At 53.5% G+C, this 67528-nt stretch overlaps 2 protein-coding genes across 8 annotated transcripts; one reads left to right on the top strand and one right to left on the bottom strand.

Moving 5' to 3' along the window:
- Positions 1–1921: 1921 nt before the first annotated feature.
- Positions 1922–10065, top strand: GPX3 (glutathione peroxidase 3). The gene is made up of 5 exons (XM_032851590.1): positions 1922–2079; positions 6569–6722; positions 7893–8010; positions 8463–8562; positions 8983–10065. The coding sequence occupies exons 1-5, from the start codon at positions 1993–1995 to the stop codon at positions 9202–9204; spliced, it is 681 nt and encodes a 226-aa protein (XP_032707481.1). The 5' UTR covers positions 1922–1992; the 3' UTR covers positions 9205–10065.
- Positions 10066–10573: 508 nt separating this feature from the next.
- On the bottom strand, positions 10574–57212 carry TNIP1 (TNFAIP3 interacting protein 1). 7 transcript variants are annotated; one of them, XM_032851584.1, is made up of 18 exons: positions 57192–57211; positions 38879–39050; positions 37584–37718; positions 36156–36241; positions 34725–34808; positions 32151–32342; positions 28496–28590; positions 26821–26941; positions 22966–23055; positions 21193–21258; positions 20902–21033; positions 18641–18769; positions 16617–16748; positions 15040–15165; positions 14497–14562; positions 13781–13972; positions 12848–12938; positions 10574–11349 (listed from the first exon to the last, which is right to left on the bottom strand). In XM_032851584.1, the coding sequence occupies exons 2-18, from the start codon at positions 39012–39014 to the stop codon at positions 11315–11317; spliced, it is 1908 nt and encodes a 635-aa protein (XP_032707475.1). In that variant the 5' UTR covers positions 39015–39050; positions 57192–57211; the 3' UTR covers positions 10574–11314. The 7 variants fall into 7 exon arrangements, with proteins under 7 accessions (XP_032707475.1, XP_032707474.1, XP_032707479.1 ...); XM_032851583.1 differs by lacking the exon at positions 57192–57211 and adding an exon at positions 51752–51880; XM_032851586.1 differs by lacking the exon at positions 57192–57211 and adding an exon at positions 51752–51881 and having other exon boundaries at positions 11238–11349; positions 12848–12934.
- Positions 57213–67528: the final 10316 nt, after the last annotated feature.

The raw sequence follows: 67528 nt of genomic DNA on the forward strand, positions 1-67528 counted from the left end.
ATGCCTACTGATAATGAACAATGGATTTCTGACAGACTGATAGGTGTACAGACATTTGTATCTGTGGGTAAACACAACCTTCAAAAGACAAGGAGCAAAGCGAGGACTGCCTGAGATTAGAGATCTTGATTCTGGTCCCCACTCTGCCACCGATTTACTGTGGGAACGTGGCAGACCGTTCTCCATCTCTAAGCCTCAGTGAAATGGGTGGTTAAATAACATTTATTGAAGGGGCACCTGGGTGGCTCAGTGGGTTAAAGCCTTTGTCTTCGGCTCAGGTCATGATCTTCAGGGTCCTGGGATCGAGCCCCACATAGGGCTCTCTGCTCAGCAGGAAGCCTGCTTCCCCCTCTCTCTCTGCCTACCTCTCTGCCTACTTGTGATCTCTGTCAAATAAATAAATAAAATCTTCAAATAACATTTATTGAAAACATACTTTGTGTCAGCCGCTGTTCAAATACTTCTGCACTTTAACTCATTTAAAGACTTTCTGGACTTCAATGTTCTCTTCAACAGGCTGTGGTTTGAAGTAAGAAAGGCTTTATGGAGAATATGGGACTTGAAACAGAACTTCCAAACTCCCACAAGGACAAAATCCCCAATCAGAGGAAAGGCATGCTATCTCAAGGCACTTCTCTGCCAGAAGACAGGATCGCCTGCCTCAGAATCACCTTTGGGACATATTTGAAAGCAGATTCTCAGCCTCTGCCCCCCAAGATTCTAATGCAGTGATTCTGGACTGGGGTCTGGGAATTGACTAGAAGCTTCCCAGGTGACTCTGGTAGTTGGGCAGTTTTGGGAAGTACTGATCACAACACATTCCCCTCTCTATGAACACGGATTGTACCAAGACAGCCCAGACCTAGAGCTGCCTACCTAATCAACGGTATCTCCAAGCAGAGAAATGAATTTTTTTGGTTGATTAATGCAACAAGTATTTAACACCTGTGCTCTAGGCTCTGGGCCAGGTGATGGTTATGGTCCCTACTCTCAAGGAACTTCTGTTCTAGGTCTTTCTCTTATTTTAGAAGCAATTCATCTAGCCCAAACCAGAAGGGCTTCAGGAGGTCATCAGCTAATCCATCATTACACAGTTGGGGGAAACCAAGACCCAGAGGGGGAAAGCAACACATTCAAGACAACACAGTGAGCAATGTATTTTCTGCTCACAAATGGGCTGAGATATCCCAGTGTTCTCTCCAGGAGGGGGCTGCTTTCAAAATCTGTGGGCATCCACTTTTTGCCCCCCCCCCACCTTTTTTTTTTAAATAGGATTTTATTTATTTATTTTAGAGAGCATGCGTGCACAGGGAGAGGGGAAGAGGGGCTGAGAATCCAAAGCATTTGCCTCCCTGAGCTCGGAGATCATGACCTGAGCGGAAAACAAGAGTCCCACGTTCAAATGACTGAGCCACCCAGGTGCCCCCACTCTTTGCTTCTTAAGCGGTAAACCTGCGTGGAGCAAATGTTCCTAGCAGTCTCACCGCAGATCTTGCTGTCATTTTCAATCCTTAACATCCCTTCAACTGGAATGGAGGAAGGAGGAAAGAGGAAGGAGGGAGCATCACAGGGTGTTTTAAAACCTAGGAGTAAGAAATGTCTCCTAGGATTGAGCCTTCCATTGGTTCTTCAGTTAGAGTTTAAAGCCCTCTCCCCTGGCTGTGCTGGAGGACATTGTGCGTGCCTCCACCTGCACTTTAGTGCCTAAAGAAGAGGGGGCAGCCTCATAGGTCCACAAGGACCCGCTCCCATTTCTGCCCAGACTTGCTTATGTCACTGTCGCCCGGAGCCTAGGGAGGAGAAGGAGGGTAAACTGTGCCCGCCCCTGAAATGCCAGCCGCCCTGCGATTGGCTACAGGGACTCCGGGCCGGCCGCGGATTGGTCATTGTTGAGGGCTTGAAAGGTGGCTGAGGGCATCGGACCCCTCAGACGGCGGTAGCCCGGGATCAGACAGCGTCTCAGGCAAGCCCGAGAGGCGCCCCGTGTCAGCCATGGCCCGGCTGTTGCGGGCGTCCTGCCTTCTCTCCCTGCTCCTGGCTGGCTTCGTCCCGCCGAGCCGGGGGCAGGAGAAGTCGAAGGTGAGTGAGCCTTAGGGGTGGGGGCCTGGCGGGACGAACAGAGCCCCCAGGTGTCCGTCTGTCGGTGGCGAGGCACCCGTCTTCCCGGGCTCCCCTCCAGGAGGGGCAACACCTGGTGCGAGGACCTTAACCCCGGTTCCTCCCTCTCCGCCTCCGGGACCCCCGCCCGGCGCACCCCTATCTTTGCAGTTTTATCTATGGGAGATCTGAGTGCCCTGGGTGGACAGAATGAATAGGGAGGAGAGTCACCCTCGCCGAGTTGACCCCGTCTGCCCCACAGCTGCCTCAGTGTCGCCTTGTTACGGGCATGCCAAGCCGGTCCCCAGCTACTCCCCTCCAGGCGGGCCTGAAGTGGGCGGGGGGCACCGAAAAAGGCCTAGAGACTTCGCATCTCGCATCTCGGCTGGCTGCCGGCTGGCTGCGGAGGTTCCCAGGGGAGACTGACAGGCAAGGAGAAAGGGAAGGAGCTGGGTGGTCCCCATCTTGGAGAATTACGGCGAGGGCTCTTCTAGCCCAAGCATTAACGCAGGTAGAAATGCCCGCTTGGATTCCAGGGCGTTGGTAGAAGAGGCAGACATCCGTGACCGAAAGCATTCAGGATTGGCAGTGCACAGTCCCCAGGACACTGGCTAGACCCTCAATCCTTTCTGGGCCTCAGGCTGTTCATCTGTGGGGGGCTGGGGTGGGGGCGGGGCGGGGCGGGGTGGGGGGGAGGGGAGGGAAGTGAAGGTGGGGGGCACAAGGAAGCTGATGGTTTCCCGGGGAATGCTTGGGGAAGCTGCAAAATCCACCTGCTGCTCTGTGAAGGTGTGTTCTGGGGCAGCTTCCCCACCCGCCACCCACTGTCCATAGCAGCCGGAGCAGACCTGGTAGCTGGAGAAAGTTGGGGACTGCCAGCTCACAGGAGAGGCAGAGTTCTCCTGAGCCTCTGTCTATCCCCAGCAGAGTGTGTGACCCTTAGTTAGAGTGGGGATGCTGAAGCCAGGAGGGGGGTGACCCAGCCTGCTCATCTCCTAGGATAGTACATGCCAGAATGAGCCCAGTAGACCTTTCTTCTTCCCTAGGGTGGGAGGCAGAAGCCTTTGGGTATAGACCCAAAGAGAGATTTTGTCTCCACTCTCCCAACACACATAACACACACACACACACACACACACACACACACACACACACACACATACACACGCACACATATACACCCTACGTGCTTGTATAAGCTCAAGAGAAGCTTTGAGCTTCGGTCTTTCTAAAATCTTCTGGGTCTTTAAGATCTTAGGAGTCCATAATCCTATTTCCAAAGTTCTATCCACTATCCAATTAGCCCATTCCAAGCACAGGATTCCTTCTGTATGTGTCTGTCCCCCCATCCTGTCCTGTCCTCCGCTAAATCCTATTCGGTCTGTTTCTCTTTGGAGTAATCTCTTTGAGTAGATGGTTATAAAGGCGTTTCTATGCCTCCTCCTTTGTATCCAGCCCTGTTCATTATCCTCAACTCAAAAGACATTTTCCAGGTTAGGGATGGGACTGAGTGTCAAGATTGTGGTGTGGGGTAGAGCTGGGGGTGGGCAGGCCAGCAGCATGGAGTCAGCCCTTTACTCTCAGTCTAGGGAAAGCCAGAGAAGATTGGGCTCTCACTCGAGAAAGCTGGAGGTAAGAAGGTGGATCCCATGAATAACTCATCATAGCTCTGTGTTATTTGCAGAACTCTGGGGAAGGAATAGGTGGATTCAAAGAGAACAGGATGGGTATGTCTAGAAAAGTCTTAGGGTGAGGTATGATCCTAACAGAGGCAGCCTATTAGGACTTGCTGACTAACGACAGTCTGGGCATGCCCATATCTCCTCCCAGGGCCTTAGAGTCGAGATGTCCTAGCTCCGGATTCTAAGACTCAACCACCTACCTTACCTCCAACTCCAGGGCCAAGGGATAGGATGGTGGGGCACGTGAGGAATGGGATGGGCAGTAAGTGACCTTCGCGGAGGTATGTCTGCCTTCTCCCAGTTCAAAGGGAGGAGCCGGATAATGAAGGAAATCCTCCTTTCCTTGCTGTGTCCCATCTCCAGTCCAGCTTTAAGCTACCCAGGCTCCCTGTCCTTGCTGTGCAGAAGGACTATGCAGAAGCTGGAGAGGGTAATGACCGCTGATGTGGGCTAGATCCTAGTAACCGCTGGTTTCTAGGTGACTCAACCAGTCAGAGAGAATCATGGAACCACAGGCTGACAGAGATGAAGAGCCCTTAAGACAACACTGACTCTGAGCCAATCTGACAGGCAAGCCGCCAGAGCCCCGCAGAAAGGAAAGGAGGGGTCACGGTCAGAGTCACCACGGATGGTGTCTGAACCCACAGCCCTGGGCTCAGTGGCCCCAGCAGACAGCTTGGAGGCTCTGTCCTCATCGCTTCTCCCCAGAGACACCTTGCAGCAGCCTCCTCTTTCCCCTGTCTGAAGATCCTCAAAGCCCTCTTCACAATAACGGAGGACCCTCAGGGCCTTTCCCCTAGCTTCTGGCAGAATAATCACTATCTCCTGATATGGGGATTTCTCTCCTTGAGGCTTTCAAGACTGTTCTGATCTGTGCAGAAATTCCCACAGCTGTCTGGGGACAGGTGGCATTATCCTTGCCTGTCAGCCACCTGAGGCTCCCAGAGTGAAAGTGACTCACACCCCCAGGGCCACAGAGCCAGCGAAGACTAAAAAGCCTAGCCTAGTGAGAGGAGAGTCCCCTCACCCCACCCCCATCCTGAAGCTGTGCTCAGAAGCAGATTGTCCTGTTTACAAGCTTCTGTTATTTGGGCAACCTGTTGAAGGCTTTTGTTCTCGTCAATTCCCAGAATTTGCCTTTGGATCAGGGTGGAGGGGAAGAGCTGGAGGGGCGAGTGGGGAGTCTTTGCCTTCTGGTTGCTAGACCTCCTCGGCCAGCTGGGCCGGATGTGCTGTGCCCTGGTTGTTTGTGTTCAGTGGTGGAACTGACCCAGCTGGGGCCAGGGAGACAAGGGCTAGAGGAATGTGGAGCTTAGGTTTCAGACCTGCACCCGCCGGAAGTCACGGGGCATGGGCTGCCAATCTCATGGAAAACAGGGAATTGGCACTGAGGCCGAGAAGAGAGCTCGCAGCTCTCTGGAAATGGCTTGCAGGAGGGAGGCCTGTCTCACCTGGCTCAGCAGGCCTGAGACATTTTCCAGGCTGTGATGAGTTTTCTACACCCTCCTGGGGCCACACCCTGCCAACCAGATGACTCCCTTCACCTGGCTGGGCCCAGGTGCCTCACCTCAACAGCAAGACTTCCAAGACCGGTGGGGAGGAGAGGGTTTGGATTTGCTTCTCTGACTCCTACCACCCATCTCTCCTGATCTATAATGCTAGTTCATACTTCATTTGTTTATTGTCTGGGTACCTGTCTCCTCCCCCATCATGGCCAGAGATGACCCAATATAATGCTGGCCAACACTTTCCTTTCCCCTCATGACCGGCACTGCTGCTGATTGTGTGACTGACGCCAAGACACCCTTTCAAGAGTAGACCCAGGTTTTTGTCGCCTGTGCCAGAGCTGGGGTAGGTGGAGAGTGGCGTCCAGGCAATGCCCTGCTGGTTGGCAGTGGTCCCACTCCTCCCCCTGCCCACTGCTGGTGATGCTGGCAAGCCACATGGTTGAGCACGGCTGATCCAGTTCAAGGTTCTCATCTTATAAAAGAGGAAACTGAGGCCCAGAGAAGAGAAAGGGCTAGCCCCAGATCACACAGGGAGTTAGTGGCAGAGCTGGACATGGAATCCGCATCCCCACCTGAGTCCATTGTCCACTACTTGTTCTAGAAGGTCACTTGTTCGGGGAGGCGGGGTCGTAGCAGCTGGGCACAGAGGAAGGTATACTGGTCATCCCAGCTACACGCTTACAGGGAACATCTCTCATGGGCGAGGCCGTGTTAGTTTCCCCTTGCCGGCACACAGAATCCTCCAGGCAGGCCTCTCCCCTTCCTGGCTCCTCCTGCTTCCTTATATTGTAGCAACAGCCTCAGCTTTCCAGTCCTCCAGTCCTCCATATCTGAATCACCCCTCTGCACACAGGCACTTCCTCCTTTCTGTTCACTTCGTCCTTGGCAATGCCATCAGCCGGCCCACACTGTCCCCTGCCTGGCTGTCTGCAGCGGCAGCCCCAGGAACCTCCAGGAGCAACCCGGAGTAAGGCAACCTCCTGCCCCAGCACGGTCTCTCTCCGGGCCTGGCCAGTGTTTAGGCATTGGGCACAAGAGGCGACAGAATGGCCATGGAAGTAGGACAGCAGGGTTCCACACACCTAACTGCTGATTAAGTGCTTTCATAAGCATTCCCTTGCCCGAGAAAGTAGACCTTGGTTCTGGGCCAGTTCTAGTTCTTAGCTTGGTCTTGGGTAAGTCACTCTCCCTGTTGGTATCTTTCATGATCTTGAAAACGGAGATGCCCGGGTTCCCTTCCAGCCCTAACCGCTCCCCGGCACTGGTCTTCCTCTGTTCCAGACGGACTGCCATGCTGATGTGAGTGGCACCATCTATGAGTACGGAGCCCTCACCATCGACGGGCAGGAGTACATCCCCTTCAAGAAGTACGCTGGCAAATACATCCTCTTTGTCAACGTGGCCAGCTACTGAGGTTTGACGGGCCAGTACGTTGGTAAGAGCCCACCCCCGCCCCCTGCTGTGGGGCTGTTTCTGCCAGTTAGGACCGTTCTAATCACAGGAGTTTTTTCAGTGCAAGCAGGAAGAGGTGACCGAGATCACAAGATTCCAAGTCCTGTATCCCAACTCTACTGTCTTCCATATTTCAGTGAAGATGACTATATAAGTCTGAGGTCTGACTGCCTTAAGATATGTTCTAGAAGATTCCCAGTAACCCTTCATCTCTGGGGACCCCAACTGCCCCAAAAGCGGAGGGATGGAGGACATTAGGTCTGTGCCTGGGATGTTCTTCCAGGGGAATAAGAAATGGTAGCTTTATCCTGGTGAGAATTTCCCATCTGCCCTCAGCTCCATCGGCCCTAGTGCTTCTCTTGGCTCCTACCCAGAAACCGGGCAGTTAGATTGAGGCCCTGAGGACATGTGTCAGTGGCAATCCCAGGTGTTTGCCCCAGGTTTTGTGATCCTGGCATCCTCACTCCCCTCTGCTTAGCCAGGGCAGAGGAAAACAGCCTGAGGCAACAGGCTGACCAGAGGCATCTGACCCCACCCACAGGAAAATGCCATGGGGCTGAGCACAGTTCGCGGGCAGCTTTTGGGGGAAGCAAAGCGACCTGACCCTGCATGTCTGCCCGGCCGTCTCAGGCAAATTCCCAGAAGCAGAGTGACAGTGGGTTGGATGGCCCAGTGGGCTCTTGTCTAGAATCCTTCTTTCTAGACTTTGGAATAGAGCAGAGTGTGTTTGTGTGAGAGATGCGCTGGGTGCTGGCACTGAGGGAACTGGGAAGCTGGGCCAGGGCCTCCATTTGATTCCCAAACTGCCAGGAAGTCTTCTGCCTTCTGCCCAGGGATGTATGGCTCTTGCTCCAAGGGACTCGATCCTGAGAGTCCTGGAGGAGCCATTAGCCTACAGGCCCAGTGGCAGTGAGCAGCTGACTGGTTTCTGGTTTGAGAAAGCGTATTGCTTTCTCTCCAGACTTCCAATGCAACCATACTGGAGTCAGGAGAATGGGGCTTGTAGCCCAGCGTTGTCATGCTCACTGAGCAATCTTCCCCCGTCAGGCCTCGGTGATTTCAGCTCACAGTGGGTAAGCAGGTGGAGGGGTGCAGACAAGACAGGGGTCCTTGATAGTCTTCCTTCATCTCTCTCTCTTTCACCCTGGCCCAGAACTGAATGCACTACAGGAAGAGCTTGAACCATTTGGTCTAGTCATTCTGGGCTTCCCCTGCAACCAATTTGGAAAACAGGAGCCGGGAGAGAACTCGGAAATCTTACCCAGCCTCAAGTGAGTGCTTGCTTGCTTGGTGTCCTGAGAAAGCACAGTCCCCTGTGCCCCAGCCGAGGTGCCGGGGATCTCTTGCATTGGCCCCTGCTCACGCTGGGTACTTAGCCACCAAGAACCATGCTGCCCTTCCAGGAACCCTGTTCGCTGGCATGAACGGAAGAGAGGTTGGAGACAGGGATGACTGCCTGTGTGTTCATGATGGGATGGTGGCAGGGCCGGGGGGTGTGGTGGGGAGAGTGTAGGCAGGGGACAGGGTTACTGAGAGGGTACCAGACCGGAAAAAGCTTGCACACCCACACTATGCCTGTGCCCGTTCAATTTTCATCAATTCCCACTGCCTGGTGTGGGAAAAGTTCCAGATTCCCAACACCCCCTCCCTGCTCAATCCCTTCTTGTCATTTCTGAGCCCTAGGCCCATCTCCTTGGGACCCACATAAGAACATTCCTTGTAGGCATGTCCGACCAGGTGGGGGCTTTGTCCCCAATTTCCAACTCTTTGAGAAAGGGGATGTGAACGGGGAGAAAGAGCAGAAGTTCTACACGTTCCTGAAGGTGAGTGCGTAGCCACAACTGCAGGAGTCGCTGACCTGGCTCTGGACAGAGCTACAGCCACTCCCAGCTCCCGCCCTTGGGGAGACACAGCCCATGCCACCCTCCCCCACCTCTGGGCCCCTGGGGGGATTTCCTGGCATCTATCATTCTAACCATCAAGCTTGGCAGACCCTAGGATCGCAACAGCCCATTGTATAGATAAGGTCCAAGCAGGGCCCCAGAAGGGACAAGCTGCTAGAGTCCTACAATCCGCTAGAGCCAAAGTTGGTCCTGGGATCCCATTTTCAACTCCGAAACTGGTGCTCTTCGCTCAGTGCCAGGCTTCTCCTACCTTCCCCTCTAACCCCTCGCGGAAGGCCTGGAGAGGGAGGGTGGGAAGGGCCCCAAGCAGGGTTGACACTCTTCTCATTCCCGCTGCAGAACTCCTGCCCTCCCACCTCAGAGCTCCTGGGCTCACCTGGCCGCCTCTTCTGGGAACCCATGAAGGTCCACGACATCCGCTGGAACTTTGAGAAGTTCCTGGTGGGGCCAGATGGCATACCCATCATGCGCTGGTACCACCGGACCACGGTCAGCACTGTCAAGATGGACATCCTGGCCTACATGAGGCGGCAGGCAGCTCTGGCGATCACGGGGAAGTAAATCAGGCCTGCCCCACCCCCTGTTCACCGTGCGGGGGCTGGGGAGGGACTCCGCTCAGGAAGGAATCCATTTCTCTAACTACGCCACACTCCCACCATAGACCCCTCACTATTACACAAGGCCCCAACCTGACCCAAACACATGCAAACAGTTGTGTCTGTACTGCTGTGCACGTGGGCATCTGCACACGTGCCTACAGGTGTGTGTGACGGTGTGCGTGCAGGAGGGACCACCACCTGTGTCTACCTGCGTGAATACGGGGAACGTGTACCATATGTGTACGCACAGCTCTGTGCTACGGAGAGTGCGGGAGAACACCTCCCCTTTCTCTCCTGTTCTTTTCGGAGGGGAACCATTCACTTTCAGCTGAACCCACGTTAAAACCAGCTCAAGCTCCAACTATTCTGTTCTGACCTAGACCTCAACTTGGGGGCCGGCATCTCCCTTCACCTCCAGATATCACCACCACTTAAGTGCCCGGAAGTTTCTGGGCCTCCCACACTGCCTGATCTCCCTCTTCTCCACCATGCAGCCTCTTCTCCTTCCTGAAGGGCCCTCTCGAGTCCCCTACCCTCCACCCCGACTGTAGTGCTCCCCTAGAGCAGCCAAGGCAGACGCTGAGAGCCAGGGCCACGTCCCCGTGTCAGGAATGGCATCTCCATGAAGGAGGGGCCCGAAGCCCTCATGGGCGGACCTCCCCTGAGCCTGTCTGAAGGGCCGGCCCTTAGTGCATTCAGGCCGAGGCCCCTGGGCAGGGATGCCACCCCTGCTTTTCTGGAGGACGTGCCCTTTCCCCTCACCCTGGTCCCTGGCATTAGACTCCTCCCTCCCTATCTGCCCAGTAAAGGCCTTTCTGCAACAGGTGAGCCTACTGTGGTGCTTCCTCCTTGGGGCTGTCCTCACGGGGCTGGGTAGGGAGGGAGTTGGAGGGAGGAGAAAGGAAATGGAGGGGGTGCTTTGGGCCCCTGCTGTTTGGTTTCTACCTAGACTCACTGTGCTTCTCTAACTTGGCATTTGGAGTTTACAAAAGCAATTCCCATCCATACTCATTCCCTCCCACAATTCTCCAGGAAGCTGGGGCTGAGACGAGGTAGTCCATGTGATGCGTGAGGAAACAGCCTCACAGAAGGGTCGGCCTTGCCCACTGCCTCCCAACATGTGAGGTTGCCTGACTCTCAGCCCAGACTTCTTCCATTGCCCCTGGGTGTCCCGCCCTCGGAGGGGCTCAGAGCAGAGCCTGGGGGAAGTCTGCCAAGAGCCCTGGTGATGGTCTCAAGACTAGGGGCGAATGGCGCACAGACAGCAGGACTCTCATCGACTGCGGAGGGAACACTAGCCAGGCCATTAAAAAAACACAAATCACAGAATACTGATCTTCAACTTGGATTTATGTCCAAGATTCGTGCAAACAGCTGGCCAGGGACAGCCAGCCACCCTGATCTGGGCCTCTGGCGCCCCAAGCCTTCAATGTGGGCCCGAGGCTCTGCCAGCCTCACGGTGGGCCCCTCGGCATGGGTGGCTGGCGTGGCCTTCATCCCAGGCTGCCACGGCGCTGGCAAGGCTGCTGTGGGTGGAAGTGGAGGGCCCTGTGACAGAACACTTGTCTTCTGCTTCTGGAAGCAAACCCGTTCTTCTCGCAGCTCCTGGCGGGGGAAGGCTTGGGCATGGGGCAGGTCCTGCTACTACAGGGTTGAAGCAAAAATTCAACACATATGTGAATTGAACATGTTCCACAGAGGGGCTGGGACCACTTCCGGGGAAGTTTTGAAAGGGAAGGGTCTCAGCTGTACCCCACTCTTGAGACTGAAGTCCCCCAGTGATTCCACAAAGCATGGCAGATCAAAGTCGGATGAGGCCTCTCTCCACTTGGTCCATGCTAGGCGGTGAGTTTCTCCTCATGGCTCCAAAGGATGGCCAAATGGAAGCCTTCCGTGTGGAGGCTCTCCAGTCTGGAAACAGCTTAGGCTGGTCTGGGGCACAACCCAGGAGCCCCTAAGCCTCCCATCCAGCGAAGGCTCTGGCCACACATGGAACACGGCCTCCAGTTTTTCAGCATCTGAGATCAGGTGATCCTGCAAGACGGGGTGGAGCCAAGTGACAGAATCTGGTCTCACTGAGGCCCCTCACGGTCATTTTTCGTAGACTCTAAATTTAAAGAAAAATATTGAGGACTTTAGAAATGATGGGGTACAGCAGGTTTCAAAGGCCTATGGGAACCAGCAAGTAACAGTGGAAATCCCAGAGATGAGGGCTTCTGAGTGTCAGGTCCTGGGCTAGGATGTTAGGTGTCATTCAGTCCTTGCCTAGTCCTATGAAGCCGGCAGATTATTTTTCCTTTATGGAGGAGGGAATAAGGGCACAGAGAGATTTTTAAGTATTTGCCCAAAGCTCCAGATCTACAAGTGTTCGAGCTTAGCCCATTTGGCTCCAGATCCCAGAATGGGAGCATATCTGGGGGAGGAGAGAGCCCTGCCCACTAGCCCCTTCTCCCCGCAGCATCCCAGGGACTCCACACAACCTTCAGGGCTCTGTCAGGAACCAGGAGAAAACGGCCGACCAGCCCAATGCCTCCTGCCAACCACCAGCTCCTCCAAACCACACTTGCTCCCATCATCCCGCAGTGTCTGCTTGCACACCTTCTGTGAGGGGCCCTTGACCTCCCGGCAGAGCTGGCGCTAGCTCGGCAAAGCCACAACCCGCAGGAAACACCTCTTTGTGCTGAGAAGGACTCAGCTCCCCACCCCCCACCCCCACCCCCAAGGCAAGGCAGTGCCCTCTGCCCTGCAGAGCCCCACAGGAAGTAAAGGCAGTCACCGGGGCCCTGGAGTCCCTCTGTGACTAGCAAACCGACCTCCGGTCCCCAGCTGTTGCTGGCCGGCACTATGACCAGAGAGAGCTTTTCAAAATGCAGATCTGATCTGTCATGCCACTCTGCTTTAAACATTTCCGAGGATGGCCCATCATCTTTAGGATAAAGACCAGCCCCCACCATCATCTGCAGGTCCCCATGGAGCCTGGACTCGCCTACCTCCCTGCTCTTGCCTCGCCTGGCTCTCCTTCCCCACCTCGTCCTCGGCTTCTCCAGTCTCTGACCTTCTCTCAACCCTCCAGTTGGCTTTCCTTCTTCCCTCCCTCCCACCAGGGCCTTTGTACGTGTCATTTCTCTGCAAGGACATCTTCTACTGTCCCTCAGGCACTGAGGGTCTCGACTCCAACATCGCTGCCCGCAGCCCAGGTCAGGCTCCTCTGCTATCTGCTCTCCTTCCTTCAGGGCACCTAAGTGCACTCAAATGCCCGTCTGTGTGACTTCTGTGTGCGCCTTTTACTCATTTCTTCCTTCCGCACGCGGTAGTAAGCTCCTCGAGGGCAGGAATCATCGACTGTTTCTACCCACATGGCTTCCCCAGCACCCAGCAGAGAGCATGCCATTCAGACACCACGTGCTCGGAAGAATGAATGAATGACTTTAACCCCCTCGCTCTGCGGTCACCTCCCCATCCTCTCTACCCTGTTTTGGAACGTGAGTCCTCTCCTGCACCAAGAGCAGAAGGTAGTGACCTCATCCCCAGACTGGGGCGTTCCTGGCAGGGAAGAACTTATCACCTGCAGGGGAAGGAGAGACCCAGGACAAGGCCACTCTCACCTGGCTCCACAGGCCTGGCTGGGGGTGGGTCCATCACTTGGGAGCTCTGGTTGCGCATCCCGCCACAGGGCGGCCGCCAGGTGTATTCTGGCTGCAACAGAAGTGGGGCTTAGTAGCCGATCACCACCCTCAAAAATCCCAGGAGCAGCTACCACGCCAGCACAGCACTCAATACACGCTAATCCAGCACACCTGAATCCTTACAACTCGGGCTGCCATCCCCATTTTACAGGTAAGGAAACTGAGGCTCAGAGGGGTTAAGAAACTCGCTGAAGGACATCTAGCCAAGAAGGTGGCCAAGCTTCAGTTCTAGGTCTCTACAACCCCCAAGCCAATCTCTTAAGCCCCGCCTCTGCTCCAGTGTAGACTGCCAAGAAGATGTGTGTAAGGACGGGGCAGAGCAGGAGACACTGGACGAGAGGGCCAGGAAGGAGGCACTGCCATTGTCCAGGTGGGAGCAGGGATGCCGAACCAGGACCGTGGCAGAAGTATGGAGAGGGTGGGACAGGTGGCAGCAGCTCTTTGGAGAAAGAATGAAAAGCAAAATAAAAGGAAATAAAGAAGGGAGTGGAGGGGAGTGGGAGGGAAACTGGAAAGGGGAAAAGAGAAGGAAAGCAAAAGAGACTGCATAGTTGAGGGCCTGGTACCTGGTTACAAGTGCAGGTTCCACGAATAAGGCAAACCCAAACTCTGAGCCCCCAGCCTGCTTCCTGCCCTCCCTCTGAGCCTTTCCTGTCCTACACAGGAGACCCTGAGTAGCTTTGGGCTGGAGTCCTGCCTGGCTCTGGACGTCTGCCTACACACCACAGTGCTGTTCAGCCAAGGGGTAAGAATGCAGTCTCAGATCCCCTCCCTTGACCTTGCCCTCTACAAAGTGCATGGGTGGGCCTCTCGTGTTGTCCTGGAGTGAAGGGAGGGGGGACACAGACTCACCAGGTGGAAGAGGCGTGAGTTTGGGAGGGGGGGTGGGTGCTCCGTGGCCGGGGGGGGGGGGGGGTAGCGGATCTGGGACCAGTCCTCATAGCCATGGTGTGGCACCATGGCTGGCATGGGTGCGTAGGCGTAGGGGTAGGCCCCGCACAGGTGCTCTGGGTGGGGCTCCACGTGGTAGTGCTCCGCCGAGGCCTGCAAGAAATGTTGATGTCTGGCTGTAGCCTGTGACAGGCCATCCCCAGTAATGCTCGTCTCGCTGCCCTTTCTCTACTTGGTATCTTAGTTCTCAGAAAGCTGGTACAGGGACACAGGTGGCTGGGTACTGGGACACAGGTGGCTTGTACCGGGACACTGGTGGCTGGAACAGGGGCATAGGTGGCTGGTACAGGGACACAGGTGGCTGGGTACTGGGACACAGGTGGCTGGGTACAAGGGCATGGGTGGCTGGGTACCGGGACACAGGTGGCTGGGTACCAGGACACAGGTGGCTGGGTACAGGTGCACAGGAGGCTGGTACAGGGGCACAAAATATCCACCGATGAAGCTAATGTGTTCTGAGCACCTACTCTGTACCAAGTATTGTTCGAAGTGCTTGCCCTGCACTACCTCATTAATTAGTTGGACACCTGAGAGGATACTGCCTCCCCCCTCAGACTGTAGCTCCCTGAATAAGGTAAGATAAGGTAAGTGCTGCTTCCTCCCTCAAACCTCCTCACCTTTGCCTTCCTCTTCTGCTGTTTGAGGGCTTCTTTTGTCTTCTCCTCATCTTTGAATGCTTTTAGCTGAGAAGAGAAGGGAGGGAGAGAAGACTGTTGGCCCAGGTGCTTCCTGGCCAGGCCTGCACTCAGGCCATAAGCAGCCCTGTGGGCTGACGGGCTGCGGCAGGGGGCCAGCACTCCTGGCGGCCCTCGTGGCCCAGCCCCGGGGAAGGCAGGCCCCCAAGGAGCAGAGTACAGCTCCGGCTGGTGGCTGCAGGGGAGGCCTGCTCACTGTGCGTGGTCTGAACAGAGGTCAGGAGGGTTCACACAAGCCTCCTATTGCCCTAGGTCCCTATTAACATCCTTCAGTTCACTTCTGAGAGAGAGTGGGGAACTCTAACCAAGGAGGTGGGGGTCAGAGAGGGGACGGGACTTTTGGAGGTAGGCAGAGCTAGAAGGACCACGTGCATCCTGACCTCCAGTCTCACCAGGGCCCCACCAAGCCGCACCCCCACCTCGTGAGGGCAGCCGGGTGCCCCTTCCCTGGTCAGCTGCTCTCACCTGGGCATTGGACAGGGTGACCTGTGCCTGTAGTCTCTCCACCTGCTTCTTCAGCTCTTCCTTCTCCTCATTCATGCGTTCTCGATCGCTGCGCTCCCTCTGGAAGTCCTCCTCAAAGATCTTCACCTGGAGGGGAACGGAGGGGAGGGGAGGGAAAGGGAGGGTGAAGGAGGAGGGGCTCAGACTGCTCTGGCCTCCTGCTGCTGTCACCCGATCCTCACAGCCACTGTGAGGACTCTGGCTCCCACCTGCCAACAGAGAAGTTTCTGGTTCCCTCTATTTCATAATCTGGGCTTCAACATAGGGCTTTATTTAAACAAGGTATCCGTGGCTTAAAAAAAAGGGGGGTCACAAGCCCCCCACCAGTCCCATCCCTTCATCTGCTAAGGCCTCCATGAGAGGTGAGGCCACAGGCATGGGGGCAAGACTGGGGGGTCATCTCCTGGCTCCCGGGGGACCTACAGAACTCTCCCAGGCTTCATGGGTGCCTCGTGGGCTCCCTTAGCCCACACTTTCACCTCCCACGGAGGCCAGTGAGACGCTGGCCAGGTTAGACGCGGTTTAGGGGGCTCCAAAGCAGAGCATCAGATAGAAACACATGGGACAGCCCTAGCCTTGCCAATTTCCTTTCAGTCCTCAGGTGCCCCTCAAGGAGCAAGTCTCCATTTATGCTAGCATGTCTTTAGTATTTTTCCAGTACTTAGGAATTTCCATTCCCTTCCCTCAAAGAGGACTCAAGTTCAGAGTCTTCATCAGGCAATCGTATCCAGTTAGAGTTTAATAACACTGTTTTTTGGGGTGCCTGGGTGGCTCAGTGGGTTAAGTCTCTGCCTTCAGCTCAGGTCATGGTCTCAGGGTCCTGGGATAGAGCCCCGCATAGGGCTCTCTGCTCAGCAGGGAGCCTGCTTCCCCTTCTCTGTCTGCCTGCCTCTCTGCCTACTTGTGACGTCTCTCTGTCAAATAAATAAATAAAATCTTTAAAAAACTATTTTTCTTTTACTGTATTTCTTGCTTAGCAAGAAATAAAGTGTTTTTCATTTATAGCAGTGATATAAAGTCCCTTTTTAAATACATTCATTGAAAGCGACGTATTTTAAATTTGTTATTTTTTAAAAGATTTTTATTTATTTACTTGACAGTTAGAGACAGAGAGAGAGAGCATGAGGATGCACAAGCAGGGGAAAGGCAGAGGGAGAGGGAGAAGCAGACACCCCGCTGAGCAGAGAGCCTGATGTGGGGCTTGATCCCAGGACCCTGGGATCATGATCTGAGCTGAAGGCAGACGCTTAACTGAGCCACCCAGGCGCCCCTAAAATTTATTTTTAAAATACTAAGTAAATAATAGCACAGCCGAGGTACAGAGTCAGTTAACTCAAAAAGGTGGCAGAGGAATGACCTAGTTAGGGACACAGTGCTGGAAGGGATAAACCTATAACCAGACAGGGGTCCTGACCAGCAGCCAGAATGTGGACTACTAATTAGAGCTTCTACGGGATTCCAAGCCCATTGCGGGTCCTCAGGAATGCTCCAGCTCCAGACTCAGCACCTCCTACCTGACCTCCTCTTCTTGGACTCACCTGCTGTTTCAGCAATTCGTTCTGTGTGACGAGCTCCTGTCTCCGTAGGAGGCCGCCAGCTCCTTCTGGGCCCCCAAATGCTGCTGGTGGAGAGGAAGGGGAGGCCTGGATGCTCAGCGCTTCCTCCAGGGCCTGGGATTGGGAAGAAAGGAGACAGGCCCATCAGAAGCAGCCCTGGAAGTCCGGCCCCATTGGAGAGGTCACCTCCAGGGACCTTCCTGACATGAGGGACAATAATAACCACCACCACTAGTACTATCTACTAAGAGCTACCCTATTTATTTACATGACACACATCATTTCATTGGATCCTCTCCACAGTCCTACGAAGAAAAGACTATGACCATCACCCCCATTTGACAGATGTGAAAACTGAGGTTCAGAAAACCGTGATGTGTCCAAAGTCACACAGCTTAGAAGCAGGCTAAGTGGGGGGTCCTCACAGAAGGGAGAATGTCCCCTTCCCTGAGCAGGGGCAGCTCACTTCCCAGCACCCAGACCTAGAGAGAATATTAAGCCCTTTGGGAAAGGTTCCAATGTCCTCAACTTGCCTTGCCCTCAGATTCTTCAGCTTTCCAAACCCGTGGCTCCCAAGCTGAGCTCTCTGTCCCCAGCTCTTCTGTAGTTAGATTACACTAGAATTTAATTTTGACTTATTTAATATTTTGTCTTTCTAAGCCTGAAAACAGGCTGAAACATCACCAAGTAACATTCTGAAAACAGAAAAGCACCCTTCTTCCACCACACTCACAAAATCCTTTCCTTTTATGGAAGCAGTGTGCTCAGAGCTTCTTGAAAGATCTCTGTTAATGGGGTTCCCCTTCAGCGCAGTTAGTGTGTTACTTGAGGACTCTGGAACCCCACTCAGGACCTGCCATGCTCATCACCACATGGACGTTAGCCCCTAGCACGGCAGGGCTTCTGCTCGCCATGCGTCAGCAGCGCCCACAGTGCCTCCCTAGGCAGTGGGGGGGATGAAGAAAACTTCCCCCAGTGTGGACTTGGGCCCTGCTTAGTCTCCTTGATTCTCCCAGAAACCCATGGCAAGTGCTGAGCTGAGAGTGAGCCCCGGCCGCTGCAAGGGCAAGTTATGGAGCCACTCTATCCTCCTGTTCCGTCTGCCCATTTTTCAGATGAGAAGACTGAGGTCCAGGCACAGGGAGAGACTTGCCGGAGGTCACAAGCAAAGCAGGTCACTTGCCTTGCATCGGTCACCCACACGTGTCTGTCTCCCACTATGCCAGGGAAACCCAGGGGGCAGTGACCCAGCCTGAGCGACCTCTAGGGTCCAGCACCATGCACAATACAACACTCTGATTTAGGTCCCCAAGGCCCCCAGCTCGGGACAGGTCATTCTTTTCCCTGAGAACAGGTCCCACGGTTCCCCACACTTGGCAAAATCAATGTTTATCAAATCCCAAAACCAAACAGAAAGGGCTCCCCTAGCAGGGTTGGGGCCCAGTAAATATGCCAAACTCAGGCCAGACCCTGTTGTGGGCAAGGTCAGGAGGCAGGGGGGAAGGCAGACAGACAAGAAAGGAGGCAAAGATGAACCACAGACAACTCCAGGCTTTCGGAGAACGTTTCCTTTCAAAGCTTCCTCCTTCAGCTTGCTCCTTTAACCCCCGTGCTGGAAGGTGGGCAGGGCTGGAAGGTGTCCATCCAGGGTTCAGATGGCAAAACAGAGGCTGGGGAGAGTCTGTAGTGGCTAAGCCTGGACTAAAACCAGCCCCAGAGCCAGCCTCACCCCTACCCACTTGCCCAGGCTCAAAGCAGTGGGCCTCAGCTTTCAAATCCAGCCTCCACCCAGATGCCCCGTCTCCCTGGGTCCCGATTCTCAAGGCAGGAACCCTGGGGCCTCTGCTCACCCCTCCCTTCAGCAGGCGTTTCCAGAGCATGGGCTTGATGCCAGGCACTGTGCTGAGTGCTCGGGGCACACAGGCCAGTGAACAGGGGCACCTCCCCCTGCTGGAGGGGAAGACGGAGCAGCCAACAGGCCACCAAAGGAGATACGCGGCGCCCACCTTGTTGAGCCTCTGGATCTCCTTTTCCTGGTATTCCCGCTGCCGCGTGAGCGGGCTCAGCTGATCCTGCAGGTGCTTCACCTTCTGGCGCAGCTCCTTGGCCTCCGCCGTCAGCTGCTCCTTGTCGGTCTTCGGGGGACACAGGGCTGATCAGCAGGTGCCTCTCCGGGAAGCCTGAACTCCTTGCCCCACCCGCCTCTGACCTCGGTCAGCCAGGCCTCCTCTCTGCCTCTCCCTCAGCAGTCCCCAGTGCTTGCGTGAAGACACCATGCAGAGCGTCAGAGCCCTAATGCCTGAACATCCTGTCCTCAAGGAAAAGGCAGCTCAGTTCAAGGCAGCTCTTGCCAATGAGCTGAGACCTTGGCCACTGTCACAGTACTCTCTGGTCTATGCTCCCCTATCTGCCACCGGTTGGGGGCTCTTCACACGAGCCACGGATGGGTGTCAGGAGGTCTGTGAGCCCCAAAATGGGATGCAAAATTCTGCCTGTGTGATTTTCTAGGGAGAAGAGCCATAGTTTCTTCCAGATTCACACTGACGCCTTCTGTGATGCAGAGAAATGATAAAACCACTGAGACTATCTAAAGGATCTCTTAGCTCTTACAGTCTCTAAGCCTAGGAGAGAAGACACTTAGAGAAATAAATGCAGCATAAAAGGTAGTGTTCCTCCACAGAGAAACAAACTACTGTGAGGTGAAAAGAAAGGGCACCACAGCTGAGAAGAAACCAGGGAGGGCTTCCAGGTGGAAGCCCCGCCCCCACGCCCACTATGGGACAGGCAGGACTACTTCACTGCAGAAGGCCACAGCTGGATTGGCTTTTGGGGAGCATCAAGTCCTAATCCTTTGATGTGATGGGAAAGGACTGTCCAGAGAGGGGAGGTGACTTACCTAAGGCCACACAGTGAGCTGGGGCTAGAAGCCAGGTCTCCTAATTCTGCTTGGTGCTCCCTCTCCCCTTGCAAGTCAAAGGAAGTATTGCAAATAAGGGAGGTCAGCCAGAGATTAGGGAGGGAAGCCTTGGGCAGAACTTGTGGGAGGGGTCGGGACTTCCACTGAGAGGCTCCAGGATTAGCATGGCCTCTTGTCGCCATGTGTCCTTAACACAGGGCCACCTCCCAGCTAACAGGGAGGACTGTCCCATCCCATGGACTTGTCTCACCCAGCGATATAAGCTAGGGGAAGGAGCTGAAGAGCCAGGGGTCTGGTAGACAGTCACAGATGTGACTGCCCTTGGGGAATAGACAGGCAGTGTCCTCCCTAACACACACATTCAAGGCAAGGGGTGGTCACTGAGGCAGGCCAAACCCTCAGATAAAGCCCCTGGGGTCACATGTTGAAAGAGGGAACTGTGAAATGCAATCCGTGTTGAAAATGGCTTTTTAAGCTAGGTAAAAGCAACCTGTGCCCAGTTCCCATGAAGGAAAAGACACAATGACTTAAATACAATCTTCCAAGAATCTGGGGCTCCCAGTGGCCTTTCCTCTTTAAGCTGTCCCAGGGTCCTGGAAAGCCTTGGCTGTTATCAGTCACACACGGATGGCTCAGACACAATTTCTTCAGAGGACCTGCTCCTGGCCCCGCTCAGACCAGACCTGGCTCCCCCTTATGCCCTCCCCTCACTCCCTGGAACTTCTCCTGTGATACTTGAACACACTTGTTCCTATTTGCTTCTGTAATGACTTGTTTCCTGTTTCTTCCCCACCCGCTGATCTGTTCCCCGCTGAGTCTCGGTGCCCAGCACGGCGCCAAGTGCACGCTCTGCTGAACAGCGGCTAGACAGTGAAGAAAGGGAGCTCTGTCTGATATTTTAGGGCCCCCCTCCCACCCCACTCCAAACAGCCGTCACTACTCTAAACACTCAGCTGTCGCCCCCTCCCAGCAAGTACCCGAGCAGCCTGCATGTGTCTCTTTTATACTCTGTGCTTCCCTGTATGGTTCCCCAGTCTGTAACATCTTAATTAAACAAATCCTTTAATTAAACAAAAAGCTCTCCTGCATGCAAACATGAAAATAGGGGAAGCAATAGCTATTCCAATCTCAATTTTCAGATGGGAAACTGAGGTACAGGGAAAGAAAGTGCTTTTGCCTGTGGCCACACAGCCCTTAGCGCTAGAGCCAGAGCTGGGACCCCCAGGCCTCCTGACTCTGGCCATGCCCCCCCACCCCCCCACTGTCTGTTTATTATGCTGAGCTCTCAGCTACTGAGGTGGGGGAGAGAGGCCTCACAAGCTGAACCTGCAGGGCCAGCAGTCAACTTGCCTCCTCCATTTCGATCTTAGACTTGGCCAGGAGGAGCTTTCGGTCAAAGTCACGCTGCTTCTGTTCTCGCTCGGCCTCCAGGTCAGTCACCTGCTTCTGGAGGTCCGCCAGCTTCTGGCGCAGCTCAGTGATCTAGGTTCAAAGGCAGAGACGGGGAGTGCGTGAGGGAAGGGGTGAACCTGCAAGGTTCAAGGCTCCTCAGAAGGAAGCAGAAGGTGGAGACCGGGGAGGTCCAGAGAGCACAGCCAGGCACCTGGGGCTCAGCCGTGAGTCCCCATCACCCCACACTACCTTCTGCTCGTATTGCTGCTTCATAGACCGGAAATGCTGGTCCCACTGCTTGTTCACTTCGAGCAGCTGTGGGGAGAGACTGGGGTTAGCAGGAGACAGGCAGTGAAGGCACAAAGAGGGACAACTCCACACGGACTGGCTGTCACAGTGCGTGCAGTGTGTGTGGGAGAACGGTGGTCACGGATGCTCTGCCTTGAACCCTCCCCTTCTTGAAGACTCCACGTTCCCCAAGGAGGAACCTTTATCAAGTGCTGTATTTTATCTTCACCAGGGAAGTAAGACTAACACCAAAGGAGCAGTAAAATTATGTAATTCTGGAATAAACTTTATGTAATTTACATAAATTTATGTAGTTTATGTAAAATTATGTAATTCTGGAGTATGGTTACACAACACACGTGCAACCTGGGGTTGCGTATGAAAGCTTCCCATTTTTGTTTTCCTTAACTCATTGCTGGTGTCTGAAAAGGAAACCTGAAGGAGCCCTCGCACCAGTGTATGTAAGTACCCAGTACCAGGCTGGCCGTCTCAGCAACGTCTGCATGATGGCAAAATCTAGAGGACTACTGATGAGTAGGACGTGGGTTAAGAAAATTATACTAGAAACCGAAAATGAGAAGCTGTGCAGTTAGTAAGAAAATCAGGCCCCTAATACACTGGGACATTTCTAGGACAACCCGAATTATTTGCCCTCCATGACACACCACTTCCTCAAGGAAGAAAAACAATCCTACACCACTAAATACATAAAACAATAGGAAAAGCTATCCCCATTTCAGACACATTAACATACGATGAAGAGTATTCAAAAGTGAAGAAATATAATATATGTCTGATACATAAACAGTGACCCTCAAGGATATAGTTGATTTTGGAGGAGAAAAGAAAAACCTATAACCTGCAATCATGCAGTATGAAGAATATAATTTTTTCTGTTTATTTTAAAAAAACAGATTATGCATTAGTTAAGTACATAATAAAACTCGGGACTGTTGCCAACTTGTGGGCATCTCTAGGTGGAGAGATTCTCAATATTTCTCTAATGTGCATTATATTACTTTTGTCATCAGAACGAAGACCTTACAGCAAAACCAAAAGAAAACTAAAACTGATAAACACGTAAGTAGAAGACTGATGGAAGCCTGATCTGCTCCCGGGCTGGAGCCCCAGGGAGGGCAGCAAGGCCCAGGAATCCAGAGGAAAAGCTGAGCTGTGGGGGTGGGGGGTGAACGGCGAAGCCTTACAGACAGGACTGGGCTTCCGCCTCCAGTCTGGAAACACTGGCCTGGGGTGGGAGATGGTGGGGTACATGGGCATAGCCTCAATTCTGGAGACTTCCAACTGGTGAGAAGCAGTGCTGTGAGAAGGCATCCAATCCTCCTCTTCTGTGACAGTCCCTCCCTGACCCAGCAGCGTGGTGACAAAGGAGCTCCGGGCTCCCTGCCCCTGATGCTGCCACCCGCCTACCTTCCACCATCCAGGGTGTGCCAGAGGAGCCTTCCTAAACTATCTCCCTGCCAACAATTTTAGGCCAGGCCCCATATGCCACGTCTTCTGAGCGACCCTTGTAGGCAGGGGAACTGATTAAGAAACAAGAGCCCAGAATGAGGTGGCAGGTCTCTCTCCCATGGACAGATGGTTCTGTGGTCACCATGGTGACCACCATGGTGACCTAGGAGGAGACAGGGGGCCAGGGAGGGCCTTTGTCCTGCCAGGCCCAGGAGGGAAGGAGGGTCTTCCCTGAATTCCACCCCTCCACCCTCCGCCACCTACCTCAGTGCGCTGTTGCTCCAACATCTTTACCTTCTTCTCAGCTGTACCCAAGGCCCCCACCTCTGGGCTCTTCTCTGCTGCTGCACAAGCCTGGAGAGAACCACAGAAGGACCCTCAGCAAAGCCTCAAAGAACAAGGCTCCTGAGGGCCTTTACCCAGGGATCCAGGCCTCACTCTCCCACTTCTCTAATCTGCCCACCAGCCAGGACACCACTCTACATCCCAGCCATGACTAAGCCTGCTCTGGAAAGTCTATCCAGATTGTTATTCCTACTCCCCTGCCCACCTGCCCCCCTGCTCTCTGCTCCCCTTCCCATGGCCACTTCTTCCCCTGCTCAGACTCTATAAGGCACTGCCACCATCCCCTACCCAACATCAACCAAAAATCCTTCACTAGAAGGTAAGAGTTATGGCTTTTTAAAAAAATAATTTATAAAATGTTTATTTTATATGTAGAAAATTTATAATTAAATAATTAAATAAATCTGTTTAGAAAGATATGGCATAAAGATGTGTATGTGTGATGAGTACATGTACATGTGCTTCCTAGCTCTGTCCTTTGAGAGAGCCTAACCCAGTGACACTCCAGGAGCAGTGAGCACACCCCGTGCCCAGATCTTTGTTTCTAAATGCTATTCTCCAACAAAAAGAGGCAGGGCTCCTTAGAGAAGGATTGTTGATTCCAGGGGCAGGTAAAACAGAAGCAGAGTTGGGATCAACTTGTGCCAGGAAGTAAGAAAGTGCTGGGGCACCTGAGTGGCTCTGTCAGTTAGACGTCTGACTCTTGGCTTTGGCTCAGGTCATGATCTTGGGGTCGTGAGATCAAGCTTCACGCCGGGCTCTGCACTGGGTATGAAGCTTGTTGAGGTTCTCTCCCTCTGCCCCTTCCCCCACATCTCTAAAATAAACTAATCTTTAAAAGTAAGAAAGTGCTCAATAATAATATGAAGAAGCAAAGCATGTCTCATGGGCACAGGAGACAACTTGAAGAGCTTCCTCTGGCCTAAGCTAGAACAATTTGAACAAAAATATAGATCATGGTCGTAGTAGATGATGATCCAAAGAATAAAATAAATATCCTTGAGTCCACAACTGGTAGAAAAGACTAGTTGAATAAATAAGTAAGTGGGGGAGAAGGGCTAACTCTCCCTTACAGAAGAATTCCAATTACTAAACAGAAAAGGAGCGAGGGAAATTCAAAATCTACTACGGTCATGATCTCTGCAGGTAAGATCCATCATGGATACTACAATAAGAAGTGTAAGGAGAAATAGGACATTTGCGCAGACTTAAAGTTTCTCCTCAGAACTAAGTATTTATTAACCACAAGGGGAAAACTGGTTCCTTTATTACAGAGAAACTGACACATACCTCCTTAGCCAGCAATCAGTGTGGACGGTGATAAGACACAGTGACGTCATGTACCCTTGCCGGGATGCACCAGAAGTGCATGGTGTCACTCCTACTGTGCTCCCAACCAAGTTCAAGGGCACACCCTTCATCTGATCATGAGGGAACACCAATTAGACCCACACTGAAGGACACGCTACAAAATCACCAGCCGGTAGAACTCCCAAGCATCAAGCTCGTGAAAGAGAAGATGCGGCTGGGACAGTTCACAGACCGGAAGAATCTAAGGGAATGTGGGGTCCCGGACTGGTGATGCCCGAACAGAAAGTGCTGGAGGAGGATGCAGTGAGAAACCAGCGAAATCTGAACAAAGTCTATAGTTTTAGTTAATAGTGGTTTATTTTCTAGTTTCGATCATTGAACCGCAATTATGTAACTTGTCAAGGGGGTCTGGGAAGTCTCTGGACTACTTTGGCAACTCTTCTGTAAATCTAAAGTTATCTCAAAATAAAGTTTGAAAAAATTTTTTTGGACTAGGAGATGTTGAGGTGAAAGAGCACAACCAGCTTAGGAGGCTGGCGGTGGAGTGCTGGCTCTCTGCCGAGGAGACCAAACAAGGTGGGCTCCAAAGGCCCCAACTTCTGATATCCTGTGGGCTTGTCAGCATTTGTCCTGGGGTCACTGCCCACATTCTCTCTATCCCCTGGCCCCTCAACTCCCTGTATTTCCCCCAGGGCTTGGGTGGGAATGGGCAGGCCTGGGCCATGAGGGCAGCATTCGTGAGGCTCCAGTGCCCCGTGTAGGCTGAGGCCTGTCAGCACACCACAGAACGAGCTAGGAAGAGTGGGCTGGGGGAGCCCTCCAGAGACACTGGCCTTTAAGGAAGGCAAGAGATGGGCCTGCCCCTAGAAGCCTGCTGCCTCCTTACAGGGCAAGGAGGAAGAGAGGCTGGGGGCTCCCGGGGGTACACCCTTAACCTCCACGAAGAAGAGAAGGGTCAGCCTGCCTGGCTGCCGGCACCAAAGCTGCCATGAGAAGCAATAGCTAAGGTCACAGGTTACCATATGCTCCTGGTGCTAAACCTAATTCACAGGTATCACGCCACTGAATCCTCCCACCATCCTCTGAGGCCAGTGTTATCACTTCCATTTTACAAAAGAAGAAGCTGGAGCCACACAGCTGGTTTGTGTAACTCATCCAAGGTGGCTGTTCTGGCAAGAGGTGAGTGAGCACTCAAGCCACATGGGGCTCCGGCGGCCACTGCCTCTAACACACGCCCCCCATGGGACCTTCCTCCCCAGCAGGATGCTAAGAGCTGGACCTCCAGGGAGTCGAGCGACATGAGTTGACACCGAAGGGCTGGGGAAAGTGAAGAGGACTGCCCACAGAATCCCACACCATCGTGGCTCAGGGGGAGCTCCATGGGTCACTTCCACAAAAGGACAGCCCAGGAGGGCTCTGCCCTGAGGGGTGAATGGAGGAGGGGAGGGGCGTCATGGGCTGGAGTTTGCCATTTATCAGTGTGCATCTCTGCTGCTCCGCTGGTCAGCCTGCTAGCAGGTGATGCAGGGAGCTTGGTGACAGGAAGTCATGTGACCTTTCCATACCTCCTGCCAAGGCTGTCATGGAGTCATCATCCCCGCCCTGCCTAGCATACGTGTGGAGTGGAGATCCAAATAGGATGACAGATATGAGTTCCACATTGCCACATAGTAACAAGGTATTAAGTTATTAAGATAATTACTACTATTACATAGGTGTGGGGTTTGTTAAAGATGTTGAGTCCTGTTGTGCAGCCATTAAGCCCCATTAAAAAGGGAAAATGTGTCAGGAAAAAGCTGAGACTCAGCTCTGTGGGAAGGGGAAAAGACACAGAGCAGGCAAGGGAGGAGAGCCAGCTTCTGGCTGGGAACTGGATGTGAGCCACAGCTGGGAGCAGCCATGGGAAGGGGGGGCCAGGCCATGGCAATGTCAGCTAACCCCCACTTCTCTCCAGGTCAGAGGTCCCAGGATGCAATCCCAGGAGCTCACCTGGGTCCCCTGAGGAGCTTTCTCAAGCCAACACCCCATCCTGCCAGGAATATCTGAGACGTTAAACTGACTTTTGAGACCCACCCATCAGAGACCTTCACAAATGGGACCACGTTTAGGGAATGTGCCCAGACTGAGCGAAGGACTCGACACCACTCTCTGTAAGCAGTGGCTGAAGGAAGTGGAGCTACTAGGCCTGGAGAGGAGAGGGCCTGTGGGGGCCACCGAGCCAGAGTCACGGCCAGCAGCCCGAGTGTATATGCCAGGGGATGGGATGCTGAATGAGGGCCGAGGAGTGGAAGCTCCAGAAGTACGGACTGTCAAGCTGAGCTGAGGAGATGCTATCTAACAAGAACCTCGACCCAGGGACGCTGGCTGCGGCAGGAGGTGGGGAGCTCACCACCATGGGAGGTGGCTGTGGAGGCCAGGCCCTGACGATGGAGGATGCTGTGGAAGGAGTTTCTGGGCACATACCTGCTGGTGTCCAGCCACCCCCTTCTTGCCTACGCCTTCTGTCTTTGGTGAGCCTGGCTGCCCACAGGCGTCCTCTTTGCCGCAGCTCATCAACAACTTCTTGAGCTCCAGGTTTTCTTCCCTGGGTCAGAGGCAAACACAGAGGTCATGTTGCTGGCCCTGTGTTAAGGAAGCCAGGGTTCTCGGACCTACTACTCTTCCGAAGAGCAGCTGAGTCCTGGAGGAGAAGGTGGGACCCCAAACCAAAGAAGGAATCCCTAGGCCCCTTTGCTGGCAATCTGGGTTTCTCTAGAAGTCTCTGGTCATCAGCAGCAGGGTTTCCCAATGGTTGGGGCTCTGCACACATGACATCTCCAGGATGTCACTCAAAACCTTCATTAAACGACTCCGATCACACTCCAGGGAGCAAGTTACACTCTTTCCAGTCAGCTTCAAACCTCCTGTGTAGAGCAGGGAACATTCTCAGCTGAGGCCAACAGATCTGGAGCTCTCCTCCAGGACGTGCTGTTCTGCCTTATTCACAGGAAAGGGCAGGCTTCAGGCTCAGAGCCTCCCGAGGGCCATGGCACTTTGCCAGAACTTAGTAACACCCTTCCATGTTTGCTGTATTTCTTCTTGGGCTTGTCTTCTACCCATAGGGAATGCAGTTTTCTATTAACTCCGAGTTTTATTTATTCTGTTAATGGCAAGTTTTTTTAATCATAATTTTCAGGAAAAACATGATTCAAATCAAAGCCAATTCTTAAATCGAGAAGGCAGGTGACATAGAACATAATAGAAAGTGTTGACGTGGGTTCAGGTATGACTAAAATTGGGAAAATATTTACGTTGTATTTGCCAGCTAAGCTTCCATGTAATAATAGAAAAACAGAGAAGTAAAGTGGCTTTCCACAGGTCACACAGCAGGGACCTGCACTCTTGCTTTCTAGTCCTGAGTCTTTCCTCCACCTGGGGTCTCGGATCCATGGATGGAGTCATTATGGCTCTAAAACCTCCCAAGTGTTCGGCCAAGTGTTCACTCAAAATGGCACAGGGACTCAGTAGTTACCTGTTGCACTCCCTGGGCCCCAGTCTCCCCTCTGCACAATGCGGGGTCTGACCTGTGTAATCTCGAAGGGCCCTTCAAACTCTGACAAGAGCACTGTTTCTCAAGTGTGATCCCGGGTCTACCCACATTGTAATCCCAGAGGCCCTTGGGAAAATGCCTAGGCCTGCCTCACATCCACTGCATCAGGAGCTCAGCTGAGGAGGCAGGGCTGGGAGTGGGAACTCTCCCAGACTCGCAGTGACTCTGAGGCACAATGGAGAGCCAGGAGGCAAATGAGGGACCCCTGACGGTAGTCAGGAAAACGGCAGGACATGATGGTGACCAGCAGAGGGCAGCAAAGTCCTGAGCCCTCTCCCAGCTGTCCCAACAGCAGGCCGGCTGCTGTTAACAGGCCAAGGGGGCAGGTTCCTAAGGAAGGAGCCCAATTTGTGCAGACCTTCTTCTGAAGCTCTCAAGGCCCTTGAGAAAGTATTAAAAGGGCCAGTGAAGGCACCCAGGGAGAAGGACCAGGAGACCCAACATCAAAAGCCTCAGAGCCCTCAGCCCACAGCCCAGAAAAATCAATGCGAGGCACTACCCTCTCCTCCTGCCCGTCTGACTCCTTGCTCCTGAGGAGCCAGGACTTACCGTAGCCTCTCAGCAGCCTGATCCCGCTGTTCCAGGCCCTTGTCCAGCTTGGCCTTCAGGGCCTCGTTCTCCTTCCGAAGCTGCTCACACAGGGTCTGCAAGGCAGAAAGGTTGACGGGGGGTAAGGTGAGGGCAGGAGTGCCTCCCAAGTGCAGGCTGACAATGAAGGCCAGGGGAGGGCCACAGCCACACCAGGTCCCAACACATGATCCCCTTTGCGTGGCCTCAGCAAGCCCCTCTCAGGACAGCTGGGAATCCAGGCGCTAGGCCCATACTGGCTCCTCTACGCGTCCTCTCCCTCGGGAGCCAGCCATAAGCATGCATGACCAAGAATCAGCCACAGGCCCTTCAGGTCTTGCTAGGCAGAGAGCTCCATCCCTCCTCCTCTTCTACTGCTGTTCCCACAGCACAGAATACTCTTCCTCACCAGCCCACCCCAGCTGACTTTTACTCCTGCTTCAACTCTTAGCCTAAACGTCCCTTTGTCAGAGAAGTCCTCCCTGATTCTCACACCTTGGGGGAGTGAGGTCACTGCCTTTATCCTTGCTCACAACCCCTGCTGTCCCCCTGCTTAGGACCTGTGACAAGGACAGCCGAAGAGCCATAGTCTGTGAGCACCCACAGGCCCGGGAGCCCCTCCCCACTCTCCAGTCTGCCGTCAAATTCCCAGCCCAGCTCGGGACCTAGCGCAGCCAGCACTCAACTCTGCTGAGGGAATGCCCGACCACATGACTGAGCGGCCCGTGAAGAAACGAACAAGTGAGGAGAAATGTCCCAGGAGGCTCATGAGCTAGTCAACCTGGGGAAGGTCAGAAGCTTCTGGTGTGGTCAGATGGCGAGAGAGGGCATTTGCTCAAGACCTCAGCAAGGTCTCAGGTGCCGCTCGGGCTTGCTTCACTTCAGAGACACAGCTCCCTCCTCTCCACACGGGACAACAGTTCCTCCTCTGCCTGCTTTACAAACAAGACCCTCTGGAGCTGGCCAGTCCCCCAACCTATCTGTGGACTCCTGCTGGGAGGCGGGGGGTGGGGCATGGAAGATGGGAGGGACAGACTGGAGGGCGGGACGTGCGTGATGCGCATGTCCCTAGAGAGGTGCTCACTCTTTAGACACATACTTAGTGAGCACCTAGTACGCATCACGTCCATGGCCGGGTGCTCTTCCACTCACTGCCTCGTGGGAGCCGCACGGCTTCCCCAAAGCTACTGAACTCTCCGTTTTAAAAGCCCGGCCGGTGCAGGTGAAGTGATTTGCATGAGGTTGCACAGCTGCTAAGAATCACCACTGGGATTCCACTCCATGTGACAGATGGAAACTGGGGTGTCCCCCCACCCCCTGCCCCCTGCACAGAGAGGGGAGGGAAGGCCTGTAGCTGGGCCAGTGCACAGCTGGTGGTGATCACAGCCTACCACCTGCTCCCTTCTGTTTCCAAGCAGGCTCTCTGCCATCACCTGCTTACTCCTGGCCCATGAAAGTGAGCAGCAGCGAGCACGACGTGTGTTCGCTGCTGGGCTGGCCCAGGCACAATCCTCTGGTCTCTCTCCCCAGTGGCTGGGGCTGCCTCATAGCCCAAAGGGCCCGTGATGCCGGGGTGTCTGTCAGCCTGGGCCTCTCAGTAACTGAGGAGCGGAAACAAGCCGCTGCCCCACAGGATCCGTGGGAAACCTGTACGGTAACCAGGGAGACTTCAGAGTTGTGTGTTTCCACAGAAAAACCTAGCCCTTTCTGACTAACACAGGGGAGACCCAGGAATGCTGCGTGGAGGAGACAGCCTGGAAACGGAGGCTGGCAGGACACAAGGGATCCGAGGCCAAGGGGGCGGAAGACTACCCTGACCGGTTCCAGTGCCTAGCAGAAGCCTTACACTATACCTGCCTTTGACAGTGTTTGTGGAGTGAACCAAGAAACAAATCAATGAATAAATGAGGAGAAACCGGATTAATGTGCCTCCACCCACAGGCTAGGCAAATGCCCAGGATGCCATGGCCCTGGGCGGGAACAGAGTATCCTGCTTCTGGTCATGAAGGGAAGGCCGGGACGAGGACTTGTGTGCTGTCTACCTGCCATTCCAGAGGGCTGCTTCCTCCGAGTCTTTGGGCAAATGCCTTGGGCATAGAGCAGCCAACGGAGGATGTCATCAAGGTCATCACCTTCCATCGAAGGGGCCAAAAGAGCAGACCTGTGAGGTCATTTGATCACTAACTCAGTCAAAAACGTGCATGAAACACCTGCTATGTGCTGGCCCCTAGGACACAGCAGTGACCGTGCCAGGTAAGGAGCTGCCCTGCTACAGGAGGCTTATAGTCCAGCATAGCAGGGAGTGCAAGGCAACAAAATCAAACACAAAGTGGATAAGCCACCGAATAAGATAAAATTAGTACCAGCTATGACCAAGAACCAAGAAGGCAACACACAAGAGCTCGATACATAAAAAAGGAGGTTGGCAGGACCCTCTCTTATGAGGCCTGGTATCGATTCCCATTTCAAAGCCAAAACGTCAGCACTCGGGATCTCACTGCACACAGCGCACCACGTTCACCTCCTCGGAGCTCGACCTGGACACTGCTAAGCCTCTGTGATGGCGAAAGACCTCACCTTCACACACACACACACACACACACACACACACACACACACACCCTCGCTGAGACCCTTACGGTGTGCTCCGGTCACTCCCCTCAACACACGCCTCCCTCGTGGGGGGATGGGAGTCCTGCGTTCTCCCTGGGGTCCTCTGCCCCTCACCTCTGTCCTCACACCTGTCTCCAGCCTGGACGCCACCCCTGCTCTTGTCAGCCCAGCCCTTCCCAAGGTCACACACAGCAGACTCCCCCTTCCCCCGCCCACAACAACTGGAGCGTCTTGAATGTCTGCTGACATCAACGAGACCACAGATGAGTGACTGAACAGTGACTGGCATGAAGGCAGGAAGGAGGCCTCCTAGTGCCTCAGTTTCGCCATCTGGGAATCCTTCTCTGCCCCAGGCCCTTGAGGCTAAGATCCCCAGCCTGGTACGGAAGACCGAACCCCACAAAACACTAACAGCGACCACATGCTGCATCTGAGGCTGCCCTGGGTGCTCCATCGGGACAGCAATCCCACGAGGGAGGCATTCCCGACTCCATGTTATGGAGAGGGACAGTGCAGGAAAGAGAGGGTAAGTGACCTGGCTATCCTCATATAGCCGAACAAACCAAAAAGTCCCTACTGGAAGCAAGGACCATTCTACTCCAAGGCCCGGCCCGGCCCAGGAGGGAACCTGACATCACGACTACGGCGTGGGGAGGGTTGGGAGGCGGGAAGGGTGCTTCGGGCATGGGATTCAGAGCATGATGGACTGCGGGCCGAATCCCAACTCTTCCACCACTACAGGCGGGGCTGCCACCAAGCGCCCAGGCCCACTCCCAGGTGGCACCCCGACTGTGACATTTGCATTGCCCACACGTTTTCCAATTTCCTGCCTCTTCCTCTCGCCTTCCCACAACTTCCTGACCTTGCTCGCCACCCTGAACAGTAAGCCCGGGGTCAGCCCCCAACATCACTGGAGGGGCCCTTGGGACCTCTGGCTCCCCAGGAAGAGTGGGGTTGGGGGAGGTGGAGAGGGAGCACACCTGCCATCCCTGCCCCCCCCCCCACACCCCGTAGTCGGCCTCACCTGCAGGATGGAGGTGCGCTGCTCATTCTTGTGCACCTTGGAGGCCAGCCGGTTGAACTCGAGGGCCATGCGGCCCAGATGCGTGAAGAGCTGGCTGTGGTCCGGCTCCTCAGCACACACGCTCAGTGTGCTCTCCAGGCGCTGCAAATGCAGCATCAGGTTGCTGTCCTCGTGGGGCAGGGGACCCAACACCTGGTGGGGGGGGGCACATGGACCACTCATCACCAGCCATTCTCCCTCAGCTTCCCCCACTCCATGCCTCATGACTCAGTCTCCCCCTGAGCCCCACAAAACCCAGGGAAATTCTCTAGTTACACGGGTTCCCTGTCTGGGGCTGACTCACGAGGCAGGACTTGGGACTCCCAGGCTACAGGCTGGCTCACCAGCATTGGGTCCACCTTCCTCCCACACTCTGGGCCTCACTGGGTGCCTGCGGGTAAACCACTCGTCCACCAGGCCTCCGAGTCCTCTAATAAATGTACACACACTCCTCCCTTCCCTTCTGCCTCACAGGGTTCTCAGGAGGATGAACGAGATGTGAAAGCTGCAAGCCCAGGAGAGGGGTGTCCCTTTATAAACAGTACTGCTTCTTTGGTTCAGGGACTCTCGACTAGGGAGCCATGCAGAAACCTACACTACTTTTGTGTCTATAGGTGTATCCCTTCTGGGGAATGGTCCAAGCACTCATCCATTCCTCAGAGAGCCCAAGAGTCAAAACAGGTCAAGAACCACTCCTCTAGAAGGTTCAAATAGCCCCAATCTAGTAGTGCATGTAAGAAATGAAGCAAACTGTGGGTCTAATCTCAGTAATCAGTCTCTCTCTCTCTCTCTTAGGCACCTCTCCTATCTAGAACATTCTTACCAGACAATGGTACTTAGTTATGCCAACACCAAGCCCAAGGATCCTCACTGGCCCCTTAGAGCTCACTGCGTCGAGCCCGGCTCCCCTGCTGGGTATCTGATTCCCCACCATCCCCTGCCTGGACCTCCACACACCAGGCCCCACACCTCCTCGGTCTTCATTCCCACAGTGCCCCCTCTGCCCATCCTTCCTAGCCAGGCCCACACTTCAGCTCCTCCAGCAGCCTCCCCTAAACACTTATGGAAGTCAAGATGTCAGCGCCATGGGGAGGCTCAGGGCTCAGGCTGAGAACCTACAGTACGGGCAGAAGGAACTTGCCCGAAGTCACCCAGTGACTCAGTGGCAGAGCCAGGACTGGAACGTCAGCTTTTGGCTCTTGATCCGGCACCTGCCATCCTGAGCTCCCTTGTCTGCACTCGGCTGCCCTGGAGGTGCCCCACGGCCACTGCACGGCGTTCGGCGAATGCCTCCTCGATATTGTTAGCACCTTACCCACCCAGGAGCTGAGGCTGCTGCTTCTGCTGGGCGATCAATCTCCCACTGCCTCTTCCCACAGAGGATTAGAGGTGCTGACTGCTGCTCTATTTACGGCTCATGGACCGCTTCATCTCTATGATCTCTCCCACCAACCTGCAAGCTCCCGGGGAGCAGGGAGGCTATCCTGCCTTTACTTGGTGCAGACGAGGCACATGGTGGGGCAGCACGATGCAACTACTGGGCCAAGGTCATAGAGTGACATACTCTCTGAGCAGGGGCAGGGTGGGGGTAAGGGCGGGTGCTATCTTTCCTCCTCAGCCAGCATCTCAGAGCCTCCAGGCATCAGAACCTTTCTGATGCTCAGACCTGTCCGATACGGTGAGGAGCCACTTGTCACTGAGGGCGTGCTAGTGTAAGCCAGATGACCACCTGACGGGGACCCTGCAATACGGGGGGACTGACAGACGCAACACACCACCAGTGAATCAAGGAGCAACACCTGTCCCTTAGTCCTCAGTGGGAGGAGGAAATAGGAACCATGGGCAAGAGTCACGCCACTTCCTGCCTTATAATCAGCACCGAAAAAATCTCAAAGTGGACACAGAGGCAGAAGGAGGAGAGGACAGGACTTTTAAAACTTATGAAGAATGTTCTAGACCTTCTGCAATGGTTCTCCACTAAGTCTGCCATTTTAAGAGAGAGCAAAGGGGGACAGAGTTGGCGTAAAGGCAGCAAGCAGGGTGAGGTATGGAAAGAGGGTGCTGGGAGACACCCCCAGAGCTGGAGGAGTGTGTGTGTACGCGTGAGTGTGTGTGCATAAACGCCCTAAGGGGACCTGGGAGGAGCAGTGAGCCTGCACAAGAGGGTAAATCACCTGCCTTGAGCTGTTCGGGGCTTCTCTGGCCCTTTCTCCTCCACCCAGGCTAGGAGCCCACAGGCCCAGGAGCTGACTCACAGTATGTGGAGGTGCCCAGCACAAGGCCAAGACCAGCGGGGCTGGCAGCGTGCCCAGGCTTTCTCAATGGTCGGGTGCCTGTGCAGCCCCAGTCGGGGAAGTCATCGGCCAGGAATTTGCATATGTGAGCGAGAAGTGCCCCCTGCCCCAGCCCCTTGTGTATCCCCAAGTGACTCCAGAGTGCCCCAGGGATGTGAGCGATCCTGTGCCTCTCTGCCAGCGCCAGGTGACTGAAACAGAGAGGAGACGTGGGATGAGCCAATACCCGCCATCCACTCACCTTTGTGTTTCTGGTGTGGCCGCCACTTGCCGGGGGAGAAGTCTGGTCGTCGGCGGGGACCACTTCAAATTCAGAGGAGGTGCCCTGCACAGAAAGGGAGTTACGGACTGCCTGAGAGAACACCACCTCGCCCCTCTGGGGCCTCATGACAGAGCAGGAGTTCGTCCGGGCAGCCCCTCCGCGCACAGGCTGTGCCCACAGGGCAATTCCACATGGCTTCCTGTGAGCCCCCACAGCAGGATTCCCAGCAGGTCTGCCCGCACCCCACTGTGTGATGTGAGGTCACCTTCCCCTCCACGGCCAGTTTCCTCATCTGTAAAACGGGGATGTGGGGCTAGTGACCTTGAACTGCTAACTAGCTCGTTAGGCCTTGCACATTTAGAATGTTTGCAAATTCCAGTGTTTCTCAAAGCAACCTACAGAGAGATCAGAGGACCCTATCCCCTTTGGACAGATGAGGAAACTGAGAGCACGTCGTTAGTTCACGCAAAGGCGGGCAGCACAGATCGCGGTTAGCAGGGCCCATACCAGGGCAGTCCCGGGCTGGCCTCGCTAACCCAGTCCCAGAAACCTCAGAGGTGTGCACCCGTCTGCAATAAGGCCCAAGGATACGTCAGCAAATCTGGAGAGCCTTTCAGGAGTCACCCAACTGCAGGGTGGGTGGCCAAGGACTTTCAGACGATCATACCTCTCAGCCATACCACGCAGGATGCATAGTTGTGTAAACAACAGACAGGCCAACGGTTCCCCTCAACCAGGAACTGGCTCTGGGACTGCAGTTGAATCTGGTCTCCAAGGCCTATTCCAGCCCTTCCCTCATCCCAGGAACAGGCAGACAGGCGGAAGGGCCTCCACACTCAGCTTCAGCTGAGCCTCCCCGCCACCGAGAACCCAGCTCGGGATCTCGGCCCCACCCTGCTAAGCATCCCTTTCACCTCCACTTCCCCAGTGTTCTGCACGACCTTACAGCGAAAAGTTCTTCCCTGTCTGGACCTCATCTGTAGCATGAAGACCCTACACCATATGACCACTATGGCCCCTTCCAGTCATAAGATACCAAGAAGAACTTCTCAAGGCATATCTGGAGAAAGTACTGTCTAAGCCCCGCTGGAGAAGAAGAGTTCAAGGCCACATCTATCTAGTCTCCCAGCACTGTGTACAGTCAACACACACTCAGTACTATGCAACTCAGTAGATGGGAGGAATGCCCTGTGCATCCCGGGGTCTTCCCGGTTAAGTGTTAATTATGACCTTCACTTGAAAACAGGGAAAGTGAGGCCCCAAGGAGAGAGAGATCACCTTGCCCAGTATCACCTAGCAAGTCAAAACCGAAGCGTTTTGACTTCAACCTTCCCTCTCCAAATTCCTGTATCTACCATGGGGCCCTTGAAGTCCAGGCAACTTTCAGCCATGGTTCCAAATGTAACTTACGCTGGATGGAGGTTTTTGGACTGGCTCGGGTTTGTCGCTGGGGTGTGCAGGGTCAGTGGGCGGTGCTGGGCCACCTGCATCCTTTCCTGGAGAATTGAGAACACATGGATAAGCAGAAGGGAAAGGGGGAAAGCCCATGTCCTGCGCCCTCGAGGACAGCCCGGGCCAGAAGCGTTCTCAGCGTTCCCTACATGAGTCTGGGAAAATGGGAGGTGGTCCCACTGGGGGCAGGTAGCCTAGGAAAATGACTGGAATAATGGGGACAGAACATGGGTGGAAAGACATCTTCTCCGCACTTGCTGGGAAAAATCCCAAGGTGGCCTCTGCTCCTCACTACCCTGGACATGCCTCCCTGATGACAAGGGGGACACCGCATAATTAACCAAGTATTTTTATATTTATCATCTCAGCCAATACTCGGGACAGCTCTGTATCTCCACTTTTAAGTAACGAAACGGGAAGCCAGGAAAGGTCACCAACCGGCCCACAGTCACATGGCCAGCAATGGCAAAACCAGGACTCAGACTCAGCTCTCCCTGACCTCCTGGAGCTGCTGGAGGGTGGCTGCATGTCCCCTCAGGGGCTGGGACTCCGAATTCACTGCTGAGCAGACCAGTGAAGGCTGGAAGCTTCCGCTGACTACAGTGCAGTGGACTCTGGGATCATCACTTTCTTCACTAGTCCACTCAGCGAAGGTAACCCCCAGCCAGCGGAAGGCCGGCACACGGGCCTGGGCCAAGACCAGAGGCAGGCTGCAGCAGAAGGCACCTGAGCCTCACATGAGGGGACCTTTGCTTTCCTGGTCCCTGACCTTGCCCTTTACTCGGAGACACGCCAAGGAAAGTGTGTTGACTCCACTCAGGACTGCAAGCCTTCCCCCTAGTCAGTGTTTCCCCTTTAATAGGTGTGCAGGTACCTGACACCTGAAATACACTGCATCAGGCTAACAGGAAATCCAGATTCCTCCACAGGCCTCAGCCTCCCCCATGGTAAAATGGAACAAGTGGGGCCAGCCCAGAGAGCTTTCGACCCATGTGCCAACTCTGAGTGGCTCGAAGTGGCTGTCTGGAATTCGATGCCTGGCACACAGTAGCTGCTCATTAAAGATGTGCAGAACAAATACGCTGCCACAGACCCTGAGGCCACATCCTGGGTGCAGGGGACTGTGACCCATCACTAAGGTGTGCCAGGGCCCCTGGAGTGCTGAGTCCCCAGCCACTTTTGGACAGAATGATTTTGCGGTCCCTTCCATGCCTGACCTTCTGAAGGATACTGGAGACAAAACACAATGAGGAGGAGGGTCTGTGGCCTCAGGACCAGTGGAGGCGATGTGGGTTTCTGAATGATTTCTGAATGAATGTGACCACTGCTCAGATCTAGAGTTAGGAGTCTGGGGAAAGGCAGTGGCCCACTGGGCCCCCCTCATACTTGTGAGCTCAGCCAGGTGGTCATAGGAGGCCAGTGAGGGAGACGGCGTTGGGAGTAGCTCGCTGTCCTTGACCAGCTCCTCTGCCTTCTGCCGCAGTCTGGATGCTTCCATCTGGGACTCTTCCAAAAGCTCCCCTGGGGAGATGATGGGGAGCAAAGGAGTTACTCAGATCAGTGTACCCGTTCTCCCAGCCCCACACCCCAAGCCTGCTTCTGTGTAGCTTCTGATGCTGTGGGCCCTGGGCTGTGCCCCAACCATCGCCCTGTGGGCTAAGTGCGACACACATCATTCCAGCCCCCAAGCAGAGATGGGTAGGGAAAGAAGGGGCCCGGCAATCAGGGGAAATGGAGGAGAGGGGAACCGAAAACAAACTCCTGGCCTCCAGGCACTGTCTTGCTGACCCATTCCTGCCATACCTGGCGAGGGACTCTACAGAAAGCTAGGGGCTTTCTGAGAGCAACCATCATGGCCCCTGGGGCCTACCCACAGCCTACACCCACCAGTCAGGGGCTGCCTGAAGGGAGGAGACCTTTGGTAATACCACCACCCCTCTGGGCCTCAGTTTTCTTTCTACAAGTGGAAAATGGGAACTCTACTCCCCCTTGCCTAATCTGCCATTCCAAGCAGAGATCTGCCAAGCAAGGAGTAAGCAGTTGGAAAACTGGGGACCTATGCTCACCCCTCAAGGCCTACGGCCAGAAAAGGTGGCAGCAAAGCAAAGGAAGAGTTTCAGGGGTACGGAGAGCAAAGAGACTCCTCTGGACAGGGCATCAGTGAATCCTTCACACGGAGGAAGAGATGGCATCTGGACTGGTTCAGTCATAGGGACATAAGCAGACTTGCTCTAGGCAAAGGGGACAGCTTGAGCAAAAGCCAGGAAAAAAGAAACCAAAGGACCTATCCCTGCTTTGCCTCAAGCCAAGCTCAGCTCCCTGCTCCAATCAACACTTGGGGACTGTGCCCTTGTTGGCCTGGTGAGGCCAGCTCTCCCATTTCTGGTGCTTCCAAGATGAGGCCATTCTGTTTCCATGTGCACAAACTGGACCTTCCAGCTCCTCCCCCCTTCCCCACCCCACCCCTCCTTCTAGGTCACTGGGGTGTCCTAAGTCCAGCCCCCATGGCGCTGCGGAATTGGGGCCAGGGAACCAGGGCCGGGGACACTGCCAACATTCTACAGGAGTGCGCAAAGACAGAGCTGTGAGGCGGGAGCCAGTGCTGGGCCCGGAGAGGTGGAGGGACGCTCAGGCGAGGCACAGGCCAGCAGGCACGGCAGGCTTGCAGGGGGCAGTTTTACCTAACATCTTTATCCCTTGCATTTTTTCCTTCAGGCGGGAATTCTCCTCCACTAGGCGCTCAAAAGTTGCGGAAGCCTCTCCCAAAGGCAGGCCGCCCCCGGGGTCGTAGATCCGGTATGGTCCTCTCCCTTCCATGAGGGTGGCTCAAGCCCTGCCGTGGAGCCCACGGGGCTGTAAGGACAACACAGCATGTGAGGGGGCTGGCCAGGCCATTGACGCACCCTAGTCCGTCAGCGCCCCCACAAGGTGGTCCCCATCACCCCGGAGAGAGTACAGCGCTCGAGGCTGGCCTGGCCACAGGACACCAGAACAGCAGAGTCACCCTCTTTGAGCCAGACACCGTGTCTCTATGAAGAGACAACCCCAGAGCGCCACCTGTTTCTTCAAGTGGCCTCACTGCCCTGCTGGTTCATTCGGAACAGCAACCCACCCGAGGTGCCAGTGGGGGCTACAAGAAAGAGCAATGAACTTGGGAGTCAAACCACCTAGTTCCTGTCCTGTTGGCGGGGTCCAGAAGGAGGGGGACCCTACGGCCCCAGCACCCAGCTCTGTAGAGCTATGAAGTGAGTGCCCAGTGAACATTCAGTGAATGAATCAACAACCTCGCCATTGGCTCACTGCGCGATGGCGGGCAGTCCCTTCCCCACTCTGAGGGGAAATGAAAGTCTTACACTAAATCAGTGATCTTTAGACTAAGACGCCCGGGGCCCTAAGGGATAAGCAAGTCAATCCAATCCCAGGTTTCATTTATAGGTACGGTCCTCTTCTCTAAGAGAAAGAAGAAGAAGAAAAAACCCTGACTAATATTTAATATACTAACTGACACGGTCACCCTCATCCTTCAGTCCCGTATCGCGTACGGTCTGTCCCTTAGAGTTCTAATGAACAGAAGAATTTTCCATCCAACCGCTATCTACTCATGCCAGCCGGGGTTTTGCATCAGTGTGTTCAGTTTCATCTGCTTTATTTCATTTGACACCGCCGTGGGAAGTGGTCTCAGAATCCCAGTTTTGTAACTTAGTAGAGAAAGGCCCTCCTTCCGTTCATTCCTTCATGTATTATCTACTCTGTGGTAGGTACCAGGCTGGGTGCTGGGAAAGGACCAGCTAATAAGACAGACAAAAAGCCCTCCTGGAGCTCGCATTCTAGTGGCCAAGACAGACAGATGATAGAAAGGGAGATAAACACGGTACTGGAGGTGATTAAAACATCTATGAACAAAAGTCAAGCAGGGAAGTATGAGGCAGGGACTTAAATTTTAGGTGGAGCTGTCAGGAAAGGCCTCACAGAGAAGGAGGCATTTTAGCCAAGACCCAAAGGGGTTGAGGGAACTAGCTATCTGGGGGAAGAATATTCTAGGCAGAGAGAAGAGTTAAGTGCAAAGTCCCTGAGGCTGAAAAACTGATCTGGCTTCTAGCCCTGCAAAGAGCTAGCCAACAGGAAAGAGCTCCAAAGGGCTTCACTGGGGCTCTCAGAAGGACTTGGAGCCCTAAAACCTCCCTTCCAAGGTCACCACCCCCAGAGCAAAAACTGCTTCAGTCAGGAATCCACAAAGGCCCTTTGAGCACCCACACAGGGCTCATTGAAAGAAAAGAGGGAACAAGGACTAATAATGACAGTCCCATTCATTAATCAGGATTGATCATGACAGCCCCCTCACCAGGCACCGCACTCACGGCTTCGGGGGCATTATCTGCTGTCAGCCACTCAACAGCCCTAAGATACGGGCTACTTTAGCCTCGTTGTGTGAGGGAGGCTCCATGAGGCGAAGTAACGCATCCAGGATCCAGTTCTGCCTCAGCAAGTGAGTTAAATTAACGCCCTGCTACACGGGCTCCACATCCCCAACAAGACTCAGACCCAAGGGACGGACAGCGAGTTCCAGCCTGGGGAACTCAGGGAATGACACCTGCCCAGCCGTCAGGTACCCTCTGGGTTGTTTCCCCTACCTCATGCAGAAGAAATAATAAAGATTTTGCCCCAAGGGTCCATATTACCATGGAATGACACGGGCCAGAAAGAAAAACAGCGTTCTGGTGAGTGGGACCCCTTCCTGAAAGACTGAGAAGCAGAAGATGAAGACACACTTCGAGAGGCAACCCACGCCCGGCTGGGCCCCACAGAAGCAAAGGACAGCTGCCCACACAGCCAACACAAAAGTCATCGCTTAGTTTAGGGGGGGACTTGTTTTCGACTTGAAAAGGTCAAAGTTACAGAGCAGAGCAGTTCAAGCAGCCAAGTGTTCACTGAGGTACGAGACGGTGCGGATAAAGCACTTAGCACCATGACTGGCACATCACAAGCTGCTCAAGATGCTGGCAGACATGGGGAGCGGGGAGTCCTTCCTCTGTGCTCCCCACTCCTCAGGGGCCTCTCCAGCGACACACTCATGGCCGAGGATGCAGGGTACAGGGCTGGTGTAAGCAGCTGTGCGCCCGACGGAGAAGGTCCTGGAGGGGGAGCGCGAATGCTCATCTGTTACCAGCACAGGTCTAGTGCCTGGACGGTAAGCCATGACCGAGAACAGAATGGAGTTTCCAAGTGGGGAGACAGAGGGCTAGAGGAGGCGTGGAGGCTCTTTTGGGTCCTGCTCTCCCCTCTGCACTCGCCCTGAACAGAACTCACAGCTGACGTCATGATGTGGGCATGTTCTCTACTCCAACTCCAGCCCAGCTGACCAGGGGCTCCCAGAGAGCAGGGGCAAGCCCACCCTGTCTGCCAGGGTTTCTTCAAAGTGGTCCAGAACAGACCTTCAGTAAGCCTCTAGTCAGAGACACTGAAGGACCAAAGGGGCCTGGGACCTGCCTCTATGCCAAGAGGCCGTGTGAAAGCGTTCTCAGAGCACGACTATGACCCACCAACCAGCAGGACTCTGGACGCTTCTGGAACCAGGCCAAGCACCACCATGCTCCCTCAGAGATGCCCAGACACGTGGCCAAGTGACAGAGCAGGGTGTGGGGCACAGAAATTGAAACCCCATCTCTATGTCCTCCACACTGTGTGATGCTCAGGTTCTCCCTCAGCATTGCGGAGCTGACATGGAAGGGGGTTCAGGGAAGCCAAGCGAGGAGCAAGCAGGGCTACCTCCCCCCCCCCCGCCAATTGTGGCCTTGCAGGCAGAGCTTGAGGGCAGGGCACGAGAACAGGCTGGCAGGCGGTAGGCCAACAGAACCCACACAAAGCAGCCCGATGTGAGAAAACCCTCTCTGGAGCTCAGGGGAGCCACCCGGGGGAGGGCCTGTACTTCTGGAGGGAAGAAACACAAAAAGAGGAATGGGGAATTTCCACGTCCTGCTGACCTCATGCCCAGATGGTCAGCGGCAGTTCCAGGATGACTGCCGGGCAGACAGGAACTCTCCTCCTGTCAGTGTTGTTTCTAGAACGTTTCCTGAAAAGGGGAATCATCCCCAGGATGACAGAACTGGAAGGGAATCTCCAAGGGCAACAGGATGACCCTTTAGCAGGCATCCAGAGGCCTTCTGAGGGAGGGGCTGCGCCGCTCTCCTGCCTCCTTGGCGGATAGCTGGTTTCCGCTCGCCACAGACGGCAGAATGTGTGTGGAGGCGGCAAGAGGTGCAGATCCGAGGCCCCGCGCAGGGCAGTACCGGAGGTCAGTGCCCAGGCATCCTGGGCTTCAGCTCATCTGACTCTCTCCCTCATAATGTGAGGGCAACAAGTCGGGGCCCAGACACGAAGACCAAGGTCACTGGACATGTCAGGACGGAGCTGGGACCAGAGGGTCCTTGCTCTCTCTCTAGTCTGCCCACTGCCCTCAGCCTGTGTTTCAGCTCCTGCACTGCAGAACTTTGGCCCATCAGAGACTGTCTTGTGATCATACATGTGCTGGTGCCAGCGGGGGGGGGGGGGGGGGGGGGGGCACAGGGCGCTCCCAGGCCCTCCAAAAGAGATGAGTCTGCATAGCCTGTAACATCTGCGAAACGCCTGGTATTTTCCCAGGCTTTGTTTTCCCCTCTGATTGTCCTAACAGTCTGGGAAGAAGGCAAGATGTCTCTTTGACAGATGAGGAAACTGAGGCCCACTTGGGAACGTGAATAAGCTCCAACTAAAGGCACCAGGCACGGACACTGGGTGGCTCAGTGGGTTAAAGCCACTGGGCACCAGCTGCAGACTGGAGGAAATGAAGTTCCCCTTGTCCCCAAAGGAAAAGTCCAAGCAGATTTCTGGTACCGGAAGCTAGGAGGTCCCAGAAGGTCTCCCAGGCCACCTCCTGAGGCAGAGGCAGGGGCTGCCTGGGATGCCTGAGGGAGGGGCTCAGAGAGGGCTGAAGGGAAGCGATCTCTAGGAAAGGAGGTTCCAGAGAGTAAGTCCAAAAGTGCTCGCATCTACTCTGCTGCCTTTCACGGCCATGGGCAAGCCTATGCACTCTCTGCATGTCGGTTCCCTCGTGTGCAAGGGGAGGAGCCTGGACTAGAGAGAAAGCAGGGGATGGTGTCGAGCTGGCCTAAGGATCCATGCAGACCCATGCCTCAGGAGGCAGCAGCAAGGCAAGGAAAGAGAGGCGATCTGACATACTCAGGATGGCACAGCCATGGAGTCAGGAAGAAAGAGTCTCGATACGACGTGGGGTGTGGGGTGAAGCAGGGCACGCAGCACAACACTGAAAGGGGCTCTGCGGGCCAGGCACACGCCCCTGAGCAGGAGCCCCGCTCCTGGGCTGCCTGCCCGTGGGGGCCTCATCAGTGTCTGCTGCTCTCTCATCCCAGCCCCATCTGCCCCGTCCACCCATGGAGGCTGCGTGCCTTTTCTGAGCCTCGGCTGCCTCTGTGGCAAAACAAGGAAAGTGAGAGATTGTCAGACTGATGAAATTAAATGCAACGATATGTGTACGGTGGGAAGGGAGTTCTCACTTTCTACTTCTTACTTCCTGATTACTTGATTTACTCAACAAGAAACATGTTCATTTTATAGTAATAAAATTTCCAAAGTAATAATGATGTGTGTATAGCACCTAGTTAAATGTCTGGCACTCAGTGGGTTCTCAGTAGAAGGTTGGGGCAGCCCCATAACTCTGCCCCAACGATTTAGGGCCGAGTCTCCCCCACTCCCATCTACTCCCCCCGCCTTTTTTTTTTTTTTTTAAGATTTTATTTATTTGTCAGAGAGAAAGGGAGAGAGAGCGAGCACAGGCAGACAGAATGGCAGGCAGAGGCAGAGGGAGAAGCAGGCTCCCCGCCGAGCAAGGAGCCCGATGTGGGACTCGATCCCAGGACGCCGGGATCATGACCTGAGCCGAAGGCAGCTGCTCAACCAACTGAGCCACCCAGGTGTCCCTCTACTCCCCTTTTTAATGGAGTTTTTAGGTTCCTCTGCCGGCTCAGTAAGCTAGGTTGTGACACCCACTTAATTTCTGGTAACTCTTAAAGACTGTTAAGTAGGGATGCTGGTCCAACCACAGCCAATGAAGATGTGGCTCCCAAAAGCCGATGGACTGAGAAGACACATTCACAAAAGACTGGGAAGCATCTGAGGTTCCTCTTCCTCAACGGTAGGTGGGACTCTCCTGCAACACCCCCCAGGGATGACAGGAAGGCATGAAAGCACCTTGCAAACTAAAGCAAAAATCTCTCCGTATTCGTAATTCATGATGACCTCCAGTCGTCCCCCAACCTCCCATTTCACTGTCAGGGGAACTATGAACTCAGGGCCACCCATCAGGGTACCCATCCTGGCTCCTTGCCATGAGCCAAGGACTTACTCGGTCTTTGCAACAATTCAGTAATAAAGAGGCTGCAGGCATAGCATGTAATACAGGGAACTGGGCCCAGAAGCTGTGGGATCAAGTCAAAGTCCTCCAGAGCGAACATCTGCCCCTCACTGGGCCTTGGTTTCCCAAAAGAAGGGGTTTGTATTTGCAACGCTAGCAATAACATAACACAAGAGATCCACTAGGCAATGTGTAAGGCCCCTTCTGGTTCTGACATTCTGGAACTTGCAATTTATTATCACCCCCTCCTACAACTGTCTGACCTGGAGAAGGCTGCTCTCCTCAGCTCCAATCCCTCCTAATGCCCACGTGCATTTCCCTGAACCAAGAGTCCTCCTTCAAGCGCTCTCCGGGTGCCTTTCCCTCCACCAAGGGCAGTCAGAAACCCGCAGATGATGTCTACAGCCCTTCACGGGGTCCTCCCTCCACCCTAGCAGGCACCCCGGCTTCAGCCCAGCTTGAGGACTGTGTCCCCGCATCTCCTCTGTGTCCTCCCTTTCTCCCCTCCCCTGCCCAGGGAGCCCCACTGCCCCCACCCAGCCTCCAACACCCAGGCTCCATAGCACAGCCTGGGGATGAGGGGCTGGACCAGAGCCGAGAGCTGGCCGGAGCCACTGAGAAAGAAGGACAAGGAGGCTCTGCTGAGGGCTGGGAGAGAGCCTGCAGTTAGGTCCGCTGCAGATCGGGTGCTGGGCTGCCGCTTGAGGCTCACGACCTTGGTTCTTCTCACTGCATAGAGAGAAAACTTATCACTGTTTTCCAGCAAGGAAACCCCTCTCAACTAGATAGTAGTATCTCTAGTTTTCAGATAAGGAAGCAGACTCAGAGAGGTGAAGTCACTTGCCTAAGAACACACAGCTGGTGAGCGGCAGAACAAATAATTTGGGCTCTACGTGTTCAGGCTCCAGCACTGATACCCTCTTGCTGGCCTGCACAGCCTAAGAGACAAGGGGCTGAAGCTCAGTGGGAGGAAACCAGTCCTGCGTCTGGCTGGAACAGACTCCCAAGTTCCCAGCCCCTGCCTCTACGTACCTCTAATTTTGTATACAGTCAGGTCCCAGTCTGCCCCGATCCCTGCAGTCACTGGGCCTTAGAATCTCAGGCTGCAAGGAAGCTCCGGGGAAACGCAGTCCTGTGCATATCCAGTCCCCAGGGGAGCCAAAGGACTCCAGAGGACCATCTTTAGTGACCCCACTTCCTCCCTAAGGATCCTCCTCTGGGTAGCCAACACTGGCTGTAGTTAGGTTACTCCCAGTTCTCCTCCCACCAGTCCTTACACGCTGCCCTCTGGGGTTCTAGAACCAGGAACACCAAATTCCTCTTCTCCAGTCCAGCCCTGAAGACTGCAGCATTCTCCTGAAGCTAATTGGACCCTGTTTCCTGTGCTGTTCCTTGAGGGACTAGCCTGAAGACCCTTCCCTATCCATTCCCCTCAACCCTCTCTCCCTAGCCTATCTGTAGCAAGTCTTGAAACTGGACACAACACCCCAGGTGTGGTTTACCTGACCAAACAGAGGAACTTTCACCTCCACCTTTTTAGGTATTATGTATCTATTGATGCAGCCTTGGGCCACCTGAGGCAAAGAATGTCCTTTCTCAATGATATCAATACCTGCTTGCATGCCTGATTAGCTGAGAACAAAGTGCTCTTACAGAAATGTATGCCTTGAGGTTTAGTTATCTATAGGGCCAGAAGTTACTGCCTGTACCAGTAATCCTCTATCTAAGAATCTAGAAATCTCTGCTTCACTGCCCACAGGGGCTGAACAAAGAGGTGCATTGTCACCTGCTTTGTAACAGCAAAAATGTCCTACATGTCCACCAGGTTTAATGAACCACGGTGCATTCAACCATTGGAATACTATGCAGCCATCAAAAGAATGGGGCACACTGCTTTGCAAGGACATAAAAAGATGTCCATAAAACATCATTAAGAATAAAAAGCAAGCAAAGTATAATAGAATACTTTTTTAAAGTTTATTTAATTTTTTTTAGTACTTATGACCTGGAGACCAAGAGTCGTATGCTCTTCCAACTGAGCCAGCCAGGCACCCCAAGATACTATTTTTTTAAACATACAACTACATACATGTCTATATGTATATGTGTACATCTATATGTATATGCACATATTTGTGTATAAAATCTTAAGTGTGCATAGGAAAAGGTTTGGAAAGATACATACCAAACTGCTACTGGTAGACAGCTCTAGAAAGGGAGCTAGGATAGGGACTGGAAACCACAGAAACGTTTATTTTACCTACAAAATTTAAGCTCTTTACAAGGGAAATCTACACCTGTTCTACTGAAAAAAATTCATTCTGGCTGGGTGTCCGGGGTGTACCCGTTACCCTCTATGTCTGAAAGATTCCTTCGTATTTTCGAAGAGTTAGTGTTGCTATCCTTCGACCCCTGTTCTTCCCAGGGGCTGGGGCACGGGAGGGGAGCGCCCTTGCCGAGGCAGAAGTGGGGACATGGAGGGACCGGGGTTCCTCAGACCACTGATGAAGCTGGCTACGACAAAGGCCCAGGACGATGGCCTGCCAGACAGTGGAAAACGGAGTAAGCACTCTCCAGTGTGGGTGGAGACCAAACCCCAAGCCCCTGACTCATGGGACACCCCCCACACCCGCCCTAAAAATACCAGCTCCGGCCTCTGAGTATGACTCCTTGGTGACACAACTCCCATCGCGCCCCCGCCCTCCCCCTACACATACATCTGCAGGGCCACCCGGTTTGTCCACCCTGTAGGTGTTCAAGGGCATGGGGAACAGCGTCACGGGGAGGTCCCAGGGAGAGAAGAGCTCAGCTGCTCCTTGGGCCAGTCATCTGTTCCTTTTGGAAGAGTGACTGTCCTCGGCCAGTCATGGGGGAAAAACATCAAAAACTTCCTGCAACTAATAGACCACGGTGACCGCCAAGGTCAGCCTCTGGAGGTTGGGGAGCTCTGCTCCATAGAGCAAAGGGAGGAGCTTCCCCCTGCTTCCCTGTGCCTCCTTTTTGGCAACTCTCCAGAGGGCCTTGGACACCCTCCCTTCAAAGAGGGACAGTGAAAAGAGAAGTGGGCACTGTGGGCAAGCAGGGGTGCAGTAGCAAGAAGTGGGGAGGAAGGACGGGCACAGAGAGGCCTGGCCCCGCGGGAAGAGCTCTGGAATGGATGGATCCAGAGCACTGGGCCACAGAGTTTTTAGAGGTGAAAGAACATTTTGAGACAGCAGCCAGTGCCAATCCCTTCATGCTGCACTGGGCACACCAAAGGCAGAGAAGGAAAAAGACCTGCCCAAGGCAGCAGAGGATGGCAGTGACACAGAGGGGAGGCAAACCTAGGCCTCTGGGGGCCAGCGAGGCACTCTCTTACTGCCTGGCACCATCCCTTCCTCCCTCCAAGCGGTCAGGTGGGCAAGGAGGGAAATGGGAGGTGAGATAGGACAAAGTTGCACCCAGGGCGCCCCAGCTGTGACACGGGAAGAGGCTACCTACAAGGTACAGCACCCCCTGACTCTGGGGGCGGGAGTCAAGCCAAGACTAGATGATCACCGGCTGGGGTGCTAGAGGCTTTTTGAGGGAACTTGGGCCAGAGGTCCTCTGCACCCCAGGGATAGAAAGGTATCAGACCCTGGGTGGCTCAGATGGTTAGGCAACTGCCTTCAGCTCAGGTCATGATCCCACGGTCCTGGGATGGAGTCCTGCAACAGGCTCCCTGCTCAGTGGGGAATCTGCTTCCTCCTCTGACTTTACCCTGGCTTGTACCCTCTCGCTCACTCTCTCTCTCTTTCAAATAAATAAATAAAATCTTAAAAAAGACAGACAGACATCGCGCCCAGAGCAAAGGATGACCCATCCAGAGAAGACATAGCATGGTCCACAGGTGGCAGAGGGGTTAAAAGTGAGTTATCCCAAACCATGAAAAATCGGACCATCCCCACCATCTCCTACTGAAATGCCATCAGCACGCTCACGATTATCGTCACTCACAAGATCAGCAGCTAGCACTGAGTGACTGCCTAGCATACACCAGCCTTGTGCGGTCTGTCCCCTTAATTTGCAGCACCAGAGAAGCCAGCCCTGACATCAGGGGACCTTACAAGCATGGAGCAGGGGCCACACCCACATAGGTGTGCCAAACTCTCCGCCAGGGACAAAGTAAGTCACACCTGTGGCAGCAGCATGGCCACTGCCCACTGGATCAGCCCCTCTTGGGGGGACACCGCCTCGTATGTGTTGAGCAAGCCACACAGGTGCTGCACAGGCACAATTAACGTTTGCCAACCAACCGCTCTAATCACTTCCTGATGCTGCCCCCAGGGAGAAACCACAACTTCTCTGCCTGGTAGTCAAGACCTTAGGGTTTTTTCCTGGTCCAGCTGGCCAGCTCCCACAACCCAGCAGAGCCTTACCCCAAATCCTCTACCCAGTTTACTAAGTTCCAGAAGGTGCTCAGGCCCCACTCTGCACTCATCATCTTTCTAGAGCCTGGCCTTGAAGCTGCCTCCCGGAGAGGTACCCACCCCGCACCCCAATGACCTGGGGCCCCCGAACTGCCCTGCGCTCCAGTGAGACTTCTGCCAGGCACTTGCTGGTGTGCAATGCCTTCCAGATCACACTCAGACCACATCTCTCCCCATTCCGCTGCAAGTGCCTGGAGGGCCAGGCTCGTTTCTTATGCACCTGAGCCACCACGCTCCTCAGCAAACACTGGGCATGAGGCTGGTCAGGAAAAATTGGTTGACTGTAAGAAAGAAAGAAAAATGTCCCCTTGGGGAGCATGTTCTGGTTCTCATCCTGACGCTGCCACTACCTTTCTGGGATAAGTGCCTTCCCATCTCCGGGCCTCAGTTCCCTCATCTGTAAAATGCACCATTATTCTAGTTTCTTCTACTCGTCCACTGAGCGAATGCAGCAGAGCCTTACCCCCCAACACTCTGATCCAGAATCAGGGACTCGTCCCTGCTCTCACCCTTCTGCTCCAGGAAACAGAGGAAGGCAACAAACAAGGAAACATTAAACATTATTACATTCTAGACACTAAGTTCCATATATATACTTTCTCATTCGCAAATAAGATTATTGAAGAGTATGATGAGCGTACAAAAACACAATAGTAATATGACAGAAAGTGAAAAAAAGGGGGCCACTTTGCATAGAAAGGTCAGGGAAGGCCCCTCTAAGAAGGTGACATTTGAGCTGAGACTTGACAGATAAGAACCAGCCATGTGAAGAAATGGGGAAAGGCGTTCCGGCAGAAGGAACAGCACACACAAAGCCCTCAAGTCAAGAACAAGCTTGGCACGTTAGAGGGGGAAAAAAAACAGGCTGCCGTGGCTAAACTGCAGGGAAAGCGGCAGCAGTACCCGGGGTACTCAGAATGATAGACAGACGACCTCCTACAATGGTGAGGTACTCAAACCAGGGCGGCCCGAGCCACCCCAGGACACAGGGGCCCCAGCTCACAGGCAGCATTAGGGGTAAGGGTGTGAGTCAGACCCCATGGCTTCCTGGGGACCCCCAAGGCCTGGTGTGGGCATAGAGGCAGGTAGCGCCCCTCAGCATGAGAGCCTCACCATAGCCCCAGGACACCCACGGGTGGGGGAAAACAGGATCACAGAAGTATGTAGAATACAAGACACTCAACTGCAGCTCCCAGGGGGTCATGATCAAGTGGTTCCATGAAAGGCCAGTTCCTGATGACACTATTTTCCCAGGACACAGAGAAGACAGCAACCTTGGTCAGTGGAAAGGGAACAGGGCGATACTATGCAAGGCTTACTGGTCTTGGCCAAATCTTAACCTTTGTGGGCCACAATTTCCTCATTTGAAAATTGAGGCTACTATTAGTGACTATCTCCCAAGGTTGTTGAAAAGATTAAATGAGATACTGAATATAAAGCAGTGTGCCTGGCAGAGATTAAGTGTTCATAAAAGTACACTGTCATCATTACTGCTCTTTATTTTTCAGTGCCTCAGTTCTGTCTGCTGTAAGGATATTAATATAACATCACAAGATTCCTAAGCCTTTGTACTAATAAATATTCCAGCCTCCTGCATGCTCAAGAATAAAGAAAAAAAAAATTGAGAATCATCCTCTCTGACCTCTCATCCGATGCTGAATTCCCCTCTACCATAACCTGGAAAATACGTGCTGATTAAATTCTATTTTCATGATACTGTGAAATTAAAATGATGCATTAGGAATCCACAGATTTTTCTGTACTGTCATTCTGCAAGGGGGTGGGGATGGACGTTGCCTATTCTGCATCATCCACAAACCACCCCCAACCAAAACACAATGTCTCACCCTGTGGCACAAAATTCACACCCACCTCCATACACACAATTAATGAATGTACAATGTAATCACTTCCGTACTGCACCATCTCTCTCTCTCTCTCTCTCTCTCTCTCTCACACACACACACACACACAAATGTTCTACAGTGGAAAACTCACCCATTCATAAAAACATACCGAAAATCACTCCCAGAGACTCACTACAGCTCCCCTGCACTACACATGCACACAAATGTTGCCTCCAACAGTGTGCAAAGTATGTTCAAAACAAACTGGACAGCTGAACTCTGGAGCCAAAGGCCAAGGTTCGAATCCTGCCTTTGCAACTCCCTAGCTGTGTGAACCCAATCTCCAGGTGCCCCGGTTTCCTAAACTGTAAAATGGGGGTGATAATAATAATATTCATTTTAAAGAAAGATGCGACAATTACAAGTTTAATACACCAAAAGGGTTTGGATGAGCACTTGGAAAGCGCCCAATAAATTATTTTCTTTTGCATTACATGGGCACACTGCTTCCAGGCCTGTCCCGCACACTCTACACAGACCCGCGCCGGCTCACTGCCCCCACCCGGCTGGTCCGCACGCCTTGCACACTCCGCCTGCACGCCGTTCCCAGACGCGCTCGCCCCCACAGTGCGCAGGCGCGCCCACCGCCCTCGGCGAGGGGAAGGGATTCGCCGCGGCCCGACCCTCGCCGCCACCAGGACCTCAGGTGCCTGGGCCCAGGAGCCGAGGAGCCTAAGGCACCGGGCCGGGCTAGACCAACCCTTTCCTCCGCGCCCGGTCACTGCCGAGGCTCTGAACACCCGGGTCGCGGGCTCCCTTCCGCCCCATCCCCGCTCCGCACGGCCGGCTTACCTGAGGTTGGGGGCCCTGGGACACACCGCCCTCCCCCTCTGCGTCCAGCCCCGGATCCAGGGACGGGTTATCGGCCGCGGCCACGGTCTGGCCCTCCGGCACTCCGCGGGTTCCCGGGCCGGGGAGGGGGACCGCGCCGCGGACGAGGAAGTGTTGGGGGCAGGGCCGCCCTACCCCTGGGAAAGTCCCGGGCGACTGACAGGCCGCTCGCCCAATCGCGCTGCGCCCTCGGGGCGGGCCCGCGGCCGCGGGGGCGGGACGGAGCGAGGTAAACAGCAGCCGCCCGGGGAGGTCTGGGGCCGGGAGCAGCTGAGCTGTAGCGGTTACCCCCTCCCGTGGGCCAGCCCTTCGGGCGGTGACCTCCGGGGCTTGGGCAGCCCCCCGTGTCACTCCCCGCGCCGGAAGCCCCGGAGCCCGGGCTGGGGCCGGAATCTCAGAGCGGAGACGAACCGCAGAGACCACCCCTTCCCTTCCGTGATGCCAGGGGCTCGAGGACCACAGCGGGGAGGGAACTTGCCGAAAGGCACGTAAGCATCTGGAGCTGGGCCAGGGCTAGAGCTCGAGGCCGCAGAGTGGGGTCCAGGGCGCTCCCGAACGACTTCGCGGAACTCCCAGAAATTCAAGCTGAAAGGACCCCTAAATAACTTTTATTTATTTATTTATTTTTTGCATAAACTTACAGCCCCAGACATTGTAAGCATTTTGTATGCATTATTTCTTTCACTGAGCCACCCTGGTGAAATGGGTTTACCCCTTGTTTACTGTAAATAAATTAAAAAAACAGGCACTGAGAAGAGGCTGGTTGACAGTAAGTGGCTGAACCAGCATTTAAACCCCAATGGGCAAATCCAGAGTCCTCCTCCCACCCTGCCTACGTATTTGTGGGTCAGATCATCCAAACAGCTGTGGGATTTCCCAGACCCTTAAGGAGCAGCTTGGTTTAATGGTGGGAACGCTGTCTTTGGTTTCTTTTTAAACCCATCATTTTATTTAAGAGGGTTTTGATTTCAAAAAGTGGAAGGACCTAAACTGGGAATAAAGGACAGCTCTTTAAATGGGGGTAAATACAGCTTTATGAAAAACCTATTGCAAAAGACTCATTTCCCCAGAACTGATGAAAACTTAGTCATTGACAGGTCCTGGTCCTCAGAAAGGACTTGGCGAGCTATTTCGTACAGGTCCTCATTTTACAGAAGTGGAGATCTGTCAATCAACTGTGACTGTGAACACACACACACCCCTCTACCCAAGTAGGAACCTAACTGGAAGATTATCCTGTCAGGCCTTGTGACTTCATTTACTTCAAAGGTGTCTTCAAATTCAGGGATAACTTTAGTTAACTTCAAAAGTGTTACCACATTCTCAAAACAATAGTAATTCTGGTTCATTTCTAAGTAGGAAAAGAAGTACTCATAAACTCTGATTTTAAGGAGGGTGGGGAGAGCGGGATACAAAGGCCAAGCCAAGCACATTTGAGTGTCACCAACAGGGGAGGGGATGGAGGGATTAGAATCGAGCTGGTTCACCAGAGGCTAGTAGGCATCACCTCTACCCAGTAGGCTTTTCCCAAAGCTGGGTTTTCTTCCTGCTCTTTGTCTACAGTTCCCAATTTGCCTCCTCCTGGAATGCTGTCTTCCTAATCTCAACCCAACTCTTCTCGTGAACGCTGAAATTTACTTTAAAAAAAATGAAGAGTTTCCACCTATTTGCATATTGCTTCCAGACTATTTCAGCTGTCTTTTTAAAATGTCTGACCTTCTAGATTTAGGCAAATAGCTTCATCCCTTAAATTGCCTGATGACCACTAGGAGGACTTGTTGCACAGTGCTCTGGTATGACAAAAAGGTCACGTGGTCTTTTCTTTTTTTTTGGACTGATTCCCTGTTTTGGCGTACTTTTTCCTAACACTTATAATGTGTGAGAAAATCCTCTTCAAAGTCGTGACCACACCCACCCCTTCCCACCTTTTTAAATCTTCCTCTGAATTCAGAACTTCCCACCATGTTAGAAGCCATGGAGACCATTGTTCGCAATCCCCTATTTGATAGATAGGTAAACTGAGTCCTCAGGATAATAAAGGACTTGTTCAGGGCCGCACCCATTGAATGATGCCACCACGGTGAGAAGCCAGGACCTTGGTTTCCAGTAATATGTGCTCTTTTCACTGCACCCTGTCATCTTTCCAGTGTCATGATTTTCCCTATAGAAACTCAACAATCATTAGGAACAAGGCTGGGTTCTATGTAACTCCTACTCGACCACTTGCTACCTGGGTGGTCTCCCTAAATGAAATGAAAAATGGAGGAAATTTCATCTTACCCCTCAGGGGATCATGGGGATAAATGAGTTAATGCAAGGAAAGCCCAAAGCTTGGCACACAGTAGGCATCTGAGAAATGGTAGTGGCGTATAGACACGGATTGCCAGCACTGGACAGAACTTCACTGTTAAACCCAGGAATGCACTCTCCCCAAGTTCCATGTCACCATCCACATCATCTATGGTCCCTGAGACCCCTGGCAGGGTGGGAAATGGGCCCCCCAGCCTGGCATCCCCTGCCATCCCTAGATCCGGAAGGAGATGTCCAAGCCAAGAGCCCAGTGACTCAGGCAGCTGGAAACTTCTTGCTCTTCCAGAGTGATGGCAAGCACCTGCATAGAGCCCCACCTGGGAGGAGAATCAAAGGCCTGTGTTTGGTTTGTTTTGGTTTTTGTTTTAAAGCATGCAACTTCCCACCAGTCCTTCCCTCTCTACTACCTCCACTAAGGATGCTCCAAAGAAGAACCGAAGTCCACACTTGATAGAAATAAAAGACCTACCAAAAACCTCACCTGTCACCAACCGAGCTTTAAATCAAGTGCCTGAAAAGGAGTGTTTTTGCCATGCAAAAAGGTTGTTTTCGCCATGTGGTGGCTCTGCTCTCTGACCTAACAGGATACCTCCCAACCACCCTGAGGTCATTACCACTGTCATGCCCATTTCACAGATGAAACTGGGGCTTTGAGGTGTTAGATGACTCGCCCAAGGTCTTATACAGCAACAAGTCCTAAATTCTTTCTGTTCTTAAGCATTAGGCTATGGAGTCTTGCCAGCCACTAAAAGCTCAAAATACCAGTCCTTATGGCTCGTTTAGGAAGGATTAGATCCAACCTTTCTCTCACATGGATACAACCACTGAGCGCCATCTGTACACCCCACTGATGGGAAGAGGAGCTTCTAAAACCACCAAGCTCAGCCTTACTCTAGGAGGTGAATTTGTGAGTTAGGGTCTTGGCTGCAGGGGAATGAAACTCAAGGTGAGCGGCTAACGAACTAGGAAAAGAGCAATCCCGGCTCTGGGTCTCTTCCTTCTATCCAGTCTCCTGGTCCCATAGCCTGAGGCAATCTGGAAATATAAAACCCTTGGTGAATTCTAGGTGCTTTCTGGTATTGGGTGTGTGCACATGAGAGAGAGATTTTAGTGATAGTTAAATGAGAAATGCAAGTCAAGCACATGCTGTTGGCTGAAATTGTAGGTAACTATATTTTTTGGTAAGAAATAAGTAAGCAGAAGCAATGGTCCCCTGTTTCCCATCCTCAGCCTCAGAAGCATTTTAATTCTATCTACCTCCCAGATCACTGCATGAGGGATGGATGGGTGGCTCTAAGATTTCCATAACTTTTCATGTTCATTAGGCACCTTAAGGTGAATTAAACCATGCCAGACTCACAATTTGCCCCTCCTCCAAGAGCATGTGGGTCATGCAAGGGTTAGGGTATGGGCTCTGGAGTCAGACAGATCTGGGTTTAGGTCACAGCCTTTCCCTTACACCTTGTGATCACTCTCTGCCGGTTTTCTCACAAAGAATGTGAAGGGCAGGGTCCAGTGCATAGGGTAGAGAAAGAATGAGGTGCCATAGCGTCTGGCGTGAGTTAAAAGCAGCAAAGCCCAGGGCCCAAAGCTACGGAGGAACTTGCCCAAGACCTCACAAAGTGTCCTCAGAAGCACCGGGCCTAGATGGCATTTCCCTGACTTTTTCTCCAGGGTCTTCCCTGTCTTCCTCCTTCTCCCTCCCAGCTGTTTCCGCTGAAGCCCTGAGCCTGCCATTTGCACTAGGGTTTCTAGGACACCACTGAGGAAAGGAAAGAGCCAGTGACTCTGGGGGAAATTCCCGGCCTCAGAGCCTATGTGGCCAGGCACCTCCCACAGTTCCCGGGAGCCCCAGGCTTCCCCTAGTCCACGTCCTCTCCCTCTGGCCTCCCCATCTTCAGGTCAGGGTATCAAGCCAGATCTGAGTTTGGATCCAAGCTTGCTCCTCGTGATCCTCCTGGGAGTGCAGAGAGGTCAGCCCAGCCCAGCCCCTGAGGGAGGCAGCCCCATGGGAACCAGACATTTCCTAATCCTGGGAAGCCCTAACAGGGCCCTGGGAGCAATCCTCCTACCACCTCACCCCATGTTCTTTCTCATACTCCTCCTTTCAGGGTCCCTCCCACTGCTCCCTCCGTTCTTCTCCAGCCCAGAAGCTGCTGTGACAATGACTTGGTCTCTATTTCTTGCCCCTCCTAGCCAGGGACTTCCCGGGGCTGGGCCTCCGACCGGCTCTGGAAAATCTGGACTGTTTGTGATTAAGGAGGAGGCCATATCACTACCGTCTGCCAGCTCTCACCCTCTCCCTGTGCCTCAGACCCCGTATGAAATGTTCAACCACAGCAGGGTCCAGCCAGCCCTAGGAGGGAGCAGGTGGGCGAAACTTCTGGAGAGCCATTTGCTCCAGCGCTGAGGAGCGTCCCAGCCCTCCATCACGTTCCCGAGGGAGGCAGCGCTAGACTCCCACCCGGCCTCTTCCTACCTCACTATATAGACCACTGACGTGGGCAACACACACACTCGCCCACCCTCAAAAACTCACATTCACCCAGAGACGCACACACGTTCATATAATGACCCAGACACTCCCAGACACACACGCAAACACTTAGACACGCTTGCGAACTTGCACTCTCATGTATTCCTTAACAGATCTGACACAGATGAAACTCACAAACAGAGATGCACATTCTCACACCAACACAAATCCACGTTCATACTTGTGACCCCAATCCCTTTCCTCCAGGGAAGGATAAGACAAAAATAGACTCTGCTTTTTCCTTCCCTTGGGAAGAACTAGCAGTGGCTAGAAAGAAACACACGGGCTGAGGAGGGCAGGAAGAGGAAGTAAGAAATGGAGGGAGAGAAGCAAGAGGAGAATGAGACCAGGCAAGGAGGTAGAGAGGCCCAGAACCTAAGCCCCGGTAGGAGAAGAGGGAGCTGACCCAGGGGAGCAGCCGACCCCAGCTGGCAGGAAAGTAGGAGGCCAGGTGGCTCTTGGCAGAGCTGGGGGGGTGGCCTGGTGGCCCTGACCCCTCATGCAGTGAGCTCTTAGCCATATCCTGACCCGCTGCCCCAGGGCTCGGTCACTTACCTGGGGCAGGAGAAGACGACCGGAGGTGCAGTGGGGGCTGGCACCCTGAGAAGGCTCGTCAGCTCGCTGTGCTTCTGCAGGAAGGAGGGCTGGGCTGGGCTGACTTTTAGGCAGGAGGGGAATTCCCCGAGATGGAGGAGTCAGCCGCCAGGCAACCCCACAAGGCCCAGCTGAGGCCCCATCCTGCCCCCCCTGGCAGAGCACAGGGCCCTTCTTTGTCAGTTCCCCACCTGTCACTTCCCAGACTGGCTATCACTTGCCAAGCATTCTGGGGAGGGGAGGGCGTTCTGGGGAGGAGCTGGAAGCCTGAGGGTTCTGTGGCCAGACCAGGAACTGGCACGGGGGCAGCCTGGTCTGCCCACCCTACCCCAGCCCTTGACTTCTCCCTTTGCCTGAGGTGGGGGATTCTAGCGCCCAGGACCCTCAGGAAAGGGCCAGATGCCCAGCCCACATCCTCCTCCCCCATCCCTGTTCCATCTGTTTCCATTTAGTGTCTGTGGACTCTCCACAGGGAAGGAAAAGCCCCCTGCTTCCCTACGTGCTGGCTTTCATTTCCAGGTCAAGTGGGGCCTTAGCAAGCTAAGCTCCTTAGCAAGGAGCCTCCCAGCTCTACACTAACCAGCTGGTTCTGCTGCTCCTCACTTTCCCATCCAGACGGAGCCTTGGTGATCCCCGGCTGTAAAATGGGTATAATGAGTCCTGCTGGGCCTGGCTCTTGTGATGAGGTGATTAAAACAGAATGATTCTGAATGTTTGAGTGCTTTACAAACATAAGGTCTTAGTTCATTATCCACCGATAAGATGCTTGGGGAGGACATGGGTTGCCTGTGGATGAACTGGCCTTTCTTGATCATTTCAGGTTCTGGAACTTCAGGTTCTGGAACTTTGTTCTTAACGGCAACATTACAGACTGCTGAGGATACAGGGATGGACAAGTCAGACCCACTTCCTGCCCTGTCCAGTATGGTAGCCATAAGCCACCCATGGCTATTTAATTATAAATTAGTTAAAATTAAATAAATTAATAACTGAATTCCTCGGTACAGCTCGCCATATTTCAAATGCTCAGTAGCCACATGTGGCTGTCCGAGTAGGCTGCACATGTATAGAACATTTCCAACACTACCGAAAGTTCTATTAGATAGCATTGCTCTGGGTGCTGTGGGCTAATAGGTAGTTATAATCAAGAATGGTAGAGATGTGTTATGACAGGAGACATACAGGGAGCTACAGGAGCGTGGACAGGGAGCATCTAGTTAGGATTTGGAGATCTGGGAAGCCTTCCTGGAGGAAGGCTTCCCATCAGCTAAGACCTGAAAGCAGCCAAGCAAGAGCACAAGGAACAGTGTTCTTAGCAAAGGGAATAGAATATGCAAAGAGAGAATACATTCAGGGAACTGAAAATTGTTCACTCGGAGTGGAACATGGATTTTGAAGCAAGGGGGAAGTAAAGAGGTAGGCCTGGAGAAATAAGGAAGGCCAAGTCACAAGGGGCCACACTCAGCTTGAGCAGGGGGTTGGGAGGTGGAGGATAGGAGGTGAGAGATGGGGAGAGTGCACTGAATCCAATCCTCTCCTGCTTCTGTGTCCTCCAGATTGGGATTCCATGGGGAACGCTAGAGAGAGCTCCTGGCCCAACAGAGGAGGAAGTGAAGGCCAGACAGGAGAAGTGACTTTCCTCGTGACTAAATGAAGGGACTTCCTGACTCCTAGTCCAGTGCTCTTTCCCACACTGCACTCAGTCCTTTGGTCACACTGGCCAATTTTTAAATGTTCAATAGCCACATGGGGCAAATGCCTACTATACCATACGGTACAGGCATTTCCATCCACACAGAAAGTTCTACAGGACTAACAGCACCAATCCTTGAGCTAGATCAAGTGCAAAGGATGGTACACTTCCCTGCACATAGAACCTTTTCTCTGCAAGGAGTAAATTACACCTCATGCTGACAGCATCACATGTTCCCCTCTCTGCCCTCTGCTACCTGCTTGCAGGTCCTTCCTCACCCATGTCCCCAGCTGGGCAGGAACAGGCACTCAGAATGGTGGCAGGACTCAGCATCAGGGAGAGCGATCTTATCCCTGGCTCCCTCTGGGAAGTCTCCTGGTGGCCTGTGACCAGCCATCTGGGTCAGCCAGGACCTTCTATGAAATTGAGGAATGTCCCTTCCTTGAGGAAACTGGGTTTCAGATTCCTCATCAGTATAGTGTGTAATTCAGCCCTGATGTGCCTGGATTGCAGTGTTTCCTTTAAACCTGACATCTTTCCGCAGGCGTCGGTGATCATAGATCATCTGTGACTTCACAAAGCCTTGCTTGGACTGGTTCCTGCTCAGGGCATCTTAGATGATGGAAGGACCTTGAAGGGCTAGGGAGGCTCAAGGAGCTGGCCCCACATGAACCAGAATCTCCAGGCAGGAGCACTTGGCTTGCAGATCCTGGGGGACAACTGGCTCTGGGCTCTCTGCGCTGGAGTGCTGAGCACAACTAGCTTCTCCCACCTTCTCTCACACCTCTTCTTCATCCAGCCATGGATTCCCTGAAATTGCCTTCCTTGTTCAGGCTGTGGGATGGATATCAAGGAGGAAGGGACCCTTGGACTGCGCATCAGAGGAGCTGAGCTTGAGTCTTGGCTCTGCTGTGTGGCCTGGGCAAGTCCCTTCGCCTCTCTGGTCCTCAGCTTCCCCTTCTGTAATGTGAAGGAATCAGACCGGATGATCACTAAGGGACCTTCCATTCTGATACCGTAAGGAAGTCCAGAAGTTCAGAAAAAGGAGAAATCAGGGCAGGCCAAGGTGATCAGGAAATAATAACACTGATAGCTAATGTTTGAAAAAGATTGTATCTATTTATCTGAGAGAGAAAGAGAGGGAGAGGGAGAGCAGGGAGGAGGGGCAGAGGGAGAGGGAGAAGCAGACTCCACACTGAGGAGGGAGCCAGTGCAGGACTGGATCCCAGGATCCTGGAATCATGACCTGAGCCGAAGGCAGACATTTAACAAATGGAACCACCCAGGCGCCCACTAATAGCTAATATTTAAGATTAACGTGTACTGGGCATGATACTCGTGGATTCCTCATCAGAACTCTAGGAGATTGGTACCCCTGTTTTGCAGATGACGTGGCTTAAGCCAACACCTAATGAGTAGCACAGGGGAGTTCAAACTCAGGTCATGTCTACAGAGCTCACCTGGGGGAGACAAGATCCATGCCGGACCTCAAAAGATGGCTGAATTTGGATACACACAGGGAACCTCTCACTGGCCCACCCCTTTGATACCTAATTGCTCAGGCCCACCTCTCCTGCCCTGACATCTCTGGTCTCACTGACGTTTTGGGAACAGCACTGGGCCAGTCTCATCCTAGTGGATCAACATTTATTTAACAAATGAATGGACTTGACTCCATGGGTTTCCTGATTGACCAAGTCTGCCGAATGCTTCCCAAGGATGGGAATTCCTCATGCCATGGGGACCTAGTCCAGGACTCTGGGCAGATTTCTGGATCCCATCATAGACCTAAGAAATCATACTTTCTGGGGGTTAGGGCCTGAGAGGCAGCATTTTCAGTAAGCTCCCACGGTTATCTTAGTACTTAGTAGTTTGAGAGGCCCAAGCTCCCTAACTGGGTCTTCCAGCTCCAAACTGAGCATCATCTGCTCCTATAAAGGCAGCCAAGAACTCAGTGTCATGGACTTGTGGGCAGTACCTAGCGTGCTAGTACTTCTCTGGGTCACCCACGCATCAAATCCATGACTTTTGCAAAAATGCTTTGGGTCTACCAGCTTCCACTAGGGGCCAGTTCCACTGCTGTTACTAACTCTCTGTGTGATGTGAGCAGCCATTCCCTTCTCTGTCCCTCACCTTCCTCATCTGGGAAAGGGGGTCAATGCTCTTCACCCATGTATAATCCTGGGAATACCTGTGTGCACAGAAGAAGTGCCCACTGAGGTCATTTCATTAGGAATATCATAGGTCAGGGGGTCATCCATTTGAGCGTCTGCCAGCATCATCTGATCCATGTGTCTGGGTTAGGCTGATCTCAGGTCAGTGGTTCTCAATCCTGACTGCGTGTTAGAATCACCAGAGGAACTTTGTAAAAATATAGATGTGCAGGCCTCACCGCAGACTAATTATATCAGGATCTTGCGGGGGGGGGGGGGGGGGGGGGGGGTGTGGCCTGGGATTGGCATTGAAAGGCTCCCCCACGGGGCCCCTGGGTGGCTCAGTGGGTTGAAGCCTCTGCCTTTGGCTCAGGTCATGATCCCAGGGTCCTGGGATGGAGCCTCGCAGGCAGCGGGCTCTCTGCTCAGCAGGAAGCCTGCTTCCTCCTCTCTCTCTCTCTGCCTGCCTCTCTGGCTACTTGTGATCTCTGTGAAGTAAATAAATAAAATATTAAAAAAAAAAAAGAAAGAAAGTCTCCCCCAGGTGATTCAAAGTTGGGACTCCTGCTCTCAAAGCTGCCTTTCAAATCTTTGGTTCTGATGTGGGTGGTCCTGGGACTTCACTGCTCCCCTTTTTGTTCCAGGAAAAGTGCCTTCTCAGTGCCAGCGTCAGAGACCAAGAAGACAACAGGTCTTAGAATCTGGAGAGAAGAGAGCTCGAGTCCATGCACTGTGGGTCACTGGGGATTATACACAGTGGATATGAAAGGCAATATTCAACCTCAAACCAAGTCACTGCATGGAGAGGAGGTATGTGTCATTCTGGAGCATCTGAAAAAAATGGGATTCAGGAATGCATTTTGCAAAATTGTGCTTTCCAAGGAAAGGAAAGGAAATGGACTCAGGGCAGTATGTTGCAAGGTTCTTTTCAAAGGAAGAAGATCCAAGGACAAATATTGCAAGACTGTGCTGTTAAAGGAAGTGGTTTCTTTAGCTCATTCGATCTGGAACAGAACTTCGAGATTATCTTGACCACTCCCTTGGCTGGACAGAAAGGGAAACTAAGGCCCGGGGAGGGGAAGGCATGTGCCTAAGGTCAGGCAGGGAGTTGCTGACAGAGCTAGTATTACTAGTCTTCTCAACCACCTCCTGCCTGCTGTCTTTTTCTCTAGTCCTCCGGTGTCTGTCATTTCTGGCTTTGCTCCAGGCCCCCAGCCCACCCTCTACGCTCACATTCTTGGACAGCACCCCAGATCCCCAGATCACACGATGGACTAAATCTGTGAAGCTGGGTCTCCACCTGCCAGATAACAGGGACCCAAACCAGCGGGAGGCTGGGGCAAGCTGGAGAGGAAGGCGCTGCGTCTGATGATGTGGCCTGACCTCAGAAAGGAAGCCTGGTCACCAGGGGGAATTTCCCCGGGGGGTGAGGTCTCATGTCTATGCAAATAATGCACGCCAATGAACCTGGACCCCAGGATGGGAGAGGGGCCTGGGGAGAGAGGACCGGGAGACAGGGGAATTGGGAAGGCAAGTGACAGAGCCTGACAACAGAGCCCTGTGCCAGGCCCCTTGTGTGCTGTATCTCCTTTGGTCCCTGCAATAGTCTCCTCCCTAGGAGAGCTGGGAGCCTGAGGCCCAGTGAGGGGAAGATACATTTGCCCAAGGGAATGCAGCACCACCCCGAGGGGAGAGCAGGCCTAGGAGAGCCATGATAGGGGTGGATTTGGAGCTGCTGTTGCTGCTTGGCCAGAGCGACAGCAACAAGGCTAGAGTCAGAGAACTCCAGTGAAGTTTCATTTTGGGTTTCCATCTCACTCACCTGGGGAGTTTTATCCTGGGGACAGCTAAAAGGCAGATAGGGAGGTAGTGACCCTGACTTCCCTTGGGCAAATCCCTGCACTCAGGTTTTCCAAAGCCCAAAGGTGGGGTGTATGTGGCCTGGGCACTGTTAACCCTTCCACTGCTAGCTTCTAGAACACTCCTAGAAAAGGGAACAGAATGGGACAGGGGCTTCTGAAGGGAAATCTCTCCCTCTTGCCTCTTTATATCGCACTCACATTGAGCCTCACTACCCCAGGAAGACCTCTGCAGGGATTTTGTTCTTTCCGGAAGGCTGATCCCACTTATAGCCTGGTTCTCCGAGGAGCTGCTTCTGCTTCCTCTGAGCAGGGATGCCAGTAGGAGCAGGCTCAAGTCATAGCAGTTGGGTGCAAAGTCTGCCCTCCGTAGATTCCGGTGGTTTTGTGGTTTGTTGTCCTGTGAAAGAATGTACATGAGGGCAGGCAGGTCACTGATTTCTGGAGTTGTGTGCTACACACTAAGGCTGTGTGCCAAGCAAAGTACGAGTGCATACACACCCTGGGGAGTGCGCGTGAAAGGCAAGTCTGGGTACTTGTGCAAAGAGTTTCCTGTATGGCCGGTAGTTCATGTAGAGATGACAATATCTGTACTTCTAAGCAGTGTGTTTGGGGCCCAATCATTTGATTTTTCCCCACGTGGTCTGCAGTGTGTGTTTCTGTGCGAGTGTTAATAGCCGTGGGCTTCTTTCTGATTCTGGATATACATAGTGTGTCCCTGTGGGTATGACAGGCAGTGATTTGGAATTCTGGGTGTGTGATAAATAGTATTTATGGACTTTGAGAGGACAACAGCTGTGTGGGAGAACAGTAATTACTGGCCCAGCACATGGGGCTGCTTGGCCAGAGCGACAGGCCAAGCCCAGGCATGGGATTTCTAGGTCCACTCCCCGCCCTCCTGGCTTGCCTATCAGGCCATCCTGTCCCCGCCTATGGCTATCTCCAGGTCAAGGTCCATGGCCATCCCAGTTGTGGGGGGACACTAGTTCCTTCTGATTTCAGTTGGCAGAACAATAGGCAGATGGTGGTAGCTGGGAGGGGTGAGACCATCCCACAGAAGGAAATACATGTTCTGGAAACTGCTACAACAGCTGGGTTCATGGACAGGGCTCATTCCCAGATGGCTCTGGTTTAGGTCTTCTTCCTTATCTGGGAGGTGGGTACAAGAAGCCTCTGGCCTCACAACTGCTTTTATTTTTTTATTATTTTTTAAAAAATTTTATTTATTTATTCGACAGACAGAGATCACAAGTAGACAGAGAGGCAGGCAGAGAGAGGAAGAAGCAGGCTCCCCGCCAAGCAGAGATCCCGATGCAGGGCTCAATCCCAGGACCCTGAGCTGAAGGCAGAGGCTTTATCCCACTGAGCCATCCAGGTGCCCCCACATCCTGCTTTTAAAAGCACTTCCTGCCTCTGGGTTCCCAGATAGTGACATCTGGCTTTGTGTATCTGCCTCTGTCTCTGATTCTCCACAGCAGGTTCCTTGGTTTCCTGCACCACTACATCTTTCTTCTCTTTTCTCCATGTCAGCTTCTTCTGCCCTAGCTCATGTCCCCATCCCTCCATTTCTGGGAAACACTGCAAGCCTGTCTGATGGTCTCCCAGCCAGTTTCCTTCTCCACGCTGGCCACAGAGACCTCTTTCTAAAGGATATCTCTACTCACACTACCTCTGTCCCTGGCACCTTTGGGGGCTGGCCAGGGCCTGGAGGGTAAGGTCCACACTGTGGCCTGGACTCTCTGTGACACTCCCAGATGGTGTCTTCACACACTGGATATGCGATCCAAGACACCCAAGGCCACTTCTCATGGTCTCCACTTCCCACCTCTGGGCCTTTGCTCCTACTGTTGCCTCTGCCTGGACCTCCCTTTCTTCTTCGATATCTTTTATTGTTGAAGACATCTCTCCTTGTGTTTTGAGGTGCCTCTCACATACCCCTTTTCTAAGGATCCTGTGTCCGTCCTTCTGTTGTTATCTGTGGCCTCTGCACGAGGTACTTCTTGCTCTGTCTTGGTTGTATTTTTTCTTCTTTTCCCCACTGAGCTCTTCAGGGGTAAGGGGCAGGCACAGTGTAGTGACTCTCAAGAGGTTGTTGAAAGAGATTCCCCCTCCAAGTCCTCCTCTAGGAAACGGAATCCAGACTATGTATTAATACCAAAGACCCAATATGGGGCCCTTATTATGTCTCAGATAGTGTGCTCAGAGGTATCCGTGCATTGCCTTATTTAATCTTCAAAAAATCTGGTGCAGTAGAAACTTTTGTGATTCCCACTCTACAGATAAGGAAACCAAGGCATAGAAAGGCCAAGTGACTTAGCTACTTCTAAGTGGTTGGCTGGGTTTCCAATCCAGCCGGCCTGCCTGCTTTCATAGATTAACTGCTGAGCAGAGGGCTCAGTTAGGAACTATAATTTCCTGCTTGCCTAACTCAGCTGTAAAGTGGGGAAATCTGCCTGGGGAAACCTGAGGTCTCACAGGTCTGTTAGAAACACCGATTTGCTGCTTTGGGGTTCTGAAATTCGAGTTGGGCAACTTGACACTTCTCCCTCCCATTCTCACCAAAGTCTGCCTTCCATTAATCAAGAGGAGGAGGACAACAACATGTCTATAGTGAGCAGAGCAGGAATCAGGAGACCCAAGTACCGACCCCCAGCAATACCATGGTCACTGGGCCTTGATTTTCAAACTCGTGAAACAGGAGCGTTGGTTTGGATGAGCTCTCAGCCCATTTCCGGCTCAGTCCATGGTGTGTCGCCTGTACCTTTGGCCAGTTTGCTTCACCGCTTGGTCCCTCAGTTTCCTCATTAGGAGAATAGGGGTGATCCCGGGCACTACCTCAAAGGAAGTCTGGGCTTCGGAGGAGAAGCTGCTCCTCCCGAGGTGACTGGTGGCTCCGCAAAGCCGGGGAACATTTCAGGGGGCTTCCAACAGCCAGCTGTCCTCACGCTGCTCTCCAACAGCTGAAGTGTGGCCCCAGCGGTGCCCGGAAACCCCCTCCCTGCCGGTCACTTGAGACAGTTCCTCGTGGCCCCAAAGACTGAGGTTGGAGCACCCGGCTTTAGGGGTTCTGAGAAGTGTTCCCTCGGAGGGGAAAATGCAGGCTTGGAGGCAGGAGGCGGAGCAAGGAGCTAGAGGCGGGGCGGGGGCGTGGCCGCGGGAGGGAGAGGCCAGGGTCCAGGGCAAGAGGAAGGTCAGTGCCAGAAGGTTGGGACCTGGCAGGACTGCGAGGCTCCACCTCAGTCCTCCGCTGAAGTGCCAAGTGCCCTGGGGCCAGTCGCTTCCTCTGTGGAAGTGACAGTTGTCTGTAAGTGGGAGAGGGAGGTGAGACTTTCCGAGGGCCCCTTCCACACCGAAAACATCACCACCATCCTCCTTTTCTCCCGCTTTGAGACAGCAGTGGTTTGGGCTTCTGCTTTCTCTTTCCTTTTAGTTTTAATTTAGTCCCTGCCACTTGTCTCCTTTGAACTTTGGCCAGGGAAACGACCTCCGGTGTCCCTCCACACCATGCTTTGGAGAAGGCTGGGTAGGAGGGACACTCAGGTCAGCTCTTAGGGATCAGGACTCAACAGTTTTCCGTGTTGTAACTTTAGCATCAGGCACGTGGAGGGGTACAGGGAAGGCCTCCAGTAAGTAGAAGCTGCTCCAGTGAATGACTGTGAATGACAGAGGGAGGTGCCGGGATTCGGATAGCCGATAGCGGCCACTCCCTCTGCCGCAGCTCCAACGGAAAATGCTGTTTGTTCTGCAGGCACCTGGGTCTTAAGTGGGATCACTGCAACAGCCTCCCAACCAGCCACCCCTCCTTCACAGGTTTTTCTCAAGTGTTCTCAAGCACGAGGTTAGTCTTCCCTCCAAAGGACCTTCCCCCGCCAACCTTGTAAGAGAAAACGCTGATGGCCTCTGTCATTGGATGTAAACTCCTATTTCTAATCTCATCGGCCTTGCCCTCCCAAACCCTGAGGGTCTCTGTGAATGACCCTCAGGGTCTGAGTGACCCTCGTGAAAGCTGCATAGTGAGGAATTAGAAGGGTCTCGTACATTGTAAGCGCTCCGTGAGCTCTCCTCATTCCTGGTTTCTGGGGATTCTAGAAATTCCTGGTCTCTCTGTTTGTGTGTTCCCCTTGGCCTCAGGGAGCCTCCTGCTTCTATTCCCTGGGATTCCATCACTCTTTCCTTTTGACTCCAGAGCTTTTTCTCCCCTTAGCATACATTTTTAAGGCACTTTACTGTTTGTCTTTGGATGCCTCTGTGATCTGCTGCTGAGTTCTTGACAAGAGAGCTCAGAAAACCTCGGGGTCCACTTATCATCTCCTACAGTGGGGCCTGCCTCTGGGCTGGTGGTGCTGACAGCCGACCCCAGGCAGGGCCCGTCCCTGCTGAGTACTCGCAGGTGTCACCTCATTTCCTCCTCAAAGGCTAGGAGATGTGTGGACCTGGAGGCTCACAGTTGGTTAGCAGCAAAGGTCTGCCTCCACAGCTCTTAATTGCTTGTTAATTTAACTTTTGGTAACAGTTGCGTGAAGTCGGGTAAATCCCCCCAAAAAGCTCTCAGTGGACCCTCCTACTGTTTGGGTTCACAGCCTGATGGAGGAA

This window comes from Lontra canadensis, unplaced genomic scaffold, assembly GCF_010015895.1.
Source record: "Lontra canadensis isolate GAN:19392208 unplaced genomic scaffold, GSC_riverotter_1.0 scaffold5, whole genome shotgun sequence".
Lineage (NCBI taxonomy): Eukaryota > Metazoa > Chordata > Mammalia > Carnivora > Mustelidae > Lontra > Lontra canadensis.

Excerpts from the sequence above, each read along its gene's own strand:
- TNIP1 (XM_032851584.1), bottom strand. The coding sequence starts at position 39,014 with ATGGAAGGGAGAGGACCATACCGGATCTACGACCCCGGGGGCGGCCTG. Across the intron at positions 16,749-18,640 it reads AGATCCAGAGGCTCAACAAG|GCCCTGGAGGAAGCGCTGAG; the intron begins GTGGGCGCCGCG and ends TCCCAATCCCAG. Across the intron at positions 14,563-15,039 it reads TCACCCTGTCCAATGCCCAG|CTAAAAGCATTCAAAGATGA; the intron begins GTGAGAGCAGCT and ends TTCTCTTCTCAG.